The sequence below is a fragment of the Cryptomeria japonica genome, chromosome 9, assembly GCF_030272615.1.
Source record: "Cryptomeria japonica chromosome 9, Sugi_1.0, whole genome shotgun sequence".
Classification (NCBI taxonomy): Eukaryota; Viridiplantae; Streptophyta; class Pinopsida; order Cupressales; family Cupressaceae; genus Cryptomeria; species Cryptomeria japonica.
In genome coordinates this window covers 205,206,829-205,278,917 of record NC_081413.1, presented here as the reverse complement: position 1 = coordinate 205,278,917, position 72,089 = coordinate 205,206,829, and the positions used below count along the sequence as shown (strand labels likewise).

General features: G+C 36.1%; 1 protein-coding gene across 1 annotated transcript; it reads left to right on the top strand.

The window, feature by feature from the left end:
- Window positions 1–35,868: 35,868 nt before the first annotated feature.
- Window positions 35,869–37,221, top strand: LOC131038877 (uncharacterized). The gene is made up of 2 exons (XM_057971432.2): window positions 35,869–36,518; window positions 36,799–37,221. Exons 1-2 carry the CDS (start codon window positions 36,418–36,420, stop codon window positions 37,049–37,051), a joined length of 354 nt encoding a protein of 117 aa, XP_057827415.1. The 5' UTR covers window positions 35,869–36,417; the 3' UTR covers window positions 37,052–37,221.
- Window positions 37,222–72,089: the final 34,868 nt, after the last annotated feature.

The following is a 72,089-nucleotide window of genomic DNA, read 5'->3' as shown; positions in this document are numbered from 1 at the left end:
GGAATGTGATACGACCCCTTAAGACACTATGTGATGGACTAAGGGGTATTTCGTTCACATACGACCCCTTAAGACACTATGTGATGGACTAAGGTGTATGTCGTTCATACTAGGATTTATAAGGGGTCATATGTGGTTCTAAGGGGTCATGCATATGATATAACACATGCGTGACCCATCAGGACCACATATGACCCCTTAGGACATATAGGAAATGTCATATGTACAATAGGATGTTATAAGGGGTCATATGTGACCTACTAAGGGGTCACGCATGTGTTAATGCATGCGTGACCCTTTAGGACCACATACGACCCCTTAAGACACGATGTGATGAACTAAGGGGTATGTCGTTCACACTAGGATTTTATAAGGGGTCATATGTAGTTCTAATGGGTCACGCATGTGTTATAACACATGCGTGACCCCTTAGGACCACATATGACCCCTTAGGACACTATATGATCCTAAGGGGAATGTCATATGTACAATAGGATGTTATAAGGGGTCATATGTGACCTACTAAGGGGCCACGCATGTGTTATAACACATGCATGACCCCTCAAGACCACATATGACCCCTTAGGACACTATATGATCCTAAGGGGAATGTCATATGTACAATAGGATGTTATAAGGGGTCATATGTGACCTACTAAGGGGTCACGCATGTGTTATAACACATGCGTGACCCCTCGGGACCATATATGACCCCTTAGGACACTATGTGATCCTAAGGGGAATGTCATTTGTACAATAGGATGTTATAAGGGGTCTTATGTGACCTATTAAGGGGTCACGCATGTGTTAATGCATGTGTGACCTCTTAGGACCACATACGACCCCTTAAGACACTATGTGATGAACTAAGGGGTATGTCATTCACACTAGGATTTTATAAGGGGTCATATGCGGTTCTAATGGGTCATGCATGTGTTATAACTCATTTGTGACCCCTCAGGACCACATATGACCCCTTAGGACACTATGTGATCCTAAGGGGAATGTCATATGTATAGTAGGATGTTATAAGGGGTCCTATGTGACCTACTAAGGGGTCACGCATGTGTTAATGCATGTGTGACCCCTTAGGACCACATACGACCCCTTAAGATACTATGTGATGGACTAAGGGGTATGTCGTTCACACTAGGATTTTATAAGGGGTCATATGCAGTTCTAATGGGTCACGCATACATGTTATAACACATGCGTGACCCCTCAGGACCACATATGACCCCTTAGGACACTATGTGATCCTAAGGGGAATGTCATATGTACAGTAGGATGTTATAAGGGGTCCTATGTGACCTACTAAGGGGTCACGCATGTGTTAATGCATGTGTGACCCCTTAGGACCACATACGACCCCTTAAGACACTATGTGATGGACTAAGGGGTATGTCATTCACACTAGGATTTTATAAGGGGTCATATGTGGTTCTAATGGGTCATGCATGTGTTATAACACATGTGTGACCCCTCAGGACCACATATGACCCCTTAGGACACTATGTGATCCTAAGGGGAATGTCATATGTACAGTAGGATGTCATAAGGGGTCCTATGTGACCTAATAAGGGGTCACGCATGTGTTAATGCATGCGTGACCCCTTAGGACAACATACGACCCCTTAAGACACTATGTGATGGACTAAGGGTTATGTCGTTCACACTAGGATTTTATAAGGGGTCATATGCGGTTCTAAGGGGTCATGCATATGTTATAACACATGCATGACCCCTCAAGACCACATATGACCCCTTAGGACACTATGTGATCCTAAGGGGAATGTCATATGTACAATAGGATGTTATAAGGGGTCCTATGTGACCTACTAAGGGGTCACACATGTGTTAATGCATGTGTGACCCCTTAGGACCACATACGACCCCTTAAGACACTATGTGATGGACTAAGGGGTATGTCATTCACACTAGGATTTTATAAGGGGTCATATGCAGTTCTAATGGGTCACGCATGTGTTAAGACACTATTTGATGGACTAAGGGGTATGTTGTTCACACTACAATTTTATAAGGGGTCATATGCGATTCTAAGGGGTCACGCATGTGTTATAACACATGTGTGACCCCTTAGGACCACGTATGACCCCTTAGGACACTATGTGATCCTAAAGGGAATGTCATATGTACACTAGTATGTTATATGTGATCCTCTATGACCTCCTAAGAGAACGTATAGTGTCATCAGGGCATATGTGGTCTTAAGGGGTCATGTTGTGCATGTAATAGGATGTGAAAATGGGTCACATTATAGAGGATTTATTTTGTCTAATTTGTTTAAATTTGTTATCTAAATTTTTTAATGTTATTTTAAATTAAAATTTATTAATTTTTCTAACGTTTAATTTATTATATTTATGTTTGTGACATTTTTCTAATTTTCTTTTTTTGCTCATGTTTTTCTAAGTTATGATTTACTACCTTAGTTTTCTATGTTTTTCATAACAATTTTTTAAAATGTTGAAAAAAATATACATATATACAATTATGTAATTTTAAAAACAAATTGACACATTTTAGTCAAAACATTAAATTATCAAACATTTTTCTAAAATAATGAAAAACAATAAATTATCAAACATTTTTCTAAAATGTTGAAAAACAATAACTATATACCATTATTTAATTAAAAAAATAAATTAACAAACAAATTATTTATTAATTTAATAAAAAAAATACATTATTAAACCAAACAAAGGGTTATTTTGTGCACCTGATATAATAAAGGTCAAAAACTGAAATATGAAAGATGCTAGCTGCTGCAGACAAAGCTCGGTGACGTGATGCTGACGACTGGTTCGATCCAACCCCCACCAGACAGAAAATGACAAGTTTGACAATGACCCTTTAACTTTCACTTTCGCTATTTATAAATGTTTAAAAAAAAACCTAACTAAAATAGGTTCGAGCAAAGGGGGGGTTCGAGAAAACCCAAAAGTCATCCATGGTTCGAACGAACCAAGGACCGCAACATGGTTCACTCGAAGGCAGAGGGGTAGTTCGAGCGAACACCCCTATTTCACTCGAACACCTAGAAAATTGAACTTCCCAGTTTCGCCAAATTCCTTCATTGGCGAAAGTGGGAACCAGCTTTGTGAATTCACCCCCTTGTTAGTTCTAGTATCTTGAGTTGAGTCTTCGTCTAGCGTTATGTGGTATTTTATGCTATCCTATGTTGGATCGTCTTGAGAAGTTGTGATTATTGATTGATTTATATAGTTTCATAATGTTAAATTAAATTAATGGATTTATATAGTTTATAATAATAAATTAAATAAATGGTTGGCATTAACATTTAGTATTATTGAGAGATTATTATTTGGGATTTATATTTAACAAATGATTTTACATTGTTGATTATTTATTATTTTATTATTTTATTAATTGAGTCTTTTGGAATTATTATCCATTTATATAGTTGAGACTTTAATATTAATTTGGGTATTTATTTATACACCCTTGGTTATTTTATTAATGGGCTTCTATATTTAATTGTACCTTTAAATTATTATTGGTTGTTTATATTATTATTCCCCTTTTTACCTATTTGGGTTAATTAAATATTATATTCTCTACCCACCCTATTTTTTCATTGGTTGAGATTTGGGGGTAAGTTAGAATAATATTATTTTATATTATTTCCTACCTTGATTTTATGTATGGTAGGTATGAAATATTGTATTTCTAATTATTTGTTATTGGCCAACATGTTTTCTATAGTTTTGGATGAAATATTATTTATTTGATTTTTTAGAGTTTTGTCAGGTTGGTCTTTTTGGAAAAAAGTTCCTACGTGATTGAGGATTTGGCGATTGATTAAAGATTTGGATTTTGAGCTTGGATTTGGGTTACTCTACATCAATTTTGCATTGCCATAACTTCTGGTTACAAGTTGGAGATTCTACTTCTTTGTTATTTGCATTTTGATTTTGAAAATACTGTTTGGACTGTGCGTGAAGAAAGCTTGTTTGTTGGGAATGGTTGAGGAAAAATTATTTATTAGTTATATAGTATATGATTTGGGAATGGGATAATTTATGAATTTATATTTGCCTATACCATAATGTGTACAACTGGTATTTGGTTTCCTATGTATATCCGTGAAGGCTTCTGTATTTTGTCAGATGTGCTCTCACTTATTGATTTGGCTATTGAGATTTTTATTAGATTCTTCATTTATTATCATTAATGTGCCCCTTTTTTAGGGTGATTTCGGCCTTATTGAAGAGGTGTATTTTTCTGGGTGTTGTCATAATTATACATTTTTGTCTTTCTGAGTTTCCTTGCATTTGAGTCAAATGTGCTACATGAGCTACTGGATGTGCTACAGGAGGTTTTGGATGCACTACAAGAACTTTAGGATGCGCTACAGGAACTTCTGGATGTGCTACAAGAAATCATGTATGGACAATAGGAGATCCTGTATGCGTGACAAGATGTCCTAGATGTGCTACAAAATACCTTAGATACACTACAGATTGCCTTGGATGCATTAAATTGTCTCGTGGATGCACTAAACTTCTCTGTGTAAAGAGTTTTGACCATTTTAGCTTTAGGGGTAATCTTTTTGGATTGTGTCTTTGTACCAGAGGCTTCTGATGATGCTCTTGAGATTTCCCGATCTATGATATTCATTATGATGGACTTTTGCACTATTATTTGTATGCAAGATGATTGATACCTTGTTGTTGCTTTGGGCTCCTTTGGATATATATTGTTATTTGCATATTTGGATTATAATATGATTTCATGTTGCCTCTATTGTTGTGATATTGAAATGGTTATGATGTATAGTGATAATCATTGTGATTGGTGCCTTGGTTACCTGGGTTATGCTTGAGAGCCCTTGGCTTTAAGTATGTTGTATCCCTAAGGTCTAGGTGAATGGTTAGGGGGAGTGGGCTTCCATGAGTCTGTCGAGGTCATGAGGAATGGACTACTAGAATTCCTTAGGTGAGGATTCGGGTTCTAGACCGTTTGGATAGCTCATTAGGAGTTTATTTTAAGTAACAAGTGATAACATAATAAATTAATCATAGGTGGGTAGGGTAGTAGTAACTCATCTTAATAAGATAAGAAATGTATATATGATACCCCATCTCATGGCTCTGAGTGCTAGTGCAGACTGAAGTGAGCTATGGGCAGATCTGGTAACCGGATAAACCAAACTCCCTTGATTTCCTCAAAGATTGAGACAGTTCCACATGTGTATCATGGATGTTGGGATTGAGTTCTAGGATATCCTTCGATAGTGATAGCATGTGATGACACTCTTCCCTACATGTAGATCCTAGTTCCTTATGGCTTGTTGTTGGATAGCCTCTATATGTTTCATGGTTTTGGATTTAGTCTTGAGATGTGAATGGGCTTAGTAGTTATGAGGTTGATTTTCATTTGTGGTTTTGGAGTTGTTTTTATCTCTTTAGCTATTAGGTGTCAGCCTAGATCTAGAGTGTGTGTGGGATCTTGTGTCATCTCCTAGCATGGGGGGTGGTTCCTTATGGGTCCACATTGTCAAGTGGTTTTATGCATTCTTCCATTGGGATTTTCTTCATTGGATTCTCTTGTGCATTGATATGGATTCCTTTATCGCTCCAGCTATGGATGGATACTTGTAGTAGATTGATTTATATGATTTATATGACATATGTATGTGTAGAATTCTTGATGTAAAAAGGTTGATGTATATGTAATGGTAGATGATGTGGAAGGTCATGGTCATAGTACTTGTAAGAGAATGTTATGGTGTACCTTCGATATTGCTTCTCAATGGAATTGGTTCTATAGATATGCATTTAGTGTTATGTGAATGTCTATGATGATTAAGGAAATGGATTAGTAATATGGTAATTAGTATTGGAAATGGAATAATGATGCTAGGATTTTGAATAAGTGATTGGAATTAGGAGCATTTGGATTTGGTATTTTAAAATGAATCTAAGGGGTTATTGGAATTTGCATTATTAATGAATGGAATCATGATAGCTAGAATAGTGAAGGATTCTTATATATGCATGGAAAGAGATAATGATAGTTGTATTAGAATGCATTAGATGATGGTAGTAATAATAATGATGGTATGATTATGATGATATATTATTGATGTGATTATGCTTTATGGATAGAATAGGTAATGACGTTGAGATACCCTAGGGATAGATGTTGTGAGTTGTATTTATTTCCGCTTGTGTAATGATATTATATGATTGTGCTTTTGATTATGTTTATGATGGATACATGTATATCTTGTAAATGTATGTTAAATGCATATGAGTAGTTAGTTTTATATGTTGTATTAGAAGATATTTTTAAAAAAAGTTATCTCTACTTGCATATTAGATGGTTAGTTTCTCTAGTGGTGCAGGAGCACCTAGGACTTAGGCTAGTAGTGATTTCTCAATTTTGGCTTGTATTGACCCTAGCCAAGTTAGTTAGTGAATAAGGACTCCAAGAGGGTCCAAGAGTTAGTTTTTAGAGTCAATGTAGGCCTAGGTTGAGTTCATTCTTCTTAGGTTTGCATTTTGTGCTAAATAGTGGTTTGAGTAGGTATTTGACCTTCTTGATGGTCAAAAGTGTCAAAACTTGGTATAAGCATTAGGGAGGGTTAAATTAGTCTTAGAAATGTTTTAAAAGTCATGTGTGATGACTTAGAATAGGCCTCATAGGTTGAGAAGGCCAAAAAGTGAAAGTGCAAAGTTGCAAAAAGTTGTCATGACAACTTTTGAAAGTTGTCATGACAACTTTTGTCCTAATTTGATTAGCAATGGAGTTAGGGATTGTCCAATGCCCTAGAAAGACTCCATACATGGGAAATTCTATAAGAACCCTCTCTTTCATAGTTACCAAGGTTGGAGACTTGGTTTTGTAAGTTCAACAATCTGAAACTACTCATTTTCAAACTAGTTAGCAGCATTTTGGCTTGTTTTGTTCACTTTTGTAAATGTAAATGGATTGAATCCATTAATCCAGCAAATGGATTGAATCCATTAATACAGAAATGGATTGAGTTTATTTGGTGTGTTACAGAGTTGTTAGTTCCATTTCAAGCTTTGTAGATAGTTTACATTAGTGTTTTCTTGTTTTGGTTTGCACACAGCCAGTTTTGGCTTTTATATAGCAGTTTTATGTAAAATGTTTGCCCCATGAATTCCACATGTGCTACCATCATGGTCTATTGGGAAATGAAGGGAAACCACTTTTACAGTGTACATATGTAGGTACAAGTACTGGAGATGATTTTCAATATGACTGTCACCTTGTTCTAGGCGAGTCCAGGAGAAACCCGACTAGAGGAAATAGGGTGAAATTTATGTGCAAAGTGCAGGGGTGAATTCCAAATGACCATCTAAGATTTTGGAGTGGTCCATGAAGTTGAGACAGAGTTTCCAATGCAAGGAGAAGCCTTGAAAAAATCATTTGATGCCCAAACACCAACTTGACTAGTCATTGCCAACTAGAAGGCCTAGAAACCCTTCAAAACCCTCATTTTGGGGTTAGCATATTGTACGGTGGAGTAAGGAACCAAAACCACAAAAACAAGTTGAGGTTAGATGATTAATTGAATAAAATCCAAACTTCCTATGGGGTCTTTTGGACCGTTTTCACTCAAGCCCTAAAAAATCAGATTTTGGAGGCCTAATAGGGCTAATTCCTTGTAGCCCTTTTCTAGGCAAAATATTGAAATCAATAAGAAAGCTAATGGTTGCAAACCTCAAATGGACCCAAAAGGAATTAAAAATGTTTTAGTAGCCACCTCCACACCTTTTCATCAACTCACAATAGTAGGAGGTCAATTTGACAAGTTGAAGCCAAGAAAGCCATAATTGAGCACATGGGAAGCATTGTAACTTGGTAGGGTTCCTAGCTAAAAAACTTGAAGAAAACACCTTGGAATGGTTAAGAAGCAAGCCCTAGAAGAGATTGAGGAGGACTTGGAGGTCTATAATGCAATTAGGCTTGGAGAGTTGGTGGAATTGAGCAACACCAACTAGGTGAAGTGTTGAGCAAACTAGGTGAATCCCATCATCTAGGGTATTTTAGTCGGCATTACACTACATATGTCACTCTCTCCCAGATATGGGTATTTGAGTCAGAAACTCTCTTTTGGCTTGGTTTGGTACCTCTCATAACCACTCTTCTTTCTTTATCTAAGTAGGACATAGGGTATTTGGGTTTCTCGCCCTCTTTTGGCTTTTTATGCCACCTCTTATAACTTATTTTATATCCTTACTTGAGGATTTTATGCCACATGTTTTGACATTTACCAAGAAGGTAGAACACCCCACATTTTATGGGTAGTAGGAGTGAATGCACCTCCTAGATGTATGTGTCCTTATTTTTATATATATACAAAACTCTCCTCTCACTTTCACTAGTTTGGAGACAAATTCGATGAGAGTTATGAGAGTATTCTTAAATTCTCTTGCAATATCTCTATTTTTCTCTCCTTTCGTATTATATCTCCAATTTTCTACATTCATCTTTGATAATCTATCAACTAGATTTTTGTGCGATCTACGACTGAAATCATATCCTAGCCTGATACTTGCTTCTTCAAGAATCTAATATGATATCAGAGTGGATTTATCTAGTATATTTCATTTTATTATGAAATTTATTTGAGATATTTTAGAATAATATAGAACTAGTATTTTTCTAAATAATATAGTATTTTGATCTCTTGCATCCTCAGATGATCTAAAGAATCGAAATAGCGTATGAGGAAAATAAGCATATGAGTACTCTATTTTGCATATTTGTGTTCCCATTATATCTAGGAGATTACACCATTTTGGTAGTATTGGAGGCATTTTCAGCCTTTCCAAAGCATCTAGAAGGTCTTAAAAAGCTAATATTGACTTTTGTTTCACCAAAATTAGAGATTGAAGGACATAGTAACAAATAAGAGTTTGAAATTTTAATATCTTTTGGAGCCTTTTTCATTTTTACATCATAAACTCGTCTTCTACTTGTTGACAAGAAAAATGCTTTCTAAATTATGTTCCCAAGATTAAAAAACTATCTAGTTATTTGTTAATTTTTGCATACATATTTAACAAATTTTGTAAGAATTGTCACAAGTAAGAGGTTTTTGTTAGAAGCGTCATTCCTATAACAGAACTTTATCATTTTCTCAAAAGTGCATCAATAAACTCATGCCAACTATATGTCAACCCAAAAATGCAATTACAAGCCCTATGTGTCAAACTTGTCAATGAAGAACACACATGTATAGGAACTCCCATTGCATTGGTAATATAAAATCTAAAAATATATCATCGCATACCATGTCTACCAATCAAAACTTATACCAAGGTGTGATAAATAAACAAACCATATAGTAACAAAGAACGATCACAATAATTTACACATACAATGCATAATATTACATAATTTCTCACAACATGTCACTACAACTCTCCCAAGTCCACCACATTACATCATGTGAATATGAACCTCTAATAAAGTAGGTATAGAACAAAGAGATAAACTATAAATCATATCCCAATCACGTCCTTCTCCCAACACCTCAAAGTGCTAAGCTAAGTCAAGTAAGATCTCCTTCACAACCCCAAAAGAAACCCTCAACAACACCTATATGCTCAATCTCATTAGATTATTTACTAAACATATATATCAAATATCACAAACATGGATGTAAGATTATCCAAAACAAGGAAGATAAAACTCAAAAACATTTCCATATTAAGAAATCATCCCATTAACATATTCAAAACTTCACTTTAAATGAAAATATATACCCAAGGAGATCAACTTGTTGAACCCTCCTCAAATGAATCCTTAGAACCGAAAATTATAGCTCAAGATCCATCTCTACAAGAAGAAATCCCATAAAATATAATGTGTTTGAAAAATAATATGTGTTATACCTTTCAAATGATTACCTACCAAGTAGACCAAGAGTGGGGAATAAAATTAATCTTTCTAGATATATAAGGTCTCATAGATTCTTTGAGAACAACCTCCTCTTAGGTCTATCATGAGCTCGCATCCATAACCAAGTGAAATACTCCATGGAATTTTTAGTTGAAACCTCAAAAGAGTAACTATCTCAAAAAATGACTTATCAAAGTCTCCAAGTATCATTGAGTACCAATAACTAATCAATTCATGCTAAACTCAAATGCAACAATAAACCCTCATGAGACTATCAAGAGAATGATTAATGTACTCAATACCAATAGAACTAATCAAACTATTATGAAAGCTCCAACCATGGAATCAATAAATCAAACATAACATCATGATCTAGAAAAGTATCACGCCAATATTCTAATATGCAAGCACGTGTCCATCATGACACAACCCCAAACCATCCTCTAAACCAATATTCACCTATCAAAAAGAAAAAAGTTAAATAACTTTGATGCCTTAATAAAAGACACTATGATTCCTTCATATATCTAATCAAGATGTCAACATATCTAAAAAATAAAATAACCATCTCCTCACAATGAGACTGAAATTGACAAAGAACTCCCACTAGAACAATAGGATCCAAGATCTCCTCCATGACACCAACAACCACTATAGAAGATCATCCATCACCAAGTGATGAATTCACAATCACTACCAAATCTCCCATTAATTTTTTATGCCAAGCTCTCCAAGAATCATGATAAACCATCTTATTTAATCCGAAGATCATTCAAGTGCACACACACAATGGTAATACCAATAATACCATATGGAACCAAGATCTCCAAGTCAAATTAAATATCACCATCAAAAACTCATACAAAATAGTGTATCTAAGCTATCCATGACATTACAGTAAACATGTTACAAGTCCTAATACTTGACCATCAAGGAATGCAAAACATCATACATCCTCTCATCTCAATCCAGCATAGCAATACACAAATGACCACAGAAAAGGCCAACTAACAAATTTTACATTAACATTAAATCAATCTTGTGGATATTCATAGTCCACATCTGAGTCATCTCACTACAACCAAATGGGTGATTATCTCACAAAAATGCATAACTCATAGATCCTAAATAATGAAATTTGAAAACTCAACATCACATTAGTAACATCTGAAACTATGATATGAAAGAATATAGCATGTATATTTTAAGACTTAAACACCAAATCACTAGAAAATCTAAATTGACAAATAAATCCACAATTGAGCACAATACTAAAGGAGCTAAAAATAATTGTTCCAAATCTACAATTCTCTCCATCTAAGAAAATCTAAGAGTTTGAACATAAAAAAATCATAGATCTACAAACCATAGATTTTTATTACGTGAAAAACCTGCAAAACCATCTCTATACAAATTTGAATCCACCAAAACATCCAAGAGATATATAATTCATATGAAATAATGAAATATCACAAATCTACACAAACCCACAAATTTTAGTAGAACAATAAAAACTACATAACCTTCAAAATGAATGGGTTGTCCATAATATTTTAAAATATAAACAACATACAACTCCACAACCATATATAAACATCTCCTCACTAATAACGATACAATCTTCCTCACACCATGCATAAAGAATACATGCAAACCTGCAACTATCTTACATCCAAAAATACAGCAACGGAAACATAACCTAAAAAATATCTTATCTACACATGTACAAAACCAAAAGTTTTGATTATCCATGTAAAACTTTTAAAACCACTATGTTAAAGAACCCACATGCAAATCCATATCCACTTATTATCTTGAAGACCCACAAATCTGAAAAATGCCAAAATAATTAAACCACAACAATAGAATAGCATAGATAAGCATAACCATAGATTATGAATGAAAACATTCAAAATTCTTAGATCCAACCAACATGATGTTGGGTATGTGCACAAAGATGGTGGTCAGAAAAGTGGACACCACCCAAAAAAAACATGAAAAAACAAGCAGCACGTACGCGGTTATAAAATTTGAAAACACCCCATACGTGCTTAGGTTTGTTGTTCTCGAGCCTGAAAAAGGTAGCGCGTACGTGCTGCTTTTAGGAAAGTGAGAGCGTACATGCTCATAAGCCCTAAAGAACCACGTACGCGGTACTTGTTAAAAAAAGTTTGTTTTTTTTAAACTGGGTCTTATTTTCCTGTGACCATGACATTTTTTCCTCCATTTCCTCCACGAAACCGCGAACGAGCTGCCTCATTTCTCCTCCAGATGCTATGGATCAAGGTTAGTTTTTCTTAATTTTTGTCTTTCTTTCCCATTTATTCAATTTTTTTATGTTTTGAATTTAATTTCATTAATTTTGATTAGGTTTTTTTATTTTTTGTTTCAAAAACTAGATTCTAATAATCCACAACAAGAACAATAACATGCACCTCCTTAAAACCCCAAAGAAACCCCACAAGATACACCCCCAGTTCCTCCTTTTGACCGCACACCTGAAACACAGGAGCAATTGATTAATCAGTTAGGGCAAACCACGTCTAAAATAAATAGATTGATTAATAAATTGAAAACATCTCAGCTTGAGCATCATAAATCCCTTGCCACTAGCCTAAAAATATTAGCTAGTGGTGCCATAGTTGTTTCCACACAAATTACAAAATGGGGAAACTTTAGGGATAGGTGTCGTCAATACTATGCTGATGGGTTATCATATGAGGGAGTAGAAAACAAAAATATTAGTAAACAACAAATATGTGCCCTTTTTGTTGATCCTAAAACTGGTGAGTCGTTACCTCTTAATGCAAAGAGGTTTCCCATACATTGGTGTACCAATGTGAAGATGAAGAAACTTTTTTGGCAGAGGTGGTGGATGGTCTTTGATGATCCACCTTGTAATAATTATGAGATGCCATTGTATTTTTTGAGAAAAGTATACTATGAGTTTGTCCTCAATGTGTGGCCAAACTATTTTGACATGAGAGAGTTCCATGGTAGAGGTGGCGGCTCTGCCTAAGATAGACCTAGAGCCCCAAAGAGTTGTTGCCCCCTAGCACCCAAACCCAAGGTGCATTAGGTTATCCTAGTAGAGTTGAAAGAGTCGATGGAGCTACAGACTCTTCAGGCGGCCACAACATTGACTCAAGTGTCCTGAGACCAAAAAATTGTCAAACTTTGACGAACTATTTCTTCCAATCCAGGACACATATGACTGATTCGTTTGAACCTGTGGGGTCGCATGAGGCTCCTCTACAATGGCCTATCTCTATTTTTTATGACTCAAAGCCATTTTCAATTGGTAGCATTTTTTCGCTTGTTGCAAAAACCATCGCTTGCATACAATGCAAAGTTGCAAGATAGGCTAGAATTGATTCGGTTCATCATGTGCACAAACTGACATCATGAGCGCATTCGGGTGGGAAGGTTTACACTAGGAATTCTCCTCTCGTGCATCCCAAAGCATCGAAATGTCGAGAGTCATACCCTACCGGCGCGATCTCTCAAGTGCCCTGAGTCCAAACAATTGTCAAACTTTGACGGACTGTTTCTTCCAATCCAGAATACATATGACCAATCCGTTTGAACCTGTGGGGTCACGTGAGACTCTTCTATAATGGCCTATCTTGGTTTTTGACGACTTGGAGCCATTTTCAATTGGTAGCATTTTTTTGCCTGCTGCAAAAACCGTCAGTTGCATGCAGTACAAAGTTGCAAGATAGGCTAGAATTGATTCGGTTTGTCATGTGCACAAACCAATGTCACAAGCATGTCTAGGTGGGAAGGTTTACACTATGCATTCTCCTCTCGTGCATCCCAAAACACCAGAATGTCGAGAGTCATACCCTACTAGCGCGATGTACAAGTTGCTTGACAACTTTTTTGACAATTTTTTTGACAATAATGATAATTTTTGCTCAAATTGTATCTAGACTCAATCTATGACTCCTATGACCCAATAATGACTCAAATAATTCTCCATGATTATACAAGAATCAAGAATGCTCATGATTGACCTTATCAATAATGGTCATGATTGACCTTATCACATCACATAAACTCAAAACATAGTCACAAAACATAGACACAAAAAATAGTCACAAAACATTATCACATATTATTTAAAAATTTGCCTCTAAATATGGTCAAATCAACTCTTGGCTATTTGAATATACAAAAAAATATCTTACAAATCATCTCATGGCATTTTATACAAAATTTGGCATTACAATATATGCAATTCAGTTCATTGCCATTTTAATATACAAAATTTGGCATCTAAATATGTACAAATCAGCTCATTGCCATTTAAATATACAAAATTATGCCCCTAAACATGTAAAAATCAACTCATGCGCATTTATATATACAAAAAATGAATATAGAACAATTCATTGATGATATATACAAAATTCTCAAAATCATTCTACTCTGAACCATAGAATCAATCAAGTGGGCCTTCAAGATTGGCTCTAACCCGTATTGTGTCAAGTATTGCCTCGTGGTTAGATTCACGAAGTTTCCATAAAATATTGTTATGAGATCTACCACGATACTTCATCAAATGAATATTTGTTGCAACAACAAGGTTAGAGAAATGAAGAATATGTATGTGTGTTTCAAAGTCCTCGAACAACCAAACATCAGAATTCTTGATAGGGTATCTCCTAAGCCATGTTCATGTCACGACAACACACCCTATTGGGTACTCAATACCCTCCCCGTCAATGATTGTGGTTGTCAATTTTCTTTTAGGCTCAATGCAACGACACAAATAGTAATCCATTCCTGCTTCATTGTTCTCTTCTGCAACAATTGCATAAACATGAATTGCATTTCATAAAGTGATAATTAATACCAAAAATAAAGTGTGATGTACAACAAAATGAACCAAAAAGAATACTTGCAAAAAAATTAACTCAAAAAATCACCTGAATCCACTAGGTCGGATACATGGTCAAAATCCATTGATGTCTCCATCTGGCTTAATTGTAGTGCTTTGGGAATTTGATATGTATCAATGGGAGCCAATGGTCTACAAGACCATTTGTCAACCCACTCTTGGGATTCACATTCTTCCCACAAACAATACATGTATGAAGAGAAAAAACATACTATATGTCTTGTATAAATTACTAGTGAACTTGCATTTGAACTCATAAATGAGTGCATGTCACTCGATCCTACAATTGTACAACAATCTAGATAGTTTTCAATGTTAGATTCAGTGATCAACCAAAAATATCTACGAACCATTGACGTACCTGGATTACCTGGACCCATCATAGACTTACACCATTACACAATTGTTGCTACATCTATCAACTCAGCACCACCTTCGTACTTCAAATCTTGTCTAGCTAGGGCTCTTTTTACACATGCTCCTACATCATCGTGCTCTCCCTTACCATGTCCAGCCTCAGTGAAATTCCAAAAATGTTGTACAACGCTTGTCATATGCATCCTTGTCAACCAATAAAACATCCTTGCATTCTTGAATTGTGAGGTGCAATTATCTGACCATATTAAGTGTCAGTTGTATTGTATGTTTCTTTGCTTTAAATTATCATACAAAACTTTAAAGAATCCTTGTACAAACTCCGATGAATGAGTACAATCATCACTTATGTAGAAGTGATACTCTCTTACAACCTTTCTATCCCCCTCCCTGCTATCATCTGCATGCATGAATGTTATGTGTACAAAAATAGAAACTTGTGTAGAATGATAATGTATAGATTGCACTTCATTTTGAGGTTGTAGTGTATAATTTTCAGCAAAATCAATGATAGAGACAATCGTGCCAAGAGGAAATGTGTCCTTACATAACTTGAATTTCTCATCTAACCATCGAGCTCTATGTGTATGCATTATGTACTCATAAACTAGTTTCTCTTGAAACATTTTCATAAATTCAACTACACATATATCATTTTTCACTAGCTCACATCTCTTCAAATCTTTTCCATCTTTAACTCCATATGTGACTATCTTGTATTTTCCAAAAGAAACTACTTTCCTACCAATTTCATGTGTGCTCTCCAAATGTACACATCTTGGTAAATGTTGCAAACCACCACATATAGCACAAGAACCTTCCAAACAAGGCATCTTATAATAAATGCAACCATCATGTCTATTATATAGCACACTTGCAATAAATTCTCTTACCGACTTAGGAGGTGCTTGGAAATTGCATTCCTACAAAACATCGTTAGTGTGCAAAGTAGAACAAATATGACAAAAAATATCATAGTGCATGGAAAATTCAATATGCATCCTACAACAACACGTGGTGCGTACATGATTAATCTTAATATAAAAAGGTTTTGCCATTTCAAAAAATCTTTGAGAAATTCTTATTTGAGGAAACTTTTGAAGGAACCTTTCATAAAATTTTGTTTGAGTCATATCCAAATAGTGTTTGGCATGTGGCTCACGATTTGTAAACCCGATTCGCCTTCTAACAACATCTCTTTGGTTGGGCAAAACTCTTGTGTTGTCATGCCAATTTTTTTCAATTAATGTTCTTAGTGCATCAACAACAACCTTGTCTTTGCATGGTAGTCTACTCGAGAATGCCCAAAGAGAATTATTGTTAGGTTCCTCTATTTTTTCTCACCTCTGTAATGATTTACTTAATGTTGTTCTACTAACGTTTAATGACTTACTTGTTTTGCTTATCAAACGATCTTTGTTTATTTTCTTGATCATTATGGTTGATGTAATGACACGCCGAGTAGCATTAGAATCTTTAGTACATGATTTTGAACCAATAGCTTGATATGCATCAAATAGATTTCTCACAATAGTTCTTTCACTGTTACTTTCAGATGATCTTAGGCCTAGAATTTTCACTGTCTCTCTAAAATTCATATTTTTAATCATTTGAACAATTAATTGACATCTTGCGGTTTGATTTAAGTTTTCAAAATAGTTTTGTCATATTATTTTAACCATTCTCCTACAAGTTCGTTCATTCATTTTATCGGGCATTGGCTTCAATATATTCTCATCAATGTCAATTAGATATTTTGGTTTCCTACGAATGATTCTAGGAGGTGTTAACATTGGTGCATTGTGTACATTCAATTCATCAAATAGAGAAGGTGTATGTTCATCATTTAATTGATTATTCAATGTGGTATCTTCTTCAATTGCATTAGGTTCATACGATAAATCAAATGTCTCTTCTTCAATTGCATTAGGTGCATTATGTTCATTGGGTAAATTGAATTGAGATGTTGAGGATGACATACCTTCTTCTCTCATTGTTCTTATGTCACGTAATTTCTTCATATGCTTCCTTTGTCTTTCCTTTTTAGCCTCTCGTTGTTCCATCATTCCTCGCTTGTTCTTTCCCATGGTTGACATCGGTTGTCCTAAATAGAATCATATTACATATATATGTAAATAAAAATTCACAAACAAAAAAATAACCATAAATATGCATCTTATCATTATTTTTTTGAATCAAAACTATTAAATAATCACAATAATATTGACAAAACTAATAAGAACAACAATTCAATCATTTGAAATCATGAAAAAAAAAATCACTTACTTCTATGTATAAAACAGTGATAGAAGTGTAGACACGATTGTAGTGGGGCCTTCAACGACCTCAAAAACTTTTTTTGAGGTTGTTGAGGCTCTTGGGCAAATAAAACTATGTCTAAGTACCTCGTACGCGGTATATTAATAACCAAGTGTGCGCTATTAGTCCCTAAAATGTTGGCAAGCCCAAAAATGTTTTTTTTTTCACCCTATACGTGCTTAGAACTCATAATTAGCGCGTATGCACTCCTACGCAAGGTAGGGCAGTGAACTAATAGGCTCAGTACCCCGTGCATGCTATTTCTAGTAAATAAAATGTGAAGGAAAAGGGAGGGAGGGAGAGAGAGAGAGAGAGGGGGGGGAGGGAGAGAGAGAGAGAGGGGGGGGGGAGGGAGGGAGGGAGAGAGGGATGGGGTATTGAGGAAGGGAGAAGGGGAGAGAAGGGGAGAGAGAGAGAGAGAGAGAGAGAGAGAGAGAGAGAGGGAGACAATACACATACATACACACATATGTGTGTATACATATACTTAATATATTATATATTATTATATACATATATATATAAATATTATATATTATATATTTATATATTATATATAAATTATATATTATATATATATACACATATATATACAATATCATATTATACACACTCCCAAAATTTAAACAAATGCAGCGTGTACGCGCTATTTATAGTTAAGATAGAGCGTACACGCTTCTTACACCATAAGTACCACGTACGTGCTTTTTATACCATAGGTACCCCATACGCACTTTTGACTGTTTAGGCTTGGAAATAGGCCTGGATGACAAAGCTACGGTTTGGAAGTTTGATTTCCCTCCATTTCCCTTCTTTTTGACGTGTTTTATTTTATCAACTTGGTTTCTCGACTTTGTCATCATCAGGTTTATACTTCATCAAGTGGGTTTCTAAAATTGCCACCATATTTTCACCATCTTCTGAGCTTTCTAACCATAATTTTTTTTTAAAATTTGAACAACAATAACATATTATTATTGAATTTCTTTTACCAGTGTCTCCATAGTTCTCACAAACATACGTGTACCATTTTTTTAATAACTTTTGATATAGGGTAAACACACAAAGTTGGGTCCCAATCCCATGGAAGTCTCCGGGTTGGGAAAAGAGCCCGCTAGAAACTGGTGCCTGATTTTTACAAATCGGGCACCCGTTTTGCTTCGGGTGCTCGAGCCATTCAAAAACAGGCTCCTGTTTAGTAACGGGTGCCCAAAGCTAAACGGGCGCCTGTTTTTTAAATGTTTTTTATTTTTAAAACCATTTTCCATCATTTTCACTATTTCAAAAATGGGTAGACATTTCAGAGGAGCACAGGTACCCTTTTTTCACCCCAGCTGACCCCCCAAACCATTTTTTACCTCCTTCCGGGTATTTAGTTTTATTTTTTATATTCTATTTTATTTATTTTTATTATTTTTCATAAAAAAAATGTTAATTTATTGTTATTTTTTAATTTTAGTGTTTTAAAGTTTGAAAAACATTTTTTATTTTATTTTATTTCATGTTTAAAATAGTTTTTAGTTTTTTAAATATTGCAAAAAACATGAATAGTAAAAACCGTAGGAAAAAAACAAAAAAACATGAATAGTAAAAACTGTAGGAAAAAACAAAAAACAAAAACGTAAACGAACAATAAACATTAGACACAAAAAACAGACAATAAACCTTGAATAGAAAAACGAACACTAAACCCTAGATAGAAAAAAATGAACAATAAACCCTAGAAAATAAACGAACAACAAACACTAAAAAATTAACAAACAATAAACCCTAGATGAAAATGAATAATAAACCCCCCTTCTCTCTCTCACACACGCGTACATGTTACCATCTCTGTCATTATTCTCTCTCTCTCTCAATCTCTCATTATCCCCTCTCTTTCTCACACACACACATTACCCCCCCCCCCCCCCCTCTCTCTCTCTCACACACACACACATTACCCCCCTCTCTTTCTTTCACATTTTACCCTCTCTCTATCATTACCTACTCTCTATCTCTCAAATTATCTATTCTCTCTCTAACTCGTGGTATCTCAAATTACCTACTCTCCCTCTCTCTCTGTGTTTTAATCATGCGTAAAAGTCTGAATGTTTAAATTTATAGTTCTAAATGTTGTATTTAATTATAGGATTCTTTTGTAAAAGTTAGATGTTTAATTTATGTTTAAATTGAACTTTAAAATCATAATGAATATGAATGTGTTTTTTTGTGTGTGTGAAAAATAGGGTTCTTAAATTTGATAATACTCTAACTATCACTATTAATCCTCACTACTTGCTAACTTAGCCCAATCTCTAAAGATATACTATATATTTACAAACATGATAACATGTCCTTTTTCTTTTCTTTTTTCTCTTTGCTTTATCCTTTTATCTTCCTCTAATAACCAATGCCTCCTTTTTATAGTAAATACCCCCCTAATAAGAGAGATAAAATGAGAATACAAAACTCCCCATAAAGAAGTAGGTCACATGCTGATGATGAAAGATTGAAGAAAAAACATGATCCTTTACTTGCAAACAACATTTTTTTTCCTTTAGGAAGAAATAAATATATTGGTGACTGGAAATGTCATTATAATAAGTTGGGTAAATACAAACTTCAAATCTAAATAGACTTGTGTCTCTAAAAACTTCGCAAATATTCACATGTTGGAACAAAATGATGATAAAGAATCTTGTAAGGATTGAAGTAGAATGAGCACCAAAGATAATATGATGGGTTGCCAATGATGGCATAGCTATCATGAAAGAGGATATCAATATCCTCAAAATAATATTTAACATATGTAATTATAAACTCCTCAAACAAGGATAATATATTCAAAAGATATGAATCCCAAGTGGTCATGTTTAGAAGGTGATTAATGTCATGCTAGACTAAATCAATTGGGTTTATGGAATTGGTGAAAATAATCTAAAATAATAAAAAACATTTAAGATGGATATTAGGTCTTGATAGGATGAGTACTTGAAGAATGAGACAAGCCTCTAAATTGTCAAAACATGCAAGACCTATGATATAATAAATTTCCTCTTAAGTATCACCATCGAAGGGTATGTGATCTTCATCTACAAAGGGAAGGAAACAATCTACAATAGGATCCTTTAGGAATGGAGAGATATGAGGGTCTCCATGGATCTCCTAAAGTCTATTCCAAAGTGTGTGGGGGAAATCAATATCCAATGCAATATACATAGAATCATGATCTTGATACTAGATCAAATCACTCCTACATGGTCAATGATGTTACACCAAGATTATATAATTTCTAGTGTTTCTAGCTTAGGTATGAGTCCATACATAAAAGGAAAATGATTACACCACCTAAAACTTATCAAGATATCATTTTACAAAAGAATCATAGTTATCCCTTTCTAATTTTACCACAAAAGAATGAATAGAGAAACCTATGATACCTCCCCAAATAAAAAATTAAAAGATCAATAAAATCAATACATATCAAACATATCAAACAAATTCATCTCATGTAAGACGGTCATTTTCAAGTGCCATGATGTCCAAGTAAATGAATAGAATGTGAAATCACAAAAAATAAAATATAAAATATGAGGGAATATTCTAGAAAATAATTGTGTGATCTATGAAGATTTATGAACCACCTTTTCAATGCCACATGAAGCATGAAAAAATATGCTCTCTATCAAAAGTTACGAGGCTTTAAATTTACATAGCTTGATTTAAGTTAAGAGGACAATAAATCACACTAGTGGCAGATTTAAGAAAAATAAGAATCAAATATAGAACAATATTGGAATCACATTTTGTGGGTTGCGACTTTGAACAAGAAAATACCAATATAAAATTGAATATAAAAAAATAGAGTTTTTTTTTGTTTTAACTCCTCCAAGAGTAGAGAACCTACTATTTATTCAAGCTTCAACTTAGTGTAGTACTACTAGTTGCGATCACTAAATCATCCAATGATTCTAGCAAAGAACACAGCAAAGTAGTACATGTATTGACAGTTCGTAGATATAACTTATGAATTTAATGAATTTAGTTAATTTAACCAAAAGAGAGTAGTTGAATCGAATCCTATCAAGTTGAAAATATAAAGTGGTAGCCTAATTGATGATAATGGTTAATTATTGTAAGGGTACTAAATTGTAATTCCATGGAAGTTACCTTCATTATCTAAATCAGTGGAGTCATTTATTCATTATCTATTCTCTCTCTCTCTCTCTCTCATGGTTATTTTTATGCTTTTGATGGAACTTATACTAATGCATCTTTAGATGTTAAAAAGTATTGTTTGAGTTGCATGGGCATTATGATGTTTTATTTTGTAGAATATTTTTTATACTTTGATTGAAGTGGATAATATTTCTTAAATGATGCTTATTATTAAAATAGACCCACCTATTAATAATATTATAGATCTATGTGAGTTTCTTTTTTATATATTTAAGTTGCTAAATTGTATTTAATTATAAGTTTTTTTGGAAGGTGAAATGTAAATTAAATAGTTTGTAATTGTAAATTTTCATGTTTGTAATTGTAATTGTAAATTTTCATGTTTGTAATTGTAATTGTAAATTTTCATGTTTTTATATATATGCAGATTATTTTCACAGAATGGATGAGTTCGAGATAGATGAGCTATTAGGTCTAGCACCACCTCCACCTCCACCCCCTCCACCTCCACCTCCACCCGATCAGTTGAGGCAAACAATTAGGACAAATATTGATTCTTTGATTAAAGATATCCATACTATTAGATGTGAGCCTCATCCACCTCCACAGTTGTTACGCCATGCAGATAGTATGCAAGGGATTGTATAGACTGTACAAGCTTTAGATAGTGAGCTAGATAGCTATCGTAGTTGGCGGGAGGGATTGCATGCATTTTACGCTGATGGCCTAACATACAAACAAGTCAATGAATTAAAAATAACAAAAATGGATTTGAAACAATATTTTGTGAACTCTAAGACGGGTGAAGAGATAGATCCGAAGAAGCCATGGATCTCAATTCGATGGTGTAGGCACCCAGGCATAGCTAGACACTTTTGGGAGCGATGGTGGATGGTCTTGGCCATCCACCACACTCCAACCATGAGGTCCCGATGTATTTTTTGAAGAAATTATGGGCCGAATTTGAATTGGGCAAAAAGCCCAATTACTTTGATATTTGATCATTTCAAGGGGTCGGGAGAGGCATGCCCCAAGATAGGCCAAGAGCAAAATTGAGCGACAGGGTTAGAAACCGTGTGCGTGATGATCCATTGGTTCCTCTTCCATCACCAGTTGTTCCAGCACCTTCCCATCATCGAGCAGTAGATTCTGCTCTAGGTTCATTAAGTGCCCTGTCGGGCAATTTGGTATAGTAGTTGCACGAGGTGAGGGTTGCCCCCTGCTTAGCACATGTTTGCACAAGCTGTGGGGATGTATGTACCGGTCCATAGAGTGAGGTTTCCCCTGGAGGAGATGGTGATTTTGATGATGCTGATGCTGCCCATGGTGGTTATGATGATGTCGAGGAGGCTGCACATGATGATGTCGTCTCTTCATATGTTGATCTCCTATGGGAAGACGATTATCAGTCTATAGAGGTACAAATTTATTTATATAATTTATAGTGCAATATTAAATTCCTTATATATACACATATGAACCATAATATGAGTCATTTTTTTCTGAACAGAGGATGGATCATACCACATCATTGAGGAACCAACATCATGTTACCTCAATGCCTAGAGATGTTGGTGCCCTATTTACGGTATGCACTTTCATCTAGATACATTATATTGATATGTACATTTAAAATAAACAATAAATTTTTTAATGTAATGATGTGTATGATATGTTTTTTCAATTTTGTAGGGTGCTTCGTGTAGCACCGAGGTGGGAAGTTCTTCACATGACTCGTGGACCACTGAGGCTCAGCCTCATATACCACTAGTATGTTTTCATCCATTAATTTAAGTGTTTACATGCTTACTAATTTATGTACAACTTTGATTCATATTCGTTAATTTTTGCAATTGTAGACTTCTAGATTGTTTGATGGTGCATCACATGTACGCCCTCGCCCATCAGTTACTTTTCCTGCATCACATGTATGTTTTTCTGTGATAATCTTGTAGCCTATATATACACTTTATAATTTATGTATATATACAAGTTTGATTCATGCTTTATATATGTTGTTCAGGTCGATACCACTACCAGTATTGGTATGGCTATGGGATTGAGCCAGATGCAACCATCGATATTGTCATTTGTGGTGATGATTAGAAAAAAAATTTCTAATTTGTTTATACTGTGTACCAGGCTTTTATAGGGATTATCAAAATTGATGTATAATGTTTTTTTTTGTAGGACTTGACTGCAACCACTTTCCTTGTACAGGAGGGTGGAGACACTGATACTGCATAGGAGGGTGGAGTCACTGATACTACACAGGAGGGTGGAGACACTGATATTGCACACACACAGGATGGTGCATCTTAGAACCACGTGCAGCGGGATGATTCATCTCAACCACCTTCACGTGGAGTGAAGAGAACTACAGATGAGATGCACTCGACTTCTTAGATTATATATTTTAGATCATGTCATGTTATTGTATTATGGAATTTTTATGATGACACTTGTTATGTTATCTTGGGACTTGTTATTATGTGATTATGTATAGGACTTGTTGTTATGTGATTATATATAGGATTTTTTATTATGTCATTTCGTTGCTATTATGATATCAGGTCATGTTATGTGATTTGGTGCACTCTAGTGATTATATATGTGACGTTGTTTTGTTATTATGTTATTTGGACGTGTTTTAATGTCATTTCCTTATTATTATTTTTTCAAGACTTGTTATTATGTCATCAGGAATTGTTATGTGATTGTATATAGGACTTTTTATTTATGACTTGTTATGTGATCTATTTATGACTTTATATTTTAACAGTGTGATTGATCATCTTATAGTGCAACAATTTATAATTCAATAAAATAATTATCCCAATTTACAATAACATCCTATTCTTAAAATAATAATAAAATCAAGAACTTACAATTAATCTATGAAGAGATTACGATAAAATAAATATATCATAAAAAATTAGAATTCAATTGTAACACAATTACAATATGCACAAAATAACATTAAGAAGAAGATAACTAATACAATGTTGTTTATGAAACCAAAATTGTATCAAGTGTAGACAAATACAATGTTAAAGGGACAAAGAAAAACAATTATCATGATTAAATATAAAAGAATTCACACAAGTAACACAAACTTAAATGCATATAAATTTTATATGAAAATTATAAAAGGATTATTAATTATAAAATAATCTCATAGAGGAATCCAATAGATTGATGGAACTAAGGCTAGCCAAATTATTAGGAAGGTTTGAAGAACATTATTCAATGATTTCCTAAGCTTTGTAAATTTCCTAGCCCTTGATGTTTGAGTGATACAAAATTAGATTTCATAGACATTTGATTGGAAGTAGACATAGATTCTTTCTTGTCAATTTCTTTTTGATATGCATAATTCTTTTGACATTTTGAAGGGTTGGAATAAGTAAAGGAAGCCCTGCTATATGGAATAATTACATTGAAAGATGGTAGGTGGACATTGTGACCTTCTTTTCCATAACATAATTCATTTATATAGCTATAACAAATCCATTGGGCAATGAGTGTGTAACAACCTCGAATGCAAAATGTGTAATAGAGTAAGAGCTACAAACATAGTATCCACTTTCCTCTTAAGTTGACCACACTACTTTACTAGTGTATTGAAGGTTTATAAGTGTGGATAGTAGTGGTATGAAAAGCATGGATAGAATGGAGGATGGCTAAAGAGAGTGAGAGATAGGAGGCAATAGAATGGTAGTAAAATAAAAAATCACACTATAAATATAGATTTATCATACAATGATAAATATAGAGTTGTCATATTTTAGACATAATTCTATCTTTGAACTTACAATTAATCTATGTAGAGATTACGATAAAATAAATATATCATAAAAAATTAGAATTCAATTGTAACACAATTACAATGTGCACAAAATAACATTAAGAAGAAGATAACTAATACAATGTTGTTTATGAAACCAAAATTGTATCAAATGTAGACAAATACAATGTTAAAGGGACAAAGAAAAACAATTATCATGATTAAATATAAAAGCGTTCACACAAGTAACACAAACTTACATGCATATAAATTTGATTCAACCTAATGTACCATCTGCATCCTCTCTCTTTTGCAATGCATCTATGATTGCCTCATGCTCTTCTACTAAAAGTGTCCACAATACCTTATTAGCAGGTATACATTTGTATCTTTCTAATTTGATGTTTGTTGCCACCACCAAATGAGAATAGTGTATAATCTTCTTTTCTGATTGGTAGTCTTCATAAACTGGTAAGCCATTCCTTCTTGTTAAGTATATATTTGCGTAGCCATGTGCCAACTACCACAATAGACCCAACTAGATACTGAAAACCATCATCATCTACTTGATCACATATCAACTTTTTCTTAGGTTCTACACATCTAGCTAGCCAATACTCAACCTACTCATCATTATCCTCAGGTGCAACAACAACATACACACGTCCTAGAAAACAAATTTAAGTACATGTAGAAATAAAACTTGTTAGAATTTATAATTCAAATATGTAATCATAAATTATATGACAATACATAAAAATATATAATTTAAAGTTATAAACAAGAAATTGAATTAAATTACTAGGTTGTATGAGGTTTGAAACACGATCATAATCTTCTGATGCAAATGCATGATCTATGTCTTCATTTCTTCTAACATCTTCATATTGTGTCTCACTAGGTTTTAAGGATTTGTGTTGCCATTCTTCGACCCATTCTGTATTCTCGCATTCTTCTCATTCACCTGCAACACAAAATTGACAAAAACATGCAGTCTGTCTAGTCCATATAGTCCAAGTGTTAGAATTATAACTCTTAAATGAATGCCATCTAGCTGACCCATTGATTGTATCACAATCATATCTTGGAAGGATATTCTCCTCTTTAACTAGCCAGAAGAAACGTCTAATTGTAGAGTTCTGACTTGATCCTGTGGATAAATTTGCACTACACCAATCCACAATTGCACTTGCATTTTTAAATTTAGCCTTTTCCTCGAATTTGAGTTGCTCTTTGCAAAGGGCTCTCTTAACACATGCACCGGCACCATCATGTTCTCCTTTCCCGTGTCCAGTCTCAAAAAAACTCCACATGTGTTTGATATTAGTTTTCTTATGAATCCTACTCAACCAATAAAACATTCTAGCATTCTTGAATTGCCTTGTGCAATTAGCAAACCATATTAGATGTTGTGTCATCTGAATTTCTCTCTCTCAAATTTTGAAAAAAGGTCTTGAAGCAATACTGGACAAACTCAGATGAGTGTAATTTATTATCACTCATATAGAAATGGTACTCTCTCAAAATTTTGCAATCCTCTTATGTACTATCTGGTGCATGCCTAGTATAGACAATAAGGACAAAAATCGATACTTGCACTGAATTGTAGTATTGTGATTGGACCTCATCTTGTGATGCAAGCTTGTAGTTCTCTGCAAAGTCAACAATTGAAAGTATACTACCAATAGGAAATGTATCCTTACATATTCGAAATTGACCATCGAGCCATCTAGCATTTTGAGTGTGTTTAACATATTTAGGCATGATGTTACTCTTAAATTCATTCATAAATGCATGAACACTATCTTTTTCAATGATTAGATCACATCATTTTCCAGCCTTTCCATCCTTCAATGGATACTCAACAGTTTTAAATCTTTTAACATCAACTAATTGTTGTCCAAAATCATTTGAAAGATTTTCATGCAAACATTCATCCAACAATGCAAGATTGCCACATATATCACATACACCGGAAACACATGCATTGAAAAGAAAATTTTGCTCATTTAGTGGGTTGCAAAACAAACTTGATATAAACTCCTTTATAGTTTCAGGTGGTATATTTATACCACATTCTTGGAATATTCCATTACTATGCATGGTAACACGTATATATCGAAATAAATCATAATGGTAGCGAAATTGAACATGAGTTTTGCAACAACATGTGACTCTTTCCTTGTTAATTCGAACATACCAAGGTTTACACTTTTCAAAAGACCTTTGACAAATTCTAATAGTCAACAACTTATCATCCAAAAAAAAAATTGTACAATTTAGTTTGAATCATGTCCAATAGGTGTTTTGGATATGGATCACGAATCTTTGACCCAACTCTTAATTTAAGAACATCTCTAACATTAGGTGATACTCTCGTATTATCGTGCTAGAATTTTCTGATCAAATTTTTTACTTCACCAGTAAGTTTCATATCAGACCTTGGTTTTCTACCACTAAAAGTCCACAATTTGTTTGCCGGATCACTTTCAAAATTAACTCTTCTTTTTACAGCTCTTGACAAAGTTTTGCGATGAATATTAAGATATCCACTTATGTTACTCATCATTCTTTTATTAGAAGTTCTTTGGCTTACTAAAGTAGTTGTTATTGCCTGTCGTGCCGCATTTTTATCTTTAGAACGACTTTTCTTTCCAATTGTATCAAAGGGGCTAGCAACAGTCGATACAACTTGTTTTAAAGACTCGTCCTTCTTCTTGGGTTTGACATAAAAGCCTAACTTCTTCATCACTTTTTGCATTTTAGTCATTTTAATTAGTTGTACCATTAATTGACATTGAAACCCAAATTTCTTATTATAAAAAAACTATCTAAACAATCTATTTGCATGTGTCCTAATCTGTCTCCATGAAACCAAGCCAAGAAGGTTGTCTAGTACATCACTTTTAATTTCAAAATTTTCATTCGTTTGATTATCATTCAAACATGTTTCATTTTCAATTGGTGTTTCCATGTCTACATACACATTATTGGTTTTAGTTGCAGGTGGATTTTCAATTTCAGTTTCAAGTTGAGATCTAGTTTCATTTGGGGTTTCAATTTGGATTTCAATTTCAGTTTCAACTTGAGTTCTAATTCATTTGGGGTTTGATTTTCAATTGGAATTTCATTTAATAAGTAACCTGCTTCTACTAAATCACCAATTTCTTCATGAGAAAAAATATAGGGCTGTGAAGACATACATGTATCCAATAATGGATTAGAAGATGCACCTGAATTAAATGGTTCTATTGTGTTTCCTTTGTCGGCATTTACGGTCTCATTGATGTTCTCCTCTTCTGAAATGATTGTGGAACTTGAAGCTCCTTATCTCATTCTTGATCTTCTCTCTCGTTGACACATTGCCTCCTTCTCCCTATTTGCTACAATCTCCTTAGTTGTCAGAACCTTCCTTTGTCTCTTCCTACGTTGATTTGATCCCATGGCTACACCAAATTTTGAATTCGAATCGATCTCCTCACCAAATCGACAATAAGACAAACAAAGAGAATCATTAATCAAAACATTCTCTTTGCAGATCGTACCTATCAGGCAATGATTGAAAAATCATTCAATCATTGGGATTTGTGCTTGTGGGCTAGATTCTGGCCCAATGGATCTTTTCAGAAATGGGCGCCCGTTATTTAATGAAATGGGTGCCAGTTTTATAATCAGGTGCCCATTTTTAAAAATGGGTGCTCGTTTCGCTTTCAACGACACAAAGCGAAACAAGCACCCATTTTTTGAATTTAAAAAATGGGCGCCCGTTTGTTAAAATTAGGGGCGGGAAACAACCCTTGGCATTGTTTTTTGCTTTGGGATAGGCTTGGTCCCACCAAGCCTATGCTTGGACCTCCAAAAAAATGACCGAGGTAAAACGACATCAGATTTCTACCTTGGCCTAATTTTTTGAGGGCCTTTCTGATTGAATTTTTTGATGAAACGAAAACCCATTAGAGTTTTCAGCATCCTGATTTCATAAATGTAAATTTTATAGTGATAAGATTATTTTTACTATTTTTGTATTATTTATTAATCAAAAGTGGAACCTAAACTTAAAATACTAAGGTTCACTAAAACTTTAATAACTTTTTTGTTTTTAGGGTTTTAGAAAAATAAATTATATGAAATCAATCTACATACAATTCTTTTGAATATTAAAAAAAAAATTGAAAAATATAAAATTTTCATCAAACTATGGTGGTCGTACACCCGATGTTTTGAAAATATACTTTATTGTCAGTTAAAAAATTAATAAAAAAAATATATTCAATAAAAAATAAGCAAAAATATTCTCATCAATATTTTGTGTCTTAGGTATCATTTCCCAGAAGGATTTGCAAAAAATCATTTATTTGCATAAACAAAGGGTGGTTGTACACATGTGTGGTATGGTCCTGAAACAGGCATTTTGAAAAACTAATTTTTAAACATGCCTACTAAAAAGGGATTTCTAGCATGTGGGTATTAAAATAAATTACATATTTGAAAAGTAGACTCCAAGCACTACATTTTCTATAACTAAATTTTTTTGAGATTCAATCTCTAAGTGCATCAAATTTTGAAATCAAACAGAAAATTTGAAAAACAGAGAAAACACTTCCACTTTTTGCCCAAAAGTGGGACTCAACTTCTTGCAACCACCCTATACTTATCCAAATTTAAAAAACTTTATATATTATTGTATTGCACTTGATTCTTTACAATTTAAAAAAACAACTTTATATTCGATTTTTTTAGTGCAACTTATGCTTCGCGCACAAACAAGTACCTAATTTTCAAGATGTGCTCGATTCGAAAAATCATTAAAAAAAATACTCAACAAAAAATTACAAAAAATACACATCTTCTAGTGCTCACTCTTAAATATTTTTCTGCCAAAGGATTTGTCAAAATACTAAATATAACTATGAATTTTTTGATGTGCACGTTAGACACTATGTTATGTTTTTTAGAAAAAAAAGGGTCTATTTTTCATGCGCGAAAGATTTGACCCCCTTAATCTTATCCAATTTTGAAAAAGTTTAGCAGTTTGGAAACTAGATTCAGAGTACTACAATATTTGTTCTTTGATTATCTTCATATCTTGAGCGGATGACTTTCAAATTTTGCCTCCAAGTTCAGGTTCACTTGATTTCAGAAAAAAAAAAAAAAAAAAGTGTCCACTTATACCCCTTTTTTACCACCATCTTTGTGCACTTACCCTTCTAAGACATGCAAGTACAACAAACCAAAAATAAGAAAAGGTCTAGGAACTCCAAGCCTATTTATAGGCCAAATCCACAACAGTCATCATGTACATGCATACTAAGGAGCTAGTTTATTCCATAAGCTTTTAGATTTTCCAATGGTCAACTTCATAGCCTACATGTGTTTGGGACTAATCAAATAGTGCCTTCCAACACTAGGAACTTAATCCAAGAACCCAACATAAGCACTTCACACCTTAGTTATGCCAACCCAACTTTGTCCATATTTCCGATGAGCCAAAAATAGACACCTAACATCAATACTCTATTGTAAACAACAACAAAATGTAAGAAAACCACCATGCATCAATATTAGTATACACTGTCAAATAGGAACTCCATATCAATATCATATTACATGAATTAAAATGATCAACTCCATAAAACTTCATCTTCTCAATCCTTCAAATGCTTGTAACTTGAAAGTAAGGTCAATTGCAAGAATTTCACTCAACCAAGGATTAATAATCAGCCAATTCATTCAAAAAAGATCCACCTAAGCTTGGCAGGCTAATAAACATTAATAGAAGAAATACCCAAAACCTTAAATACAATGAATGCTTCACATGCAAGTAGCATGCAAGCAACTCAAATTCATGCACATCATGGAACTAAACTTTGACAGACATCAAAAGGAATTGAGCATTCTAGAATGACCTCTGAGAATCAGTATGAACCTTCAATATCCTATGATTCTTTAAATTAGATGTTTAATAACCTAATATAAGCTCCTCTCTTGCTTGTTTGTGACATTCTTCTATTTGTATCTTGCCCCTTGTGTTGTCTACTTGAGGATGATGCAAAGATTTGAGATCTCTTTTTGTTTGTTCCATGTTGACTCAAAAGACACTTGTGCCCTTCTTCCATTGTGGTTCTACTTCCTTTGGGGGATGAGGTCAATCCAATGCAAATATATTTCAATATATACATTAATTATCATAAGAACATACTGACCCCAGAGTTAGTAGAACTCTTATGTGTTTTGTGACCATTATCCTTTGATTTGTCCTTTCTTGGGGGCATGTCATTTCGCTAATGTTCTTGTCTTTAGGATGCGGGTGAACTCACAATACTGGTTCCCACTTTTTGACCAGCTTTGACACTTAGATGAACATTTTGCAAAAAATATTCACTTTCCGACACCTATAACTTTTAAACCATTAATAATTTGAAGATGATGTAAACTAGTGATTTGTAACATCTTTCTTGTAGATTCTAAATATAATTTTTTCAATTTTTTTTGAATAAAATTTTATTGATTTTTCCATCTCCCTCAAAAGTAGTTTTTAATAGCAAACAACATTTTTTAAGAGTGATGAGCATCCCAAAACGTATAATTTTTTTCTATAAATGATAAAAACTTATCTCTTTTAAATTTTGGTTTGTAACATCAATACCCAGGGCATACAGTTGGTTTGATAGTGATATGTTGAATATTTTTTATTTTAATAAGTTTTGAAGTTTGACTAATTATAATTTAGATATAGGTGTATGTTTGAACACATAACTTGTTCTATATATATCAAAATCCAGTTTTATTTTTTTTGTTAAAAAGAAGACATCAATATCTAGTGCATAGATATTTTAAAGAATTTTTTAGAATTATTTTACTATTTTTCCCAATGCATTGAACAAAGATGTTCATGTTCGGTGAAAAACCTACATTCATAAAAAATAAAATAAAAATATATTAATGAAATTAAATATACTAAAAATTATACTATTTGGAAAGCTTATAATAAGGACTAAATCCTTAAGAAAACAAAACTTCTAAATGAATTTGTTTGACCCCTCAAAAGTTAATGTAAAATTGGTTTTTTATCAGCATTTGATACATGCAAAGGAGACTCCATTGCAAGTATGATTTATAAGTAGAGAGGTTCTATCCAAGAAATTTTGATCTAAGAGCCTTTGATCTAACTCTCTTTAATTAATTACTTCAAATGGAACGTCTTAAAGCTTAAATCATTATATTTTCTAAAAAATGTATGATTTCAGCAAAAATCAGGATGTACCAAAAAGTGGGAACTAGCTTTGTGAGTTCACCCATGCATAGTACCTTAAAGCAATTGCTCTTGATAAGGCATATGCAATCACTTTAACATGGGGGCATACACTCTACTCAATGTTTCACTTTATGCACACACTATCACATATCTCGATACTCAAGTAACTTGGCAAGCTGAGTCTTTTGCTTTGTAATTTTGGTATTTTTCTTTTTCATGAATCATAGTAAGAAAACCTTACTACGCTAGTAGTAATCATTCTTTCACTCTTTCTCTTATGATGTCCCTTTTATCTTGATATTGAAGTAGTAAGATCCTAAAGTCCATTGGGGGCTTAGTGTGTCGTGTCCCTTTGATGTCTTGATGAAATTTTTCAATGCAAACCTTTGTACTTTATCGAGAGTATGCTTAATTTCATATTGCTGCTAAAGTGGGGGCTACATGTAGCATCCTAAATTGTACTCCCTTAGAATTTTGTCCTTATTTGGGCCCTCACCTTGGCATTCATTTTCTGAGCCCTTATCAGAGCCCCAATTCTTCTCACACCATCCATCAAACTTAATTTTTTCAATTTACACACTTTCTCCCCCAATCACATCCATCACATCCATCAAGCAATCAAGAATTCAAATTCAAGTGAGCAAGCAATCAGTCTGCTTTCAAGCATTGGAGTAGAAGTGAAGTCAAAATTAAAGCATTAGAGATGACATTCATGTTCTATGTTTTATGAAGACTACATGAAACCCTAATTCCTTGTGAAGACAAACAAAACTTTATAAAAAGGTATAACATTAATGTTTCAGACATTTTTCAACATTTACCTCAAAAGGAAATCACTTCCATTATAGAACTTCACTTACATTTCATTTCTATTTCATGGTTAATTCCAAAACCAGGGTTTGACCTAAGGCAAACCCCTATTCCCAACAAATTTCCCTTCTCTACTATGTGCAGGAGTAGGAACGAAGCTTAAATTCTCAAGATTGGCTTTATTCACAGAGACAAATAGATTCCCTTTTGGATGGCAAAAAGTTTGGAGGACTAGAGTGATGGGTATTCTGGTCTCAACAATTTAGGACAATCTTTTGGGAATAGATCTGAACACTCACATATTGCTTAGATCTTAGTTCATGGCTCTGTCCGATGACTGTAGCTCACTTTTATGCATAATTACTTTAATTTTAATACATTTACCCTGATTTCGACATTATTAATCAAATCAATTCAAATTAAAGGGAAAGAAGAGGCACATCTAAAACCCTTGGAATTTGATTAGAATCTAGTCTATCAAGTTTAGACCTATCAAATTCCTCTTTAACTAATGTAATTGGTCCCTAAGGAAAATTCATGGGTTTTACTTCATCATTGGGTGAAACCTTAATTTGTCACCACATTACACAAACATTCCTAGATTCATTTTCTAGAGTGTTTGGCGACCAAACCAAAGACTTATAGACTTATCCACATTCCAATATTCCTTTGCCAACACCCTGGTGTGCATATTGTGATTTTTTTAGAAACACCACAAAGAGACCCTTCTAAATCATTCTACAAAAAGACTCATACATCATTTTTTTTTCTTAAACATTCAAAATTCAATCATCGAAAAATTTCTTCAAAGGAAAATTTCCCCTATACATTGCAGCAAAGAAGAAAGCAATACTTTTAAGCATGTTTTCCTCTATACTTACCTCCTCACCCATGTCCTTGTTAGGAACCAAATGTATGTTTTTTATGGGTAGAGATAGCAACTTATTGAACTCTCCATAAGATAAGTCACTTCCTTTAAAATGAACATCTCGTTGTTCTTGAGCTCCAAACTTGGCATCCTATGGAATAGGCTCCCATTCAACACATTGAAGAGAATTGCTATAGGACTTAACCACCTTGTTCACACCAACACCATTACTCGTGTCACCACCTCCATTAATTTCTACATCCTCAACCTCCATAAGACACCATGTAAGACACTAGAAGAACAACTAGTGAGAGGGATCAAAAAATCAAATAGAAAATTTAAAAAGAACAAAGACAAAAAAGACAAGACCGCTAATACTAAGACCTAAACAACTATCATAACATAAGACTACCCACAAAAGAGAAAATTCACACAAATCTTTCGAGTGGTGAAGGGCACAAAATCAAATCAACTCTAAAAGGGAGAGTTGTAACAAGGTCAATAATGAAGAAACTGGAAGACTATTTGTCTTTTTCAAGAATCTTAAAGCTCTCACCTTCTAGACTCTCCCTCCAACTTGCATATCTAAAACTCTATTACATTATTATTTTTTAGAGTTTCTGCAATAATCCTCATAATTTGTTATCTCTTAGAACATTTTTACTACTGGCTTTCAAAATATGTTCAACCACAATGGAAAAACCCTTACATATAGAATATATAAGGTTAAAAGAAAATCTAACCAATCAGCTAAATATCTTATGTAACTAAAAAAATCAATTTAACTAGAACAACTCTTGACCATTTCACACCAAAACTTTACTTTGATATGAAATCAAGAGCCTCAATTGTCTAACCAATATTATAATTAGTAAAAATAAAATAACCAATAAAACTTATAATTAAATAAAACTATTCAAAGATATTTAGATGTCTAATAAAACATATTTAGGCGTTTCTCTTGATCTGAACCCTTTTAAAATACTGCTTACCTTTCTCACATTGTGTCTTGGTTCCTGTGCCAATTAGCCTTGTTGTCCTTACTCCTTCCATCTATTTAGGCACCTAGGTCTCCTAATCTTCCACTTCTCTCTTCCCATGCTTCCATTCCTTGATGATGGATCATAGAGTTTGATTTGAAATGTTAGATACATAAATATCTACGCAATCAAATCTAGAAAAAATAATAGCTAGAAAATTATGGAATGTGAAAATTTCATGTTTCTAATTGAAACCCTTCATGAAAGAGACTTGTTCAACAAATCTACTGCTTACCTTATCAAAAACAAAATCTATTATTAAATAGAAACTAATTAAATCTATTAATAAAATATACCAAAATAGATTAAGTTTAATTTACCTGCATTCTCTATAATTCAATTCAATGGAAATACAACTTTTACATATGACCTAAAACAATATCAGATTTCATTTTTGTTTGGACTACCGAAGACTGTTAATAGCTTATTGCTGCCTTCAGACTGATTTGTATAAAAAAGACAGCACCTAATTTTGCAAGCCTTCTATTGAAGATAATTCTCTGGAAATGGAAGGATAATGTAAGAAAATGTGGATAATTCCATCGATATTCTGACAATCAATTTGCACAGTTTTGGCATCATACAGATTCTTTTTGTTTTCCCAAAAATATTTTGCTGTTCGGCTGACGCCATCTGCTTAACGTGGCTTCCATGGCGTAATGCACCGTCTCATCGAATCATGCTTTCTATAGAACACCTGTTCAAATATCCTAACCCTTTCCCTTCCTTTAATTCTAAACTTTAAAACAATTTCTCCATTGTCACGCAACTCAAAGCCTTTAAATACTCAATGAAGTTGTCCATATCTTCTCAAAAGATAAGATTGCTTTTATCACCTCTCTTTCTCTGCGCACAACAATACTTGTCGAAAATTTCCATATCTACTAAACAGATTTGATTGCTTTGCTCATTTTCTTTTCTGTGTCCAGAAGGAGGAACTGCAAAAGCTCAGGAGAATCTCTGAAATAATAAGTGATGAATAAAGCTGCAAAAATGTTGAGGCTGGGTGAACTTACAGGAAACTTTGCTAGGGCATCTGCTCAGCCCAAGGCAGCAATGTTTCAAAAAGTTGCCTGGTAATCATTTCCTTTCTCTAAATATTTTTCTGTTTCGAAGTTTCTGGATTCGATTTTATAAATATTGTTCTTAATTTAGATTCTTCATATCATAAAATATGATCTTGATAAAATATTTACAAAATATTTACTCAATCAAATCTAAAAACTTTCACTCTTATATAATCTTATTTTAGATTCTTCATATTATGGTCCGAAAATATTGATAAAATGTTTAGAAAATATTTAGGTAATCAAATCCAAAAAAACTTTCATACTCTTATAAGATCTTATTGTGTAGGTTTGCATCTGAGAAAAAATCTTCTCCAGAAACAGGAGGATCTAAAACAAGTGGAGGAGATGGTGGAAATTTTAAGCCTCGATGGTGGAAACCTGATCCTGTTACAGGCGTGTGGGTTCCTGAAGAAAGTGAAGGGCAAATCGATGCAGTAGAAATGGAAGCGAAATATCGCTTTCGCAGTGAACCAACGGCCTCGCTTGATGAGAGAGCTTGGTGGTCTTCCATGGAAGAAGTTCCCGATAGGATTAAATAAATAAGGAAGTTTATTATTATCAGCCCAAGTTCGAGTCTCGTTGATGTCTCCCAAAAATCCCAGGTTTTAAAAGCTTTTAGCCAAAGAAATCTGTATGCTTGAAAATATTGTAATCTAAATAAAATGGCTTAATGAAACTGATCGATCTGCCATTCTGGTTTTTTCGAGAATCTTGATGATTTTGTTGCTGAAAGTTTATTGTTTGTGTTTAACTTTAAGCCGAAGAAGATGCCTGATTCGTGAAAAGTATCAAAATGTTTGCTCCAAAGAATATAGGTTATTGTAAATATATTCAATTTATTTTGGACGAATCCAGGAAATTCATTGATATTATATAAAAGGGTGATATTATATAAAAGGGTGTTTCTTTATGCAGTTTGAAAATGACTAGAATTAAAGTTATGAATATTATGACTAGAGGGTATGATTCCCTTCCAGATAATTTTTTTTTATTATTTTTTTAAGTAAAATATATTTAGAGTGTGTAGGTGTGTTTGATTTTATTAGTAACAAAATATACATATACTCACAAAAAGTAGGACACAAGGTCATTCTTCACATTCGCACAATACAGCAATAACAATAACAGTGGTGAAAACAGCAACAGCTTTTATGTGGGTAAAGGGAATATAATTTGTTAAAGTGCTAGAAAATAATATACTATATTTTTAATAATGCATGTTTATATATTATATATTTATATGGTATGATTATGTATTTCTAATTTTAGAGAAAGTAATCACATTTTATATAAATAGAATTTAGGTGTTTAAATTTAATAGAGTTAAAATTTAGTTTATGAAATGAGGTTGAGAAAGGAAATTAAGAGAAATAAAGTAAGCGAAATATACAAATTGAATTGAAGTTTAAAGGGATCTGTATTGAATTAATGTTCAAAAGTATGAGATAAAGATGATTGGTAATTAATGCTCTTGACATTCTATGTAATTACTTTCATGGTTTTTCAACAAGGAATATCTCTTTCTCAAATCTCAATTTTTTCTGCTCTTTGGCATTAGATGCAATTTCCAATTTTTTCTTATTTGATTTTGGACCTCTCTTGCCTTTTTGTTTAATATTTGTCTCCTTAATTTTTGAAAGAGTTTATTTAATGGTCCTTTCTTCGAGTATCTCTCCTTCTTCTTCCTCATACTTTCTTTCTTATTCTAAATTCAAGTTCATATCATCTTCAACTTCTATTGAGTTTACCTTGGTGTTATCTTGTGCTTTTGGGATCCCTATCAATTCATCCTCCTTACTATTGCCACTACCATTTCCTACTTCAATAGGTTCCTTTTCTTCTTTCTCAATAGTCTCACCATTCTCATTTTCATAGGTGAAGGAGGCCTAACTTCTTTTACCCCTTCTTCCATGGTTTCGTTTTCCTTCAAACTAGCCCCAATATCTTCTACGGGAGTTATTGTTAGGACTGCATCACTTCCTCCATTCTAAACCATCCAGATTCCATGGGGATCTTCAAACTTCTCATTTTTCCTCTTATTATCTATAGTTTCTAATTTCATCTTCTCTGTGATAAGTATATATATCTCCATATTCCTTTTTATTAGTTTCTATATGGGTTTGTTCCTGACTTTTGGATAATTTTCTTACTAGCACTTTTCACCTCTTTCTATTTTGATATAAACCAGCATCCTGATCACTAGTCTCCTTTATTGATTGCACCAAAGAAATATCCCATTTCATCTATATATGTCCCTTTGAATTACATTTTACACGTATGATCGAGTTGTCTTCTCTTTATATCTTCTATAACCAAACTCCATTCACTAAATGGATTTCAATGTCTTTGGGGGGTGGGGGGGTAGGGCATTAAACTAATAGACATCTTGGCATAAGTTCCAAAATTCCTATCCTCCATTTTTTCATCTACTTGAATAAATGTGCCTAGATTCCTCCCAATCTCTTCAAGATGTCCTCCTCCTAGTATTTCAATGGGAGATTGTAAAATCAGATCCACACAATGGTGTTTAATTGGTCTCATGTCTCCATGGGTTAAAGTTGGGGATCCATTCTTTCATGAAAATATTAGTCCCATCCATCAAATAAGGGTCATAGTTCTCGATCTTCCATTTATCCATATGTGATGAACACTCAACCAAGAAAAAGTCATTTGCTAGTGATTCCAATTATACATCTCTTCCCCAATTCTTATCACAATAGTTCTTTAATTTCCTATATGTCATCCATTTACCTCCCTATTTTATGAAAAATGTTACTTCCTTTAGCCTAGAAACTGAGTTTTTTATCCCATTACTATCTAGAAATAATGAAATGCATATTCTTGAAGGTTTAGAGTTACCTCTTTGTTTTATCGATATCAACTGCTTCTAATACATCTTATCCTTTTCTTTCCATGTTTGATTATTATAGATCTCAATCTCCTCACAATTTGGTGTTGGATTTGTCCTTCGCTAGTTGTGGTTGTTTTCAGCCCTTTTAGGGTTGTTTTTCCAAAATCATCCATACCTTTTCCCAAAAAATCTAGGTTGGGAGATGTGATTATTCCTATTTTGGTTCTTTCTATCCCTATTGTTCTTATTTCTCAGGATCCAAGATCTAACCTTCACTTGATTCTAAAATTAGGGTCTCCTCTATCACCCATGAAGAGTCTTGAGTCCTAGATTTCAGATCTAATTGGCCTCCCTAGGTTTTCATTTGGCTTATATATGTTGTTTCACCTCCCTTGCTTTCAACCATTAACTTTTTCCCTCATATTTATGTGGGCATTTGGCTTATCACGAGTCACTATGAATGCATTTATGATAAAAAGATTGCTATATTGGTCCAATTTGAGGAGATTCCTTATGACAACTATTAAAGTTTTTGTAAGTGGATTTTTGAGCTACATGCATGATTCCAAGATGGTGGGTTGTATGGATTTTTACCATGGTATTTAGAACCTTGTTTTGGTCCATGGTAATGCTTTATAGTGGTATTTTGGGCCTCCATAAGTCTATATATTGAGAGCCTAAGATGGAGACATTATGGGAGTTCATTTATGTATACAGGTGTTGTTGGATTGAAGGTTGAAGAAGAAAGGAAATGTTGTATGTAATCTCTATTTTATGTAGAAAATACAAGCATTGACCTCTCTTCTTGGTGGATTTTTTTCCCAAAAGGGTTTCTCCACGTAAATGCTTTGTTGTGAGATGTTCATCTTGTGTTGTTGATTTATAGTTCCTTATTGTTGCTATCTTATGATGAATTGATGTTTTTTCCTTGATGTTTTATGTTCATCTAAGATAGTTTTATTAAGCATGTTAAAGTGGTGATTTTTTGGCGTAACAAAGAAGATAAATATCTCAATGGTTTTTTGTTTAAGTCAACTTAATTTTCAGATTTGCATGTAGTCACAGTCTAAGCATTATTTATCTCATTGTTTTTATTAGATTCAAGGGTTTCCATGGTTTGCATTTGTTTGCATGTGAGTTGCATGTACTTGTATGAATTTACATGTTTTCATGTGCTGACATGTGAAGGATTCATGTTGATTTGGTTGTGGGTATTCCTTTATTTTGATTTCTTAGCTTGGAAAGCTTGTGGAAATTTGTTAGAAGGAATTGTGGATTGTTGGTAGCTTGTGGATTGCATTGGATGTTTAATGTGTTAACATTATTTTTCACATCTATGAGATTGAAAGACATGCCACCTCAAATGAATATTGTCAATGGGATCTATGTTGGGCTATCAAAACTCATGGAGGATCTTGTGTTTTATGGAGTTGATCATGGGTTTTCTTCTTGAATAATAGTGATTTGGAGCTTCAATTTGAAAATATGTTACTCTCATATTGTATGGTGGTTATGTTCCTTTTCCATGTGGTTATGTATAGTGAAAAGGTGAGCATGTTAGTTTTGTTTTTAGCCTTGTAGTCACATGTGAAAGCACCTACTGTTTGGATTACATTATGGAGTACTTATGTTGGGTTTATGGTTTTACCCCTTCGTTACATGAAAGCATTGGATGATTAGCCATTGGTTGACTATGAGTCATGGAGTTGGTTATTCAATGACTTGAATGCTCTGAGACAACTTGAGAATGACCATGGGGATAAGGCTTCTATGGGCATCATTGATGTGAAGGAAGATACCCCTAATGATAAGGAGACTGGGTTTGGTAGAAGAACACTTGCGAGCACAAGAAAGTTGTAAAGCCAAAGCAAGGAAATTGAGGATATCAAGCAGACGACTGATAATATGGAACAACTGGAGCTGGAAGCCGCTGAGATGCTTCAGAACTTAACCAACACTGGGCTCTTTCTCTGTCCGTTCTATTTGTTTTTGTTAGCTGTCTCTAGTTTGTTGGCTTTTTGCTCATCAGTTGTCCTTTTCTTAGTTGTTGTCTTTTGCATTTTGCTGCACTTTGATGTGTATCTTTTGATCTTTGGGTTGTAATGGGTTTCAGGGGGCCGTCAAAACCTATTTTCCCTTATTCAAAAACTTTATAGTTTTGCAATTTTTCATGTTTGTAAAAGTCATGGGTTTGTAAATTTATGTTTATTTCATTGATCAAATGACATATTTGATGCCAATTTCTAGACGTTGGAGTGGATTTCAAATTTACAAAGATGATTTTGTAGGTTTTACATGTTAACTAAAATATGTGGTATGTATATCTATGGTAAGACTGTATTCAGGGTGTTCTAGATGAAGGAAATTACAGGTTTGTAGGGTTGTTTGGAGGGTTCTAATTGATATATGGTTACTCCTATGTGGGTTTTTTTGGAAAATTGGATCTAGCATTGATTTTGGTGTTTCAATCTTGGAAATTCACTTGTTATGCCTGATTATCTCTATTTTGCATGTTACTGATGTGGATTTTGTTTGGTAGGCCTTATTCTTGATCACCATTATTACATAGGTATGTTGATTGTAGTGAGAAAATAATTTTGTGGACTACCTGATATAGTTGATCATTTGAATCTTTGTAGTAGAAAATGGTGCATGAGAAGCTTTGTTCACTTTCAATGGAGTTTTGGTAATGATATTGGTCTTGATGCCATGTATAACTATATATCACTTTTAGTGGGAGCTTTATGTAGTTACATTGTATGCTATATCTTCTTTGTTTCAAGATTTTGGTTCCAAGTTGTTAATGTTACAGTGCATATAAGTCCTGGATAATATTGATTAGAAGATGGAAGGTCTTTTGCAATACTTGTTGGTTTCATATGAAGCTCTTGGATTTTTTTTTCATATTGCAGTTAGAGTTTGATATTTTTGGTTCTATTGACCAATGATGAGAAATATTATATCTTCTTGGTTTGGAGATTGTGGTTTGACTATTCCCTTTGGGGTCTCTTGGTGTTGAGTTATTTGATCTTGTTGGGGCCACAAAGGATCTTTAGTTAGGAGATGGTTATCACAATGCTTGAACAAATTGCTATACACTTTGGTGGGAGCTTGAGGTAGTAATGCTAGATTCAACATACGATGGTGGATGGTCTTCTTCAATGCTTGTTGTTGTCATGGATGGACTCTTGGATTTTGTTTCATATATAGTGAGGGTTATCTGGCATATTGGGTTTCATTGACAAGAGATGAATATCTTCATATGTTTGGTTTAGAGTATGGTTTGTTAATCTCTTGATTTTGGATTAGAGTGTTGGCATCTTGTAGATTCTGTTAGAGTAATTGGGTCTTTACTTGATTAATTAAACAATATTTGTTTAATTCTTTAAGTTTCCAATTATCTTTTTACACTTAAGCTAACATTAGGTGCATATAATTAATTATTTTAATTAATTATTATGTGCAAGCCTAGGGTTTTCCCTTTTTAGGGTTTCTTGACCTATTAGAAGTTAATTTTTCTTTTCATTGTATTATCTTTTCACAATACATTTTTGGTGAATTGGAGCTCTCCTTTTTGGAGAATATTTTTCCTGTGTTTTGTATGTTCTTCAGATTTTGCTTCATTGCTTCTCCTTGTAACAGGTTATTCGGCTTGCAGAAGATCTTCAGGCTACTGTGGGGTTGTATTTCTCAACTCCTATATGGTATCAGAGCTCAGATCTATAGCTACCTGTTCCTATTTTTTGAGAATTTTGCATTTGAAGCATATCTGGGGTTTCAGGCATTTTTTGTGTGCTTAGGGTTAAGGTCATTTTTCTAAGCACTTTGGGCCTAAATGGACCTCACCATCATGCTTAGAAGACTCAAAAACCCCTATAGTCATATAAAATTTGTCCATTTTTTACCCTTGAGCATCTGGGTGATTTTTTTTCTCCAAGTCAGGCCGTACGGCCTTGGCACACAAATTGAGAAATTTTTTTTGCCTTTTTACGTCATGCAGGCCGAATTGTTTTTTATTTTAAAAAAAAAATTACAAAAAAAAAATCAAAAAAATCCCACAAAGGGAAGGGAACCAAAAGTTTTTTTAACAAAAAAATTGCTTGGGAACTGGACCTGACAGTTCAGCACCGTACGGCCCTGCGGACCTGTCAGGCCGGCCCCACCCAGCGTCACAGGTTGCAGACTCCCGCTCTGGCTTCGCTCTCCGGCGAAGATTCCCATCGCCGGCTGCCACTCCGGCCCCCGCCGGCCAAGTTCTCCTCGCCGGCCGATCTCCGGCCCCCGCCGATAAGACCCTGCCGCCGCTCCGACAACGATCTCCGGCCGCCGCCGGCTAGACACCACCTCTACTCCGCCGGGCCGTGCCACCTCCGCTTGGCTACTACGCCGCTCCGCCTCAGCACCACCTCCGTTCGGCCCATGCCCCACCTTCGCCCGGAGCACCAGCAGCTCCTCCTCTCTAGTCTTTTTGAGAGGGTGTTGGTTTTTTGGGCCTAGATTGTGCATCCGGAGTTGGATTTTGGCGAACGAATAGGCATTGGAAAGGTGATTCCAAGCCGGACCTTGTGGTGGTAGAATTTTTTCCTAAATCTATTGTTTGACTATATTTTTTACCAGTCAAAGTTGGGCTTCTTTTTTGCACTTCTGGGGCCATAGAATGGGCAAACGGACTCCATTTTTTGAAAACGAATAGGCGTTGGAAAGCTCTCAACATGCTCTATTCAGATTTGTGATCTTTTTCTCAAAAGTTTCACCAGGTACATGAGATATCAAATTGAAGTTTTTTTGCTTATGCACTACTTCCTTCTCATTACTATGTACTAGGGTTTGGGTTTCTCCATTGTGGGGGGGTGTTTTTTTCTCGCTTTATGTCATTTATATCAAAAATAAAGAACACATAAACTCTCAAAACAAACAAAACCTTCTGCATCTTCTGTCTATTCTGAAAGATCACATAATAAAAACAACCAACAAGCAGGTGCAGGTGTAGAGTTTTCTTTGTTCTCATGGCAGATCCTTCAGTTGAGTTGTTGACTTCACACAACTATCACACCTGGAAGCCCCGCATCACGAGGCTTCTTAGGTCACGAGAGTTGTGGGCTTCTTTGGATGAGGTTCAGCCAGACCTACAACGTCCTTATGAGATTCTTATGCACCAGAACAAGCTGGATGAGGCCATGGGTTTGATCGCTTTGCATGTCTCCAACAGTCTTCTGTTTCACCTTGATGAGTTACTTACTCCTCGGGATATGTGAGTTTGATTCTCTCTTTGGGAGGGTCAATGAGATTCGGGCATTACAGATTGAGGCAGAGTTGACTTCTTTGTTACTTGATTCCTTTCCCACTATTGAGGATTTTTTGAACAAATTCAAGACTACTAGATCTGTTCTTCAGGGATGTGGAAAGAACAAGACTGATACAGAGTGCATTCATTTGATTCTTTCGAAGCTTCGGGGTCCCTTTCAGTTTTTTGCCTCTGCTTTCTACTCCACCATGGATGGCTTGGGTACTAATTTCACCATGCCTAGCTTTGATGTCTTTTGTGAGCGCTTGTCTCGTGAGCAGTCTCATCTTTCTCAGTTGGATACGCTCTCAGGCTTCAAGAACAAAGCATTGGTTGCTCAGTCCTCTAAGGAGAAGGAGAAACGGAAGCATAAACTGAAGCCGAAAAAGCCTTCTGCAGGTAGTGAGAATTCCTCCAAGCCTGCTCCTAAGTCTGATTCAAAACCAGTTCCTCCCAAACAAGGGAAATCTTCACAGTCCGGTGAGTCTTCCTCCAAGACTAAGAAGAAATCATCAGACACTTACAGTTTTTGTGGAAAGGACGGACATCCAGTTTCCAAGTGTTGGAAATGATTAGAGGCTTTAGAGGAAGCCATGCAGCAACATCACATTTCCTCACCTCAGGCATCTTCTCCTTCCACAGGGAAAGGTCATGCTCTCACTGCTAGAGCTTCAACCTCTAGGTCCGCATGGATTCTAGATTCTGGTGCTTCTCACCATATGACACACACTCAGCAGTTGGTTACTTCTCTTGCCTCTTGTGGTATTTCACAGATTGCAGTGGGTGACTCAGTTCAGCTTTCCATCTTGGGTTCAGGTTCTGTCTCTTTGGATGGGGGTACTCTACAGGATGTTCTGGTTGTCCCTGACATCTCGACGAACCTCCTGTCCATTTATCAGATTTGCCACTCTGGCTCTGGTAAGACAGTTGAGTTCTGACCACATGATGTGGTTATTCGGGACCTCCATGACCCTGATTTGGTTGTGGCTTCTGGTAGTGTGGATTCTACATCTTGTCTCTACAGATTTGACAAATTTGAGCCCTCTTCGGGTACAGGTTCATCTCTCATAGCACATGCAGATTCAGTGAGTAAGATTTGGCATGAGCGATTGGGCCATGTCAATTACAGATATCTTCAGCAGATGAGTACACAGGCACTTGTTCTTGGGCTCCCACAGATTTCCTGCACTGATGGTGTTTGCCATGGCTATGTGCTTGGCAAGCATCACAGAGATCCCTTTTCGAAGGGGAGAGCCTCTCGTGCTTTGGCACCCTTGGAGTTGATTCACAGTGACCTCATGTCATTTTCCACTCCTTTTTTAGGGGCCAAGTATGTACTCACTTTTATTGATGACTTCTCCAGGTGCACATGGGTGTACTTTCTTAAGTACAAGTCTAGTGTCTTTGATTCCTTTCGAATTTTCAAGACATATGTAGAGAAGCAGTTTGGTTGTTCTATTCGACGGATACGTACAGATAATGGGGGGGGTATGTGAATCGAGCTTTCAGAGATTTTTGCACTGAGCATGGTTTGCAGCATCAGTTTACTGTTCCCTACACCCCTCAACAGAATGGTGTCGCTGAATGCAAGAACAGAACTTTATGGGAGATGGTGAATTGTATGATTCAGTCCAGGTCTATGGATTCATCTTTTGGGCTGAGGCAATCGATTGTGCCAACTATATTCAGAATCAAATGCCTCACAAGGCTATTCGACATATGACTCCTGAGGAGGCTTGGTCTCATGACAAGCCTGATGTTTCCATTTTTCGAGTATTTGGTAGTGCGGCATGGGCCTTTATTCCTGATGCTCAGAGGAAAGCCATGGAGTGGAAGAGCCGACCCCTCATTTTTGTTGGCTACTGTGAGGATGTTAAGGCGTATAGGTTGTTTGATCCTGATTCCAGAGAGGTCCTGTTTCGACAGGATGTTCAGTTTGATGAGCGTCTTCCCACAGTGGATACCCCGACTCCAGTGTTTACTCCTCTGCCTACTCTGGCCACTACACCACTTCAGGATCTTTTTTAGGATGATTCTGATGATGGTGCTAATGATCCACCATCCCCACCTCCACCTGCTCCACCTCAGATGCCCAAGTGGGCTCGCCTTACTGTTGCAGCGGCAGGTCCTCTGGCTGGTGATCCTTCATATACTTGTCGCACTCATTCTCATACTGTGGGTTCTAGTCTTTTGAGTCATGCTATTTCAAATGATCCTCAGAAGTTTTCAGAGGCGACAGGTCACCCTGAGTGGGATTGTGCTATGGAGGAGGAGTATTCTTCTTTGATGAGGAATCATACATGGGATCTCTATCCTCTTCCCAAGGGCAGAAAGATGGTTAGGTGTCGCTGGTTGTATCGCACTAAATATGTTGCTGATGGTTCCATTGATAAGTACAAAGCATGTCTTGTTGTGAAGGGTTTTTCACAGGTTGAGGGTATTGATTACTCCGAGACATTTTCCCCTGTTGCCAAGATGAATTCCATTCGCTTTATACTATCTCTTGCCGCTTCTCGGCGTTGGCCTATTTTTCAGATGGATGTGAAGAGTGCCTTCTTGCATGGGGATCTACATGAGGAAATCTACATGGAACAACCTCAGGGTTTTGTGCAGGATAGTTCTTTGGTTTGCAGACTTCGGTGTTCATTGTATGGTCTCAAACAGGCCCCTCGGGCTTGGTATGAGAAGATGGACTCTTTCTTGCTCTCCATTGGGTTCTCCCGCAGTCATTCTGATCACACCATCTACATTCATCTTCTTGAGGGTGGCATCTTGATTCTTATGCTATATGTTGATGATCTTCTCATCACAGGTAGCTCATCATCTATGATTCAACATATTTAGTGTGACTTGATGGATCAGTTTGAGATGACAGATCTCGGTCTGTTGCACTATTTCTGTGGTCTTCAGGTGATTCAGTCTTCTGATGGGATCTCTCTCTACCAGCAGAAGTATGCTCTTGACATGCTTCAGCACTTCGGCATGCTTGATTGCAAGCCTGCTCCCACTCCATTTCAGTCAGGGGTTGTTTTGACCACAGCTTGTCCCACTCCTTCAGTTGATTCTACACTTTACAGGCAGTTGGTTGGCAGTTTGTTGTAACTGACTCACACCCATCCTGATATTTCCTTTGCGGTTGGTCTTGTCTCTCGATTCTCCCATGATCCTCATGAGAGTCATTGGCAAGCTGCCAAACGTATTTTGAGGTACATTCAGGGCACTAGTTCTCATGTCATTCATTATACATCAGGGGAACCTCACATTATTGGCTACACCGACTCAGATTGGGCTGGTGATGTCACTGATCAGAAGTCTACTTCCGGCTTTGTTTTCTGTCTTGGCTCTAGTCCTATCACATGGTCTTGCAAGAAGTAGACTGCTCATGCATTATCATCTACAGAGGCTGACTATCGATCTGTTGTGCTCGCTAGTCAAGACATCTTATGGCTTCGACAGTTTATGACTGAGTTTGGTTTTCCTCCTGATAGTCCCACTGTTCTTTGGTGTGACAATCAGAGTGCTATTCATATTTCCCGCAACCCAGTAGAGCATCAGCAGACGAAGCACATTGAGCTTCACATGCATTTCATCTGTCAGTTGATTCATGATGGTTTTCTCATTCTGGAGTACATTCCCACTTCTGAGCAGGTTGCAGACATCTTCACGAAACCTTTTGCATCGCCGCGCTATCTTCAGTTGCGCTCTATGCTTGGGGTGAAGGAAGTTGTCCTTGGGGGGTCTTTATGAGGCCTTCCTTCCTTCTTCTTCTTTCAGCATGTTCTTTTATCTCTTTTTGGAGAGGAGTTTTTTCCCACTGGGTTTTCTCCTTTGTCTCTGTTTCATAGAGATTTCATTGTATTTGGGTACCTGATCAGACCTTGTTGTCGGGACCCATCTTTCATGCTTTCAGTAGTTGTTCTAGGTTTTAGCTTCTCCCTAAGTCTAGCTTAAGGGGGGGTGTTAGAGTAATTGGGTCTTTACTTGATTAATTAAACAATATTTGTTTAATTCTTTAAGTTTCCAATTATCTTTTTACACTTAAGCTAACATTAGGTGCATATAATTAATTATTTTAATTAATTATTATGTGCAAGCCTAGGGTTTTCCCTTTTTAGGGTTTCTTGACCTATTAGAGGTTACTTTTTCTTTTCATTGTATTATCTTTTCACAATACATTTTTGGTGAATTGGAGCTCTCTTTTTTGGAGAATATTTTTCCTGTGTTTTGTATGTTCTTCATATTTTGCTTCATTGCTTCTCCTTGTAATAGGTTATTCGGCTTGCAGAAGATCTTCAGGCTACTGTGGGGTTGTATTTCTCAACTCCTATACGCTCTATTGAGACCATGATATGTTATTTAGAAGATATAATATTCCTTTAAGGAAATGATAGTATGATATGTTTTATGTTTCTACAATTGGAACTTTTGCAATGGTCTTGTTGGTTCTCTTTGGTTTTCAGTTTTAATCATTTACTTGGAGCTTCATGATTTTGCAGGGTTGCATTTGCAGTTGGAATGGAATGATTGGTGGACATGCTCATGGAGATTAAAGACTTGGTTGAGCCTATTAGATCTCATGTGTTTTAGGATTGTCTATTGAGATAGTCACTCTTTGATGAGGATTTCAATAGAAATACTGAGGAGCCTACACCTAGTTATGGATGTGAATCTATTATGAATTTGAAGAGAAGAATGTTCTTTATTATAAGATTTTAATGCTTGGTATTGTGTGCAAATGAAAATATTGAACCCCACTCTTGGTCTACTCGACAAGTGAATAATTTGAGAGGTATTGCGCACTTGAATATCATATGCATTCTTATTTTGTATCTTGTCTTCCCATATGAGTTAAGTCTTGAACATAGATATTTTGAGGACTTTTTAAGAAGAAGATGCATGGTTTAATGGATTTCCATTGCTCTTCTTATTGTTGGTCTTGGGCTATGGATCTAGTTTTGAGGAATTATTTGGAGACAAGAAATGGTTTGCGTCTTTGGGCATATTCCCTATGTTGTAGGAATGAATGGTTTGTTTGATCTACCTTCAATATGAGAGGCTTACATATTTTGTTGTCATGTTTTAATTATACTTTGAATGCTAGATGTTGATACCATTGCAGTTTGGGATTGGGGAAGGAAATCGTACTTTACACCGCTTGGTACATGTTAGTGCACGACAAGGATATGGTTTTATTTACAATTTCTCTCTTTGTTCTTATTATTCTTCCTATCTTATTGAAGAACTTGGGAGAGCTATGGAGACTAGTGGTGAGATAGGTATTGCAAAAATTATGTTAGTAAGATGTGCATATCATTGTATGTTTACTTTCAGACACTATGTGATAGAAGGATTGGCCACATCCTCTATAGATAGACTTGATATGCTTTGATCTATTTTTAGATTTTACATTACTCGTGTAGTGAGAGTTTTTGGATATATGTCTAGTTATCCTCTCTAATATCTTAGTTTGCTAAATACTAATGTGATGATAAATTTTCATGTTTCATTGCATTTGGATCTATGAGTTATGCAATATATGGATTAGATGCCCATTTATTGTAGTGATATAACACAGATGTGGATTTTACATTGTCACATGATTCTTTCATTGTTATTTTAAAATTCATTTTTTATTCAAGTAAAAACAAGTTTTGAAGGGACCCAAAACCCTTTAACAATAAATCATAGAGTAGTCTAGACTTAATAAGGCATTAAGACAAAAAGAGACCACAAAAGACCATGTTGCCCTATAAGATATAAAATAATCCTCAAAACAAAGAGGGGGCAAACAAAAAGATAGACCAAAATAGCAGAAACCAGTACACAGCAGAGAAAACCAAACAGCAAAAATGCCAGTAGCAACAGACCCAATGAAGAGGCAACAGAGCACTAGCACTAGTCTAGAAGATTCATTGACTATGCCATCTCCTTTTCAATCTCAATCATTGTATTGGTGATCTTCTTTAAATTCTGGAAATCAGGAGGAGGTCCCATTGCCTTTCTCTTCAAGATTCCTCCCATTCTTTTGTTGGGGCCCAAGGAGATTTTCTGATCATTGTTGGTGTCCACATCCACAATATCTTTCAACTAGAACTATTCTTCAAGACTACTAATTATATTCTTAAAGCTATCAACCTTGACACCAATCATACCATGACTAGTTTTGACAACAACTTTGATAGAATCCTTTATTTTACCAATTTGTTCTTCCTAGCTCGCCATCCTAGCTTTAGTCTTTTTTGAATTTTTCAAAGGCCTCTATAGTAGTCTTTAGGAAATTTATAATAGAAGCCTTCTCTTTCTCGGACCAGGGACTGTTCTCATCAGAAACATGCACATTATCCATATTCTTAACTTTTTCTTTAATTACCTCCAAATAATTGCTATCAACTCTTTGTTTTAATTGGATATCTTTGATCTCATGGAAGATCCACTTGAAGATTTTGAAAGTGTCCACTGCCCCATCTCTGGCTAAGGTAAGGACATCAGATACAAACTCTTTCTCAGCACTAAGAAAAGGCGAAGTAGGGTCAAGGGTATTCGAAAAAGGAATTCTTCTCTCGGTGTTATGGTTAGGAAGAGATTCAATGGAAACTGAAGGAGAGGGATGCTTTTCCTAGCCCAAGGGAGTATCAGCCAAAACACCAGCAGTCTTAGAGCCCAAGTGAAGTTTCTAGACGGGGGGAGGGGAGCTGGAACCACAAGGTTTTTTGGATTTGGGGCTTTTCACAACAAGGCCTTTACCCTTGGTCTTAGGAGGGGAAGCTCTGGGGGTTAGTTTCCCTTGTCTTTGGTCATTTGTGCATTGGTATGTTGCATTATGATAGGAGGATGGATATTCAAAGTGATTTTAGTTTTTATTTGATATGTTGATGTCATGAATTTTTATCTATGTTAATTTATAACCTGGTTTGAGGTATGGTTAACTTGGATGAGTTGCAATTTGTTTTGGTTTGTATTCCAAGTGATATGATTAAGGTGGTTAATCATAGCCTTTGTTATCATTTGAATTTAATTCTTACATTCATGTAAATAAATTGGTGTAGGTTTCAGTGATAGTTGGTATGATTCACATTGGCATTTTCTTTTTCTTCCATAGGTGACATGTTGGAGGATGTGAGGAGTTCCTTCTTGATGATGGTTACCTTAGTTGTTATTGTATGCATCTTTTGGTGCATAGGATCATATTAAAGAATCAAGTGGTACATGTGTGGATAAGGGGCGTCTTTCCCTTGTTAGTGTAGCAAGGCCTTGAGCCTTTATTAAACTTGATTATTTGTATTTCTATGGGTGTAACTCATAATGCATGATGTCAAGTGAGGGAATGTTAGGATTTAGGTGAACACAACCTTATAAATCCTTTTATTAATAATTTTCTTAATGTTATTTGTTAATTACCCATAAGAGATGAAACTGTTTCACCAACCACAATAAAAGATCTCATGTAAAGACGAAGTTATAGTTACCATTTGGACATTGGGGAAAGGACAAAATAACTAGGCATCCTATTTCGAATCTTCTATTTTCAGGTTGTTGGGCACATGTAAGGTGTTGTAAGTTCATGTATGACAGTTATGATGGATGTCATAGGTTATCACATTAAGTCACTATGAGTGCATTTATGGTGTAACTACTATATTGTTCCAATTTGGTGAGAAGCCTTATGACAACTATAAGAGTATATGTAAGTGGTTATTTTGAGCTACATTCATGATTCCAAGATGGTGGGCCATATGGTTTTTTCCCATGGTATTTTTGAACCTTGTTTTTCCCATGATAATTTTCTATAGTGGTATTTTGGGCCTCCATGAGTCTATATATTGAGAGCTTGAGATGGAGATTATGGGAGTTCATTTGTGTACATAGGTATTGTTGGATTAAAGGTGGAAGAGGAGAAGGAAGGAAATATTACATGTAATCTCTATTTCATGTAGATAATACAAGAATCGGCTAGTCTTCTTGTTGGAGATTTTGAAATCCCAAAAGGGTTTGTCTTGTTGGGATTAAGGTGCCTCAACCATTTGTTGACCCACTCCTTTGACTCACACTCATTCCAAGCTTGAATAGTAGATCAAGAACAAAAGCATACCATATGTCCTATATAGATACTCCATGAACTTGCATTAGAGATTCTCAAAGAGTGTATCTTGATCCTGTCAATTTGCAATAGTCCTCATATTTTGAAATGTTAGTATCATCTACCAACCAAAAAAACTATGAACTATAAACTTACCTTCATCACTTGGACCCATTGTATCACTACACTACTTGATGATATATTTCACATTTGTCAACTTTGCATTGTCTTTGTACTTTAAATTTTCTCATGTCAAATCTCTTTTAACACATGCTCCCCCTTTCCATGTTTGACCTTAGAGAAATTCTATATATATGCTAAACACCAATGATCTTATGCATATTGCTCAACCAATAAAACATTCAAGAGTTCTTGAATTGTGATGCACAATTATTTGACCATATGATATGCTAATAGAATGATATTCTCTTGCTATCCAAATCACGATAGAACATCTAAACGCAACCTTGCACAAACTCTATAGAATATGTGTGCGATCATCAATAATATAAAAATGTTACTCCCTAAATATCTTCTTGTTGTCCTGTATACTATCACCTACATGAATGAATCTTATATGCACAAACATAGCAACTTGTTTGGAGTTGTAATATTGCAATTGCACCTCATTCTATGGTTGTAGTGTGTAATTCTCTACAAAGTCAACAACTAAAACAATGGTACCAAGTCGAAATGTGTCCTTGCATAACTTGAATTGCAAGTCCAACCATCAAGCTTTATGAGCATGCCTTGCATACTCATACACAACATTCTCACAAAAAATGTCTATAAATTGATACTTTGGAATCTTTTCATTGGCCACTTCACATCTTTTTGCTTCTTTGCCATCTTTTAGATTGTAGGCCACTATCTTATATTTTCCAAATTCCACTAGTTCGTTTCTAATTGTATGTGTACTCTCCATCTATTCACAAATTGGCATGTTGTAAGCCACCACAAGGACCACATGTGTCATCCAAGCATAATTTATTGTAAAATAATTGACCATTTACTCTTTCACATAAATGCTAGATATGAAATCCCTTTAAGATCTAGGTGAATCCTATATGTTACAGTCCTACAAAACATTGTTCGTATGCAAATCTACACATATATGTTAATAAACATCATAATAATTAGAAAAGTCATTATCTACTCTAAAACAAGTTGTGTGTGTGTGTCTGTGATTTATTTTGACATTAAGAGACTTTAGTATTTCAAAAAATATTTGACTAATTTTAATTTGAGGATACATCTCTAGAAATTTGGCAAAAAAATGTGTTTGAGTCATATCCAAAAATTGTTTCAGATGTGGATCATGATTTTTACTACCACTCCTTATAACATCTCTTTGAGTATGAGATACCTTGTTATGTGACTTTTTCTCCAATAGAAGAAGAAGTTATGAAATAAACCTTTTAGAATTAAAAAAAAGGGAGATAAAAATAAAGGATATTATAATCCTTTGGTTTAAAGAAATATGAAGAAAAAATATTAATGAAAATTATTTTAAAAGAGAGTTATGATTACATTTATGAAAGGGTAAAAAAAGGTGACCTTTTCGAAAGGGTGGGATGGTTTGAAAACCACTCCTACAAGTATTTATTTAATTTAGAAAAAGGATAATTTAAATAAATAAAAGTATTTATTTAAATGAGAAATAAGGCTAGAGAAGGATAAATGAATTAATTAAATAAAATAAGACTTAGGCTTAAAATAATTAAATAAATAAAAATATTTATTTAATTAGACAGGACAATTTTAGGTGTCTACATTTTGCCCCTCTTTGAGACCATGCAGCTTGTCGTTTTGTTTCAAACAAGATAAGATGAACTGATACAAAGTTGCCCCGTGATGGGAATTATATGCCCCCTCGAGAGATTGGATGAAAATGTTTGAAAAGATCGCAGATAATCTCTCGATAAGAAAGAAAGGCTAGAAAGGACTGACAAGATAGGATAGAGTGGCAGAGTCACGAGATAAAGAAGACTAACTCGGGAGACTAGGGCGAGGGTAGTCTATAAGATAGACTACGAGGGAAAACATCCTCAATATCATCCACACACCTAAGAGATTAGAGTGCAGAGAGCAGAGAGAAGTCAATAGTCAGTGACAATGGCATCGGTGCACAGATTCGATCGCATTTGCCGATATCAGAGGTCAGCAGATGCAGGAGAGCCAATGAGTACCACAAAACCTCCTTGTACCTTGTTGCATTAATTGTTTGTCATAAATGCATGATAGGTAGGTCAAAAAATGTATATTAGGTATATCTGAGAAGCTTTTCAAGCAAGGGAAAATACATGAAGACGCGTTTGCGTTGGTGCCAGGCACGTCTGAGTAGGCTAGGCGCGTTTGTGTCGAGTGTAAACTCATATATGGTTGGAAAAGCGTCTATGAAAAATGCGAGCGTGTTTGTGAACTTCAGGTGCGTCTGCGCAGGGTAGATGCGTATATGCATGGTAGAGGCATGTCTGTGTAATCCAGGCGCATCTGTGAAATTTAGAAACTCTTGTGAAGTATTAAAGCGTGTTTGTGTCATGAATGCACGTTTATGTCTTCAAGGTTGAATCGACAGTTTTGTGATAAACATATGTTGTCAATTGGATAAGTTGTTGAGAGGATACACTCATTTGAACAGGTCCTCTAGGGAAGACTAGGATAATAGATAGGGATATGGTTGACAATTATGTGATAGAACATACATTGCCAATCAGGAAACTAGTCAAGAAGATACACTCAAGCAAAGGCCTTAGGATAGGATAGAGTGAGGCACTTTGTGATGAACAGGGAGTACCATAGAAATTGACAATTTTGTGATAGAACATACATTGCCAATTGGATTAGGCTGAAATTAACAATTCTGTGATAGAACATACATTGTCAATTAGATTAGGCTGAAATTGGCAATTCTGTGATAGAACAAATGTTCTCAATTAGACAAGCTACTGAAGAGGATGCACTCGAGTAGGCTCCCTAAAAGATAAGATAAAAGAAACACTTTATGATGAGAAAGGAGTACTACTAGGATAGAGTGCCATATGATAAATATAAGCACTAGGATTAAAAAAAGCAACACTTTGTGATGAACAGGGAGTACTACTAGGATTGATGCATTTAATTTTCTTGGTTGCAGGATGACCTACTTATGCTAGAGTCACGAGAGAGATTCCCTTAGACTCAGGGATTATGACCAGAGTTGACACTAGAGGATAGAGCAATGGTTGAGGCCATGGGCTTACGATATATTATGTATATGCCTGAGTTTTAGGTGAACATGGGGTTGTTGACTGCGTTAGCTGAGAGATGGCACTCAGAGACATGCATGTTTCATTTGTCGATGGGTGAGATGACAGTCACCTTAGAGGATATGTACATGATACTGTGGATACCAATCAATGGGGAGTTGGTTCCCTAGGATCGAGAGGGAGATCGGGAGGCATTGAGACAAGTGTTCCAGGATCTAGGACTGGAGATGAGGGCAGGACATGTGGCCTGGGACACCATGACAGTAACATAATTGGCTCTATTGGTGGTGCTGGTAGGAGTTATCAGTGGATTCCTCTGTCCAGACAGGGTGAAACAAGGGTTGGCTATGGGATGGGGGAGGTCTCTAGAGACATTGGTGACTGAGCACACCAGGTTTGCATGGGGGTCATGTCTGTTGGCACACTTGTATTATGAGTTGCATTAGTTTGTGTATCATGGATTAGCAGGATTGGGATGTGGAGTGACATTATTGTAGGTATGGGCATATGAGCATCTTCCGGTTACATGACCGATACACTTTAGCGGCAGGGGACATGGGCACAGTTATGTGCATTTGTATGATATGATTACTTCTCAGCCATGAATTGGGAGGCTAGCGTATTGGCCCCGAGTGATCGATGAGGTAGACAATGTGGTATGGAGGCCTTATCTAGATTGTGAGGAGTGGGAGGATGACGCAGTGGAGCTGCCATATGTGTTCAGGAGTAGGTATCTAATTGGGAGGACACCATATGTTATTGAGTGGTAGTTGATTGATAGAGTATGCAGGCAATTTGGCAGGATACAACGGATGCCACGGGGTTTAGGGATGCACGCGCGGATAGTGAGAGATCAGGCACATTTATGTCCGTTACTTTCTTATGATCAGGCAGTGACACAGATGCTGGAGATGGTTCCCATGCCTTGGGATATTTGGGTAGATGTGGAGGACACATGGATGGATGCAGAGTACAACGCATATTGGGCAGAGCATCTGTTTCCATGGCTAACAGATCTAGGGGAGCCGATAGAGGGGGATGGTGGGGATGATAGTGGGGATGGTGGAGGCAAAGGAAGACGACAGAGGCGGGGCATAGTAGCAGAGAGAAGGGTATCTCAAAGGAGAGATGGAGGAGAGGAGAGACAGGTGCATTTAGTCATAGGTAAAGGTGGATTGCCTTTACAGGTGCTAGCAACATAGGTTCTAGGACACGGACAGGGACAACCACAGGGACAAGGGGAGGAGGGAGGAGACGAGGAGGATGAGATACTATCCTTGAGAGATATCTGCTAGGGACAGGCAGATGAGATTAGAGACCTAGAGAGGAATGGGTCTAGGCTTAGGAGATGGCTGAGGGACACTGAGTGGGAGAGAGATCAGGTTATTTAGCGCTACACAGAGGCTGAGGCAGCAAAGAACATTGGGGCCGGATATGCTTATGTTCTACAAGCAGGGGAGGAGATAGGATACTAGAGAGACCTGTATTATAGATTTGTGCCACTAGATCAGTAGGCTAGGAGCTTCCAGAGACCATCACAGACTACGATGACCATTGGAGGGAGAGACATGAGACAGGCATCTAGTGGTGGGGTCATGGGTCCTCCACCACCACCAGATAGAGGGGGCGGGAGAGATTATCCTGGGGCAGGGACTTCCAAAGCTCAGACTTCATCGAGGTCAACTGGCTCCGAGGGAGGGAGTTCATCGTAGCCTTAGATGGCTCCCTAAGTATCAATTTTTGGTACCATTCTTGTATGACGATGTAGACACCTTCGGGTGATTTTGTAGCCATATGCATTTTGGCATCATTGTATCATGACACTTATGATTTTGATATATATATATATATATATATATATATATATATGAGATGATTCATCCTTGCAGCAACTATATGCATGTGTACCTATGTGATGTTTATGAGATACATGTATCTATGATGCTTATGATATGGATGTAGATATATATACATGATGAAATGCAATATATTTTTGTTCTTTTATGTTTTAAATTTTTTTGCAAATGTGAATGTATGAAATGCAGATGAATATGATAATGCAAATAACTATTTACATGATGAGAATGTAAAATGTGGTAACATGTGTTGTGTGCAGGATGTGGTGCAATTGTGATATCTATATGTATGAAATGAAATGCTAATATATGGTAATGCAGGTGCAAACTACATGAAATGCAAATATTTTTGGCGTGTCATTATACTCAGTCATGTGATAGTGGGCTACATGGACTCAAGAAGGATGATGGAGGTCAATCAAGAAAGCGGGATGGAAGGTAGAAGATATGGAAGTGAAAGAGCTTCTTGTGCTTTATCATCATTGAGTTTTATTTTGGCAAATAGGTTATGACAATCGAGGTATAGGTTCGACCCATAAAGTAATTGTACCCATTTGCATGGAGATCAGACAGTCGCAAACAAGGAATGCCCCAGTTCACACTAGACTCACAATGTCCTCATATCCTTGGAAAAGCCATAGCATTACTAAGAGACAATCCTGTAGCGTCGTAAATTGTACGCACTTGCTAGGGTGGTACAATTTCACACCTAGTTTGGCAGCCGCCTTGGCGCATTTTGCATCTTGCATTGCATTTCCCCTTTAGCACTTAATTAATTAAATTAATTAGGTCTAAGGTTCTATTTTATCATCTCCCATATCATAATGTTGGGCCCTTTTCATTAAAGTGTGCCCCTTTCATTTTATTCTTCCAATACATCATTTAATCAAAAACCCTAATTAGGTCCTATTTTGAACTTGGGGGCTTGATTTCGGGGGTCAAAACATCCTGAAATCAGTTGTAACTTTGGGATTCACTCTAAAATCATCATATCCGACGGCCCTGAAAATTTGGTGAAAGGTTGTCGGGACCATGGCGCCCGGTGTGCACATGGTCCCGAACATTTTTCCCGAAATTTTAGGAGCACGATCCAATCATAAAATAAAGCTTAACCCCAAGAAATTGGCGGGAGATTCAATCTCTAGGTCGGCCAAAAGTTGAAATTAAGACCTAGGGTTTCATATATAAGAGCTCTCTTTCTTCATTTGAAAGGATCCGGATTTTTGGTTTCAAGGACCTTCTATGCAGCGAAAGAGCAGATCTTTGAAGACTTCAACAACATTCAACATCCATCCATCAAGAATTCATCAATTTCATTCATTCATTTAGGGCTTTGAAGACATTGAAGAGCAATAGGGGATTACCGACTGAAGATTGGCTTGTACCCCTCCCTTGGGGTTGGGTATGATTTCATGTTGTTTTCATGTCTTTGCATAAGCTTCATTACATCATTTGTATTCATGCTTTAGATCACTTTGCATCTTGATTTGGAGCATTTACATTATCATTTACAAGCAATTAGGGTTTACTTTCTAGGTTGCTCTAGTTTGCTTACTTGCATTTTAGGATCTTGCACACACACAAGGTCTGCACACACACTACTTTTACAATACAACTTGGCTATTCGTGGAGGTGGAAATCACCAAAGCGGGGGTTTGACTAAGGCAAAACCCTATATAGCCGCCCACCACACCTTTTCAGATATAAGTGCAGGTTTCGGAATTCGGACGACGCCGCAAGTTACAGATCCGGGAGAAGCAGACCGAGACAGAACAACACACCAAATTGCAGAGCAAAAGACCAGGACAGGGGCATGGGGCACCCTGGTCCTGCCAAGATAGGGGCGCTGGGTGCCCTGGTCCCTGGGACAGGGGCGCTGGGCGCCCTGGTCCTTCTGTCAGACAGCAAGTTTCAGCATTTTTGACAGCAGTTTCAGGAGTAGTTTCAGGTGCAGAATCAGGACAGTGGCACCCGCGCCCCCATCCCGAACATTTTCACTCAGATTTTAACTCCGGGTACGCATTTGCATTCTTGTCTTGTCCTTGTGTTTACAGCTTTCCATTGTTTAAGTTCAATTCTGCAATCTTGTTATTAGTTCGTACTTGCACTTTGGGGTTAGGAATTGAACTTGCATCATTTTATCTTTCAATTACAACAAAGGAATAGAAATCCTAATAGGTAGCCCGTAGCTCTCTCTTCCACAAAAAGAAGTAGCCAATTGTGTGATACCTCTAGGCTCTTTCGTATTCCACAAGTGTGTGGTTGAAAGTGAGATTAGGGCCTGTTTGCTTAGTGTCACTTTTTCCCCCACACATTTTGGTGAACCCGACGTGAACTCCAATCTTCTCTAATTCTGATTTATGTTTTCAAGTTTGAGTGTTTATGCTATTTCAAATTCAAATTTGCATTTACAAGTTCTAATTTCTTGCAAGATTCAAAAAATTTAGAGGAAATTTTTGCTAAAACCCTAATTTTGTTGAACTTGTGGATAGCTTAATTGGGATCAATAATTTCAAATTTGATTTAGGAACTCATTTGAATCATAAATTTCATTTTCTAAATCTACATTCTAAGTGCTTGCATTGGTTAAAATTAAACATTTCCTTCTATTTTGCATGTGTTATCATTTGAAAGAGGAAAATTGTTGTCATGATGCATTCATCTCATAGATGTGATAATGGGTTAGCTTCCCTTGTTTCAATTTTTCCTTCTCCTAAAGAACCTCCCCCCATCTATAACAACATTTTAGTGCCTAAAATATTTGCTACCAATCCCTTTGAGACTCTCCCATGCTCTAAGGATGCAGACTTTAAGAGTGATCTTGACAATTCTCCTAAAATGTGCCCTTCCTATTTAGCTATCCTAGAGGAAGAGAATGATATCATAAACACCTTTCTTAATGTTACTTCACCTTCCCTACAGGATGCCTCTCTAAGTGAAAAGTTATTGATGGACATTGACTTATTTTCTCCTAAAGTTGGTCCTTCCAATGGGGGCATGTTAGTGCAACAAGAGGTTATGAACACTTCTTTCAAAGATCTCCTTCCTAAGCCTGAATCTTTGGAGAAATATGTTCATGTTCCTCCTAAAAAACACTCCCTTCATGAGGATCCTTTTGTGCAAGAAGATGACATGATCCCTACATTTCCTAGTGATGGCATTTCCTTTTCCAACAAAATTCCCACTAGAGATGATGAATTAATGATAAATGCTTACCCTTCTCCTAAAGTTTGTCTTACCCATAAGCATCCCTTAGAGAAAGAAGATGAAATAATAAGAAATTTACTTAATTCTCTCTCCCCTAAAGATCATATTGAACATATTTTGAGGAAAGAGGATGAGTTTAATACATCTATTGATCCTCTCCCTCCTAAGGATGAGGAATTAATAAACAATGTTATCTCCTCTCCCGAAATTGACAATACTTCAAACATTCCTTTCAACAACCTCACTATCTGGGATGAACCATTAGAAGAAGGTGTAGATTATTCTCTAACACATGAGAGAACCCTAGCCAAAGGGGATGAAATCAAGATTGAAAACTCCCTTGATAGTTTCTCACCTTCCTTGAATCTCAATTATTCTCCCTCTCCTCAACTTGGTTCTACTCATAAGGATACCCTAGTTCAAAGCAAGATGGTTAACATCTCTTTCAAAGATCTCCATCTCAAAAGTGAGACTTTAGAGAGTAATGTTGATCCTTCTCCTAGAGAGTTTATTCCCCATGTAGATCCTTTGATGATAGAGGATGATATGACCTTTCCTAGTAGAACATCAATGCCTACCCCTTGTCTCTCTCCTAAAATTGATTTAATCCATGATGAGATTTTAGTGCAAGAGAAGACTATCAACAATTCTTCCAACACTTTTGTTCATTCCTCTAAACCATCCTCAATCAATTTGATACATGTGAATGAAACACCTAACAAACCTCTCTTCACTATCCAAGGTGCTTGTCCTTCTCAAAATTCTCAACCTTTAAATAAGCCTATCTTAGTGGTTCAAGGTGGTTATGCTAATGATTCTTTTTGCACTCCTAACAAACCTATTATTACTGTGCAAGGAGGTTATTCTACTAAGAGCCCTTATGAGTATGCTAAGCAATTGACTAGAGAGAGTTATCATGCGGTTGCTCATACCTATAACACAAGAAACAACAGGCAACCTAATCCTCCTCCAGTTATCCCAGCTTCACTTCCTCCTTCCCAACCTATTCTTCCTCAAGCTCCTCGTATTTCACAAATGCTTAGTAAGGACTATGATCTCATAGAACAACTTAAAACTACTCCGGCTAAGATATCCCTTTGGGATTTGATCCAAACTTCTTCCGCTCATCATGGAATGTTACAAGATGCCTTGAAAGATTTGAATGTTCCTCCACCTAATACATCTAGTAATATAGTGTCTTTGGTTAACTCTGTGATGAATCCTAAAGCTCAAATTGTGTTTACTCAAGATGAGTTGCCTACTAGCGAAATTCAACATCAATGTGATCCCTTGATGATTGTGGTTATCATAAATGACACTGCTATAAGACGAACACTGGTAGATAATGGCTCTGGCCTTAATGTGTGTAGCATTAATCTATTGCATAAGATGAATGTGGATACATCCCTTATTGAGCCTGACTCTTGTCCCATTCGAGGCTTTGATAATGTGGCTAAGTCTTCATTAGGTATTATCACCTTACCCATCACAGTGGGACCTGTTACTTTGCCTACTCCTATCCATGTTATGTCGGGAAATCTAACATACAACTTGCTATTAGGGAGACCTTGGATTCATAGTATGCAAGCTGTCTCCTCTACATTGCATAGACAAGTTAAATTCATTTATAATAATAAGACATATACCTTGATAGGTGATACTAATTTTCAAACTTGTTTGCAAACATCTACTTCTAAAGGGAGTTCTTCTAAGCCTTCCTCTTCTAGTGATGACTCGTTAAACAAGATACCTATGGATGAATCATCACCGTCTTATAATCAAAATTCTTTGGATGAGTCTGAAGTTCCTGAAGAAGATTCTTCTCGACTTGAATCTACACATAAAAAAGCTTTTGATCCTAAGAAGGTTCTCGCAGAAGACGATTGGGGATCTCTTGATTTTAATCCCACCTTTGTAGGTGAGTATAGGGTTCCTCCTAGAGAGCTTAAAGTTAAAAAGAAGGAAGAAACTAGAGATCAATCAGTCTTACCTGAACCTATGAGCAATAATTTTGTGGCTGCTTCTCAAACTTCTTCTCCTCACACCTCTAATTCTGAGGAATTTGATTCTTTGTCTTATGAAAAACCACCTTTTCTTTCTGAAATGGCTAATCGTTATGGTCGTGGTTTTCATATTTTGGCTAAGAGTGGCTATAGTGGAAATGGTTGTGGCACAAATGAACAAGGAATTAAAGTTCCTTTAGAACATAACATGCATGAATATTCATTTGGACTTGGATATAATCTTTCTAAGCCCACCAAAGCATCTAAAAGACCATCTCTCAATGTGAATGCTATATTTAGTAGTGATGATGATCTCACTTCAACTAAATCATCTTCTACTTCTATCAACTCTCATTCCCCTCATAAGGAAATCTTGGCGATGAACAAATCTCTTTATGACTCCCCTCAAATTTCTAAATCCACTTATGAATCTTTATCTCCTATTCATCATAAAGTCCTTTCCTCCAAGGATAAGGCTTTAATAAATTACACTCATCCTCCTTCTAAGATTTCTTGTGACTTTTCTTCTTCAATTTTTATCATTTTATACATGTTTTTTATCTCACTTATAGTTGAGCATTTAGCATGTCATATTCAAATACCTCATTCAATCTATCATGTCTTTAAATAACATTAATGGCTATTATGTTGCTCATCATTATGTGACATTGGTAGCTCATTTACTGGGGCTCATTGTCATTCATGATGGTACAATTTTCAAGTGCAATCATATTTTTGAAGCAACATAATAGCCTAATTTTCTATGTTATCTCTTGTTCCTATGGGGACAAGAGTGATTTCATACATCTCTTCTTTTTATGATTAAAATTTCCCTTTGGGGTAATAGTGTGGAAATATTCATCATCTTTTCTTTAGAATCCTCTTTTCCTAGATATGAGAGAAGATGTGTATTCTCTTTCTTATCCTACCCACTTCTTGTGAGGAGCATTTTACATACACTAATGTCTTGCTTGCATGAACTCATGTGAGTATGTAGTACATTTTTCTTATGTCTAAATCTCTCCCTGGAAGATTGTGTAAGTCCTTCTCATTGACCTTATCCTTGGGAGGCAATGATCTCTTCTTATTTTTATCTAAGGATCCACTTTTTCCTATTTCGTGGATGGTGTGAACTTTATTACTTGATGTTATTCCTTGTATGCATTTGTGGTTGTTTGTTCAAGGATTCTCTCTTACAAGAGGTGTAAGTCCTTGACTACAACCTCTTTTGCACTTGGTAAAATACATCCATAATGAATTCACCCTCCCGATTGGGTTAAAAAAAGCGTCATCCTTCATTAAGAATCACTTTCACCTCGCAAAAGAAGGAAGCATTGCGTTCTTACTCTCTTCTTTGTCTTATTCTAGAAGATGTTATATTTGTCTAAGACAATTCCTCTCGGGGATAGGTGTCTTTTGTACAAAGATTTCCTCTCCTCTAAGGATCTCCTTTACACATACTACAAGACATCCCTTTTCAACTATCTTATCCTTGCTTAAAGAGTGCAAAACTCTCTTGCTTGGATCTATGACATTGTTGCATTTTTGGGGTATCTTCTTTTGTGATGAAGGTAGGTATCCTTGTTCTACTTTACTTATGACATAAACATTACACTTTTTGAGCAATGGGTCATTCTCAGAACCAGAGCAAAGACTCTTAGAGCGAGATGTCTCCATTTTTCTTTTATGCAAGGTGATTATTCTCAGAACCAGAGCACAAACTCTTAGAGCGAGATGTCACGCTTTTGTACTATACATATACAGGTTGTAGCATACTCGGGCATAGACTCCTATGAGGTGCTTCTAACCTCCCGTACACACACATGCACGAGGTTGAGTGGAACTAGCGGCATAAGGCTAGACTTTCTCACTCTCCTCCCTTACATGGATCACCTAGACAGACTCTAGGGGCTAGTTTTCCATGTCCTTTTTCCCATGGATCACCTAGACAAGATCTAGGGGCGAGAAGTCCATGTTTTCTCTCTCACTATTCTTCTTATGGATCACCAATGTGTGTATTCATGCATTTTTCCTTTCTTTTCTTCTCTTTGCATTTTGTTTCCATTTACATCCTTCATCTTGTGTTAGAGAACTCTCAAACCCTCGCACTCCTTCCTTAGTAAGCATTAGGTGATTTTGTGATCTAACATGTGTTTTGTAGGGTGCGGTTCCTAACTGTGTACTGCAGATACCGCTGGGGGCTTCGTTCGACAGACTTATGGATATATCCTTTTTCAAATAATGTTTACTTTTTTGTACTTTAGCTTGCATATGCACGTAGTGTTCATATGACCGCTAAAGTGGGGGCTAAATGTAGCGTCGTAAATTGTACGCACTTGCTAGGGTGGTACAATTTCACACCTAGTTTAGCACCCGCCTTGGCGCATTTTGCATCTTGCATTGCATTTCCCCTTTGGCACTTAATTAATTAAATTAATTAGGTCTAAGGTTCTATTTTATCATCTCCCATATCATAATGTTGGGCCCTTTTCATTAAAGTGTGCCCCTTTCATTTTATTCTTCCAATACATCATTTAATCAAAAACCCTAATTAGGTCCTATTTTGAACTTGGGGGCTTGATTTCGGGGGTCAAAACATCTTGAAATCAGCTGTAACTTCGGGATTCGCTCTAAAATCATCATATCCGACGGCCCTGAAAATTTGGTGAAAGGTTGTCGGGACCATGGCGCCCGGCATGCACATGGTCCTGGACATTTTTCCCGAAATTTTAGGAGCACGATCCAATCATAAAATAAAGCTTAACCCCAAGAAATTGGCAGGAGATTCAATCTCTAGGTCGGCCAAAAGTTGAAATTAAGACCTAGGGTTTCATATATAAGAGCTCTCTTTCTTCATTTGAAAGGATCCGGATTTTTGGTTTCAAGGACCTTCTATGCAGCGAAAGAGCAGATCTTTGAAGACTTCAACAACATTCAACATCCATCCATCAAGAATTCATCAATTTCATTCATTCATTTAGGGCTTTGAAGACATTGAAGAGCAATAGGGGATTACCGACTGAAGATTGGCTTGTACCCCTCCCTTGGGGTTGGGTATGATTTCATGTTGTTTTCATGTCTTTGCATAAGCTTCATTACATCATTTGTATTCATGCTTTAGATCACTTTGCATCTTGATTTGGAGCATTTACATTATCATTTACAAGCAATTAGGGTTTACTTTCTAGGTTGCTCTAGTTTGCTTACTTGCATTTTAGGATCTTGCACACACACAAGGTCTGCACACACACTACTTTTACAATACAACTTGGCTATTCGTGGAGGTGGAAATCACCAAAGCGGGGGTTTGACTAAGGCAAAACCCTATATAGCCGCCCACCACACCTTTTCAGATATAAGTGCAGGTTTCGGAATTCGGACGATGCCGCAAGTTACAGATCCGGGAGAAGCAGACCGAGACAGAACAACACACCAAATTGCAGAGCAAAATACCAAGACAGGGGCGTGGGGCGCCCTGGTCCTGCCAGGACAGGGGCGCTGGGCACCCTGGTCCCTGGGACAGGGGCGTTGGGCGCCCTGTTCCTTCTGTCAGACAACAAGTTTCAGCATTTTTGACAGCTTTTCAGGTTGCAAGACAGCAGTTTCAGGAGTAGTTTCAGGTGCAGAATCAGGACAGTGGCGCCCGCGCCCTCGTCCCGAACATTTTCACTCAGATTTTAACTTCGGGTACGCATTTGCATTCTTGTCTTGTCCTTGTGTTTACAGCTTTCCATTGTTTAAGTTCAATTCTGCAATTTTGTTATTAGTTCGTACTTGCACTTTGGGGTTAGGAATTGAACTTGCATCATTTTATCTTTCAATTACAACAAAGGAATAGAAATCCTAATAGGTAGCCCATGGCTCTCTCTTCCACAAAAAGAAGTAGCCAATTGTGTGATACCTCTAGGCTCTTTCGTATTCCACAAGTGTGTGGTTGAAAGTGAGATTAGGGCCTGTTTGCTTAGTGTCACTTTTTCCCCCACACAAATCCACAAACAACAAAACAAAAGGTGAACATATCGCATCCTCGCCTTTCTAGTCAAAGACATCCTAGAGATACAATCTCTAGTCAGAGACATCCTGGAAAAGCTAAGAGACATGTCACCAAAAAGATAAAATAAAAAGAAGACCAAGACTCGACACCAACATCCACCATAGTCCTCAAGTTTAGTGTCTCTTGTCACTTGTATAAGTCAATTTGATTTTAGTCACAATGTTTACTTTTATAAAAAGGATAGATAGCACTGGACCATAATGTTGTTTGAGTCTGTTGAAAGAGTTGATTTGTTGAAGCCCATTGTTGTTGTGTCTCATCTGAAACTGACCGAATCCATGAAACTGACTTTATTGCGAAGAAGACGAAACTTTATTGCGGATCTGTGATGCAAGTGTTGCTTTATTGTGGATTGTGCGCGGATAGACTGAAGAAAACTAGAAGAAATTGTACTCCTCAGAATGTGTGATGCTCTTAGTTCCACACCCATCACGAGACAGGATTTTCCTTAGCCACATATAGGAGTTGATTTATTATGAATGGAAAGGGGTGAAAATGAGGGATTATTATGAATGACTAACCAATCTTGGGTAGATCAATAACAAGCCATGATGGGAATGGGTAAGTTTATTATGGATGGATAGGCTACGAGTGTGTGCAAAGTGAAAAGATGAGATTGAATCTTGAAGGAGGGAGGAGCAATGTCTCTACACATGGCGTCGGTGGCCCGGTTTTCACCATGATACTTGCCCAGGGCGCGACCAAAGTTGTTTTCACCATTGGACGAATTTATTTCTCTTTACTTTTTTTTATTTTTTTTCTTTTTATGATTTTTTTGTATTTTTGTATTTTTTAATTTTTTGATTTTTTTTTGTATTTTTGATTTTTTTAAATTTTTCGGTATTTTTGAATTAAGATATGCTGAAGAGCTATGTGTAAAACCTGCAAAGGTGCATGTTGTTGATTGGATCATCCAAAGTTTCTCCATCTGGGGTCGAAAGCTTATATGCACCTGATCCGTAGATTGTTGTGATGACATAAGGACCAAGCCAATTGGGCTCGAATTTTCCTTTCTTTTCTTGGTCCTGTTGATTTCTTGGATTCTCCTTGAGAACTAAGTCACCTACCTCAAATGTACAAGGATTAACCTTATGATTGTAGCTGTGACTCATTCTTTGTTGATAAGCCTTGAGGTGATTAAAAGTAGTTTGTCTTCATTCATCCAATAGTTCTAGTTCTTGTAAGCGAGAGACCCTGTAGTCTTCATCACTGATAATGTTGTGCAAAGAGACTCGCAAAGATGGTAGCTTGACCTCAATAGGCAAGATAGCTTTGACGCCATAGACAAGTGAATAAGGTGTGGCTCCTGTAGGTGTGCAATAAGCCCAAAGTGCGGGATTAAGCTGCATGTGCCAATTTCGGCTAGCGTCATCAACTGTCTTTTTGAGGATTTTAAGAATGGTTTTATTAGATGCCTCAACTTGACCATTACCTTGGGGGTAGTATGGAGTGGAGAAGTGATGGGTAATATGGAAGCGTTCACAAAGTTCACAAACATCCTGGTTCTTGAAGGGACGTTCGTTGTCTGTGATGATGGAAAGAGGAATACCGTAATGACAAATGATATAGTTAAGAATGAATGTAGCACTCTATTTTCTAGTGACCTATGTAATAGGAATGACTTCAATCCATTTTGTAAAATATTATGTAGCAGTGATAATTAATTTGTGGCCATTGGAAGAAGGAGGGTGAATCTTGCCTATGAGATCGAGTCCCCACTAATAAAAGGGCCAAGGAGTCGCAATCGGTTGAAGTTCTTGTGTTGGCACATGAATAAGGTCTCCATGAATTTGACATTGTTTACATTTCTTGACAAATTGATATGAATCTTTTTCCATATTGGGCTAGTAATATCCAGTCCTGATGAGTTTCTTGGCCAAGGTGGGACCACTAGAATGTGGATCACATATACCTTCATGAACTTCGTGTAACGCAATTTGAGCTTCATCCTCTTCTAAATATCTAAGAAGAGTGTCATCTAGACCTCGACGGTAAAGGATATCGACTAAAATGACATATCAGAAGATTGGCGAATGAAAGTACGATGTTGGTTGTTAGATAAGTCAGAATGAAGGATATTGTTACAAAGGTATATGAAAATGGAACCATATAAATAGGAATTAGGACCAACGACACATATCATCTCAAAAGGAGCGTTCTCATATGAGGGAACCAAAAGGTTATCCACTAAGAACTCATAGCGGGTTTCATTCTGCGATAATTTAATCAGCGAGGCAATAGTAGCCATGGCATCTACAACTCGATTTTGTTCTCTTGGTATCTCCTCAAAGGTTATCTTTATGAAATATTGCTTGAAGTCATCTACCATTTTCTTGTAGGGCATTAATTTTTCATCCTTTGTTTGGTAGTCATCGGTTTCTTGACGAATTACAAGTTGAGAGTCCCCAAAAACATGAAGTTCCTGGATCTTCCACTGAACTGCAATTCATAATCCAGTTGTTAATGCCTCATATTCTACTATATTATTAGTGCAAGGACATGACAATCGGTATGATTCTGGAATGGAATCCCCTTGAGGTGTGATAAAGAGGATGTCGGCTCCTACACCATGTTGTGTGTATGAGTCGTCAAAGTATAGTTGCCAAGGCTTCGTGTGTGATACCATCAGGATGGATTCATCTGGAAACTCTGAAGTTAGAGGAGCATCATCTATCATGGGTGCATCTACCAACTGATTTGTGATAGCTTGTCCTTTTATTTCATTTATGTTCATATATTCGATGTCGAATTCACTCAAGATCATAACCCATTTAGCTAGTCTACTAGTAAGCATCGCCTTATTGAGAAGATACTTCAATGGATCTATCCTTGCGATCAGCTTAGTTTTATGAGTTATCATGTAATGTCATAATTTCTGTGAAGCAAAAACCACAACAAGACACACACGCTCAATTGGTGTGTAATTAAGTTCATAACCAACCAAAGTATGAATAGTATAACAGACTGCCTTTTATTTGCCTTCACTATCTTGTTGTGCCAAGAGTGCCCCCAGTGTTGTTTGTGTAGCTGATATGTAGAGTAACAGGGGTTGTTGTGGAGCTGGTGGCATCAAGACTGGTGGATTCAGAAGATAATTTTTGAGTATCTGAAAATCCTATTGATAGTTATCATCCCATTTGAATTAGATGTTTTTGTGTAGCAAGTGCTGAAAAGGATGACATTTATCCACAAGTTGTACTATGAATCTTCGTATGGACTGGAGTCTTCCTTGTAAAGATCGAAGTTGATTGATATTCCTTAGTGGTGGAATTTTTAATATAGCTCTGACTTTTGTTGGATCAAATTCAATTCCTCTTTTTGAAACAATGTATCCAAGGAGCTTCCCGGAGGTTACTCCAAAGACACACTTCTTGGTATTTAGTCTCACTTTGTATTTTTCCAACCGATCAAAGACCACTGAAAGGATGTCCAAGTGTGTGTCTTTGTCTAATGATTTTCCCAAGAGGTCATCGACATAATCTTCTACAGTTACATGCATAAGATCATGAGAAATAGCAGTCATAGCTCTTTGGTATGTAGCATATGCATTCTTTAGCCCGAAGGGCATGACATTCTAGCAGAAAGTTCCCCAGGGACAAGTAAACGTTGTTTTGTGCTGGTCCTCAAGTGCAATTTTTATTTGGTTATAGCTAGAAAATCCGTCCATCAAAGATAACATCGCATGACCTGTTGTGAGATCCACTATCAGGTTTATGTTTGGCAATGGAAAGTCATCTTTAGGACAAGCTTTTTTGATGTCTCTGAAATCTATATATTTTTTGATGCTGTGATCTGGCTTACTGACTAGTACAAAGTTGGAGATCCATTCAGGATAATCAATTGGTCTTATGAATTAGACATCTAACAATTTTTCAAGTTCCACCTTTACTAATAATGCCACTTGTGGATGCATTTTTCTTAATTTTTGTTTCATTGGCTTTGCTCTTGGTTTAACTATCAAATGATGCATTACTAGATCAGGATCCAGTCCAGGCATATCGACATATGACCATGCAAAATTGATTTGTCTCTTTGTGAAGAAACTTATGAACTTTGGTCTTTCTCTCTATCAGAGATTGTGCCAAGAATATGTTACGTGGAATCTATTTTGTACCAATTTTCATTTTGATAGTCTCCTCTGCCAACATGGATGATTTTTCTTTGTATGATGCTGGGAGAATGTTGAGACTTCCATCTTCGAGTGCCTCAGAGAGGTTTTCACCCTTAGATACGTCCTTTTTACTTTTTTAGAGTAAGACAGTGCCACAATGTGGTTTTCACCATAAAACCCATGATTTGTTTTTATTTTTGCATTTTTGCGACTAGAAGGCCCAACACCCTCACCAAAATATGCCACATTGTTGAGTTCTATAGTGTATCTTGCCTTATGGTCCCCAAGTGGAAGATCATCTTGTATGCCCAAATAGTCGATGAAGGCCTCATCATTTTGGAATGTGTCTAATTGTACAGGTCCTTCATGGTCCCAATCAATAAGTTGGTGGTGAACAAGGGGAAGGCCATCAATGTTTTCAAAGTCAGTGGGAGTAAGGGTGAAGATACAATTATATTTAGGTATATCAAGGTAGTTGTCAAGGTCATCGCTAGCACTCTCCTCATCTATCTCGATTGTGAACGAGTCCAAATTGTCATCACTAAAAGCGCATTCAGCAATGGGTGTCCTCACTCTTCGTGATTTCGACCTAGAACCTAAAAACAAAGATTGTGTGGGATCCCTAGGGGTTGTTTCTTGACCAACTCTGAATTTTCTATAAAATTCATCTTCTTCTATGGATTCACCTGGTTCTCTGAATGTCTCAGTGAGTTCATAATCACTGGATGATTTGTCTGAACCCCATTCGTATCCATTGGAGTTGGTGGAATAGCGACTCTCTTGTTGATCATTGGAATTTTTTATTTGCAATACTTCTTCTGATTTTCGAGTGTTTACCTTGGAAGGTATGAAACCAAGCCCTTTCGAGTGCTGATTTTTAAATGTC

What these genes read in the sequence shown, in the direction of transcription:
- LOC131038877 (XM_057971432.2), top strand. Translation starts at nt 36,418, where the DNA reads ATGAATAAAGCTGCAAAAATGTTGAGGCTGGGTGAACTTACAGGAAAC. An exon ending in ATGTTTCAAAAAGTTGCCTG is followed by an intron (nt 36,519 to 36,798) that starts GTAATCATTTCC and finishes CTTATTGTGTAG; the next exon opens with GTTTGCATCTGAGAAAAAAT.